This window comes from Chenopodium album, chromosome 18 (assembly GCF_948465745.1).
Source record: "Chenopodium album chromosome 18, dcCheAlbu1.1, whole genome shotgun sequence".
NCBI classification, from domain to species: domain Eukaryota; kingdom Viridiplantae; phylum Streptophyta; class Magnoliopsida; order Caryophyllales; family Amaranthaceae; genus Chenopodium; species Chenopodium album.
The window spans coordinates 50,275,973-50,348,061 of NC_137851.1; the positions used below are offsets into that span (position 1 = coordinate 50,275,973).

Sequence of the window (72,089 nt, forward strand, 5' to 3'; positions counted from 1 at the left end):
AATTTGAATGTTTAAAAAACTTACGGTTATTTTTCGCCAAAATCAGTCCTTAAATTGAATAATTTACCTTATTCTGTGATCAATGTTGTTGAATATATACAAAAAGTTAAAGGAAAATCATTGAAAATCCTTCGAATTACAACTGCAATGGTTGTTCTTGGGAGTTTGATGAGAGAGAAAGTCTTGTGTTTGAAAGAGAAAGGGACGAACGCATGTTTTGTGTTTGAGGTTTGTGGTTTGTTTTGTTATTTACAGAAACACTATTATTTAATCTCAACCATCAATCTCAATCTAATCCTACGGATAAGATTGGTTCTTATATAACTAAGGTTCTTATATAAGGAGAGGTTCTTACCGGATCCCTCCCCTATATATATATATATATATATATATATATATATATATATAAAGGGAAGTTTTTTCCTGAGGTTTTAGAGAGCACGTAGGATTTAATTTTTTCAGCGCGTCGTGTAGGATAATAAATTTTAGTGATAGCCAATTAAATATGAGATTATTAATTTATTTTAGAATCAAATAATTTAAATGACACGTAAGCAAAATTGGCGAATGAGATTTTCCAGTTTAAATTAATTAAATATAAAATATTATCTTTTGATATCAAGAATTTTATCTAAATATATAACAAATCTTAGCACATAAATATATATATATATATAATATATTTTTTAAAAAATTCAAACAAACCGTGTATCGCACGGGCTTCATCTAGTGTATATATATAGGGGAGTTTTTTCCCGAGTTTTTAGAGAGCCACATAAGATTTAATTTTTTCAGCGCATCATGTAGAATAATAAATTTTTTTCAATGCATCATGTAGGATAATAAATTTTAGTGGTAGCCAATTAAATAAAAGATGATTAATTTCTTTTATAATTAAATAATTTAAATGAAAGCAAAATTGGTGAATGAGATTTCCCAATTTAAATTAATTAAATATAAAATATTATGTTTTGATATCAGGAATTTTATCTAAATTTATAACAAATTTTAGCACATAAATATATATATATATAAAAATATTTTAAAAAATTCAAACAAACCGTGCATCACACAATATTAAACAAATTATATTAAAATTTATTTGTAAATTAACAAATTATATGAACGTGTATGTATATTATATTACTACGGCCCTATTCTTTTGAGCTTCTGGGTAAAGCAGAACAGATCAGATTTTAGGATAGCAGAGCAGAGCCGAGCCAAGCAGAGCAGATTTCAACATTATTATTAATACTATTATAATATTATTATTATTATTATTATTATTATTATTATTATTATTATTATTATTATTATTATTATTATTATTATTATTATTATTATTATTATTATTATTATTATTATTATTATTATTATTATTATTATTATTATTATTATTAAGTGCATATACCATTGATTTAGGTTAGTGAAAACATAAATAAATGTGTACCATATTTAACATATGTTAATAGTATAAAGATAAAAAGACAACAGTTTACTTATATTCATTTCACAAAAATTTTAAAATAAAATGATTTAATGATTAATAATGATTTTACTTATAAATATGTCTTATTCATATATTTTTAACCCTCAAAATAATAATGATATACAAAGTACTAATTGAAAACAATCTTTTTTTTTTTAATTCTTAAATTGTATGGAAAGTTTTGAAAAATAATTCAACTCAATGAACTAACAATCAATACCCACATAAAATGTTTCTATACATTGTGATTCTAATATCAAATGTTTATAAAAAGAAATTGTTATTATTATTATTTATTTTTTTGAAAGAATTGTTATAATTATTAGAAATTATTAATTAATAATATTATTAAATATTAATTCTTAATAGTTTGAATTATTAAATATTATTATTGATAATTATTATTATGATTAATAAATATTAATTATTATTTGTTATGAAAATATTATGTGGATATCCATTATCCTTATATCATTCTGGAACATTCTAGAACTAGGGATTATTATTATCTAAGCAAACCCTAGTTATTGTATTCTATGTATATATACCCCTAATATATTAAATAATATATACAGATTAATTTTCTCTCAATCTTCTCTCCTATTCCTTTTATTTTATAACACGTTATCAGCATCACGCTTTAGCCAAACTGATTGAACGGAATACTCCAAGGTTAGTATTCTTATAATTTCTTCCTAGTATAATCTAAGTAACTTAATAATAATCTAAGTAATTTAAAAGTTAGTATTCTTATAATTTCTTTGTCTCGATCTTAAATTATTCATAATTGAGAGTTTAAATTATTTGACGATGACGAATTATAATCTTCTCGTATATTAATTGATTAGTAAATTAATGGGTTTGATAACCTGATTGTTCATGATATAATAAATTAAATTCAATCTCTTCAATCTTCCTATGATGACAGTGGATTATTTTGTTTTAAGTGCATGATTAGGATGAAACTGATAACCTTGATCCAACACGTTTACATAGAGTTGACATGCATTGTGATGACCAGTTTTGTTTTAGTGAATTCTTATCCTTCGTTCTCTTTTATGGTACCGAGCTTATGCGAGTAATGATGGTTATGTATAATTACCGTTTAATTTATGGTTTGAAGTATGTGTTTGTTGTTTATGTGGGCTGCTTGGTGTTTACCTTCATCAAATTTTCTTGTAATCCATATGAGTATATATTGAGTACTCCGTATAAAACTAATTAGATCATCTAGAATTTAATGATTATAACTATTAAAATTTATTAGCTAGATAATATTTCACATAACGTCACTTTGTCGCGATTAATGAATTTTGGGGTACAATATAGCCGTGTAACCATTTAATACTTTGTTTGTTGATGTGCCAATTTGATGTCGATAAATCATGACGAATTTAATGATAATTATCTTATACGAGTATATATATGTGATTGATTAAATAATTTGTTTTTTTTGTACATATAATTTCATGATTATAATACTTGAATATTTCTACTATATTATATTAATGCTTAATTAGTAATTATCATTGATACTCTTTTATAATAAATCATTACATAAGCTTTATGATGCTAATTGATATATTGTTCAAGGATTTAATGTCTCGGTATTTTTTTTAAAAAGCGTTAGTCGACGATGTTATAATAAGTAATTCAATAGATTTATACTTCAATTACCACCGATTTTGTATTGTGATGAATTAGGATCCTACTAATACTTCTTTAGTGATATTTTATGAATTGCTGCAATATCTAGTTCAATTGTTTTCTAGATTTCTAGTATTGTTAAATTGCTAATCAAATAATTTTACCTTAGCCATATGCCCATATCCTTTTAAATATCGTGTATTTAGAGAAATAGACGAAGGTATGTCAATTTGTCAGTATGCTATATTTTCATCATATATATTTAATATTTTAAGCATAGGATTAATGAAGAAATGTCGTCTTAGATGAGCAATGTTGTTTCTAATTGTCATGTATATTAAGAAATGATTTCATGAGTAAATTGGCTGATTAGCTCCGTTTAATTAGCTAGCTTATCAACTTAGTAGTATTTATCATTTGTGAGTATTTATCTTTTGTAAGTTAGCTGATTAGTTGAAAAATAAGCTGAGTATTTATCATAAAGTTGATATTTCTCCCTAGAAATAATATCTATGAGTATGTTTTGGTCCTTGATAAGACATAGCTAGCATTGCTTTTAATCACTCTTATGAGGGAGATTGCTATATTGATAGATATGATATATGCATGATGTCATAGACTAAATTTCCTACATTCACATTTTCTAAATAACCTCAAACTATATTAATCACAATCCATCTAGCTTAGTTTTCCACATACAATATTGAGTTGATTAATAAATTATAGTTTGTGACAACAATAATAATGACTATTACATGATGAGATACATATGTTTTTTTTATTTATGAAATAGAGAAAACAAGTAGTGAACTACTAGTAACTTGCAAGTCAATACTCTACAATTGCATACTCTTTTAAATCTATTTGACTACAGGTTCTAGATCTTATTAGTTAAGTTTATATTTTATGAAGCATATATTAAGTACAGATTGTGTGATTTCAGTTTATTAAATGTGATTTTATAAACACAAAGTTATGAGATTGATTATACAAAAGTTTTAGAATAGTATTCTAGATATCGAACTTTGGGTCAAAATTGATGATACATAAATTACTAGAATTACTCAATCCCAAAAGTGAATAAGTCTTGTATGATTTGAAAGAAGCATGTTTGCACGATGTTTTTGTTATTAAAAATCATTGAAAAGTTCAATTAGAATTGCAAATTAAACATGATTATATATATATGTCATCTATTTGACCTAGAAATAATGTGTTCCTATATACACAATGTCATGTGAAAATATAAAGAATTTGTATAGCATATATATTATTGTCTTTTGTTTGGATATCCAAGATACCAAACTCTAGCTGAATATTGATAAATAACTAGATATATTCATTCCCAGAAGTGAATGAGAAATTGCATACTCAATAGAGATAAGCATGCTTGTATGATGTTTTTTTGATTATATATAATTCATGGAAAAGTTCATAAGATAGAATTGCTAACATGAGTACATATTATCTTTATGAGCAAGAGATTGAACATGCATGGCATTGTGAGCAACTCACTTGATAAATATATTTATTATGCCCATACTTATGAGATATTCCAAATTAAAATGAATGCAAGAGGAACACTTGACTTGATACATGACATTGCCAAAATAATTTCTGGCTTAAAAGACGCAATAGAATTAATTAAAGGTTGTTGGACGATTAATTTTATGCCCCCATATGCAAGGATTAGGGGGAGATATTATTCATTCCGTTAAATTGTGTAATCTTTGCACATAAACAATAGAATACATTGATGGTCAGCTTGATACATACATTAGCTTAAATATTAACATTTATTCGATATAGGTGGCCACACGATAATTAAATCTTTAGTATGATACCATCCTGGAGATAGATATGAATAATTGTACTGTCATTGACTATTACTAGTTGTAAATGCTCCCATTAAAATTTATGTCCCAAAAGGACAATATCAATTGTTAATCAACCAAGGAGACGACTGAAGCGTGGTAGATTAATAGATACCTATAGATAATATAAATTTTCGAAAAAGAAAGGAGCAACTGTTGACAATGACAGATTTGATGAAGTGATAAACTTCATTAGATCACTAGAAGCATCATGTTTAGTAAAATTGAAATTTACCATATTTATACAAAAGATTCTAGAAGAGTATAAAATGTCCAACAAGATTAGCATGTATCAAGATTATACATAATACTCTTTTAGAGCATAATTAAGTAATTATTATTGATCAAGTATTAGTTGATTGTCTTGCCAAGTGAAGAAAGATATGCATATTAGTGCTCTTATATCACATTATATTCATGGCCATGCATAAAATACATTTAATAAGGTGATCACAGAATTGGAAAGCTGACCATATATAGTTTAAATAGGCCATCCGGGTTTAACAAATACCCGTTATGAGAACCTGAAGTTTCATTTGATATGAAAAAAAAAATGTGCTGACACTCTCTCAATGTTAGATATATGAAATGAATTGAATGGCAAGACATAACATTAAGATTGAGATACATTTGAATTGTGATTTTAATAGTTTGTTTTGACGAAAATTTTCAAGAGATTGTACATATATATTAGTTTCGAACATTTGTATGGGCATATGTAATGGGTGGCCAGAAGTTCACCAGGATAGTTTATAATTTGATCAGTTTTAGGTGAGTAGAAGCTCACCATATTAGGTGACTGAAAGCTCACTAAGGCTACTTGTATGTTAAATTTTTGAGTAACTAATATGTCATTATTAAAATCTTTTGATGGTCTAGAAGATCACTGTCTAGTGAATTACATACGAGTGACTTATATTTATATAACAATCTCTTGATTATTGGGGCTATTATCAGTCAGCACAAGAATAAAGATAAGAAATGATGAACAACTGCACAATATACTCTCCCCCATGGATTATATTCTCCAGGAGAGATAAATTTTATTGAATATGATCTTCCCAATGAAATGAATCATTTTGCAAATTTATATTCTAAGTTGGTCAAGAATTATAATTTGATGCCCCTATATATGAGTTATTTTACCAACTTAGGGGGAGAAGAGTTAGCATAAGTTGGCAAAATTAAAAAAAAAAACTTGATGATCCCTGTAATGTAAGTTTGAAAAGTTATATGCCAACTATTGTCTACATGTTATCAATATATGTTGCACATAAATGATTTGATTTATATTTAGTTATGACTCATGTTGCATAGCGTTGAAGATACATTTTGTTCATATTAATCATGTGTATACATTGAGATAAAGCTTGCCAATTATATATACTTGAATCACTACACCTGAAGTGTAGATTGTATAATCAGTTCCAAAATAAAGATGTGATATATGGCAAGATGGTGCAGTTGACACTTTTAATAGTGTAATAATATATTAATACCAGGTGTATGAAATACCTTTGAAGTTGTGTAGATATCTGAATTATTACAATAGATGGCCTATGATGGAAGAAAAATTATGATGGTACCAATGAAAAATGTATTCAGATATCATTGTCAAAATAGCATGCAAATTAAAATTTTACCTTGAGGAATAATATGATGATACCAGTATATGATGGAACCGATAAATGATGCATATGCATGATATAATGGACTAGCGAATAAGAGATCTAGAATATATGTTCATTTTGATGTCGACATAATGATGATCATCATAAGTTTATCAAGGACCAGAAGTCCAATGATATATGGATTTTTAAAATCCACCCTGTATAGTGTCTTGCATTAGTTCGAGTGCTATGTATGTTCATATGCATGTGTGAGTCATAGGTTACTGGATCATTCATTGCATATGTTCGAAGTTGTTAGATTCATTATTCATTGTATATTTTGTTTAATATGTTATCATGATTTCTATATCTCATATTGCATGCACTAATTTCTATATAATTATTATGGTATGTGTGTATGTTCGGCAAAAATATAGTATGGTGTATTTACAACATTGATGTGAACTTTCAAAGAGATATTTATATTTTAGTGGGCTTACAGTTGTGATGAAATTGTTGATGACATTGATTTAATATCATGTAAGAAAAATTCCCGAAGAACTTATATGCAACTTATTTATAGCCCTACAAATTTTATATTCTGAATATTGTAATTATTATCAAACTTTTAGTCTATGTGACTACATCATTGACATCTCAACCTGAAGATTGAGCATATAAAAGTTAGTGAGAATTACTATTTGTATTTGCAAGAGAACTATCATGTCAATTATGAAATGTCTAAGGAATATAAATGAAATACTTATGCTAGAGGATGTTTTCTTATGGTCCAGAAGAACCATGATCAATGATTATAATTACATATATTATATTATAATTCATATGAGATTGAAGAACGACATTAGTAATATCAAGTTTTGTCATCAAAATATTAATAATCATCAATTTCTATTATTATTCACGACTTCCAGAAGAAGTTGTCACCGCATAAGTTTAACTTTTAAATCAACTATTGTTTCGGGGTTTTTTGTGATCTCCTCGGATACTGGTCACGCTCTTCAGGCAACGACACCTGCAAAACAACGAATATTCCTTTACCGGAATATTCGCCTCCGACGATCAAGTTAGAGATCGGGAAACAGAAAGTTTAGAGAGAGAAAGTAGAGAGAAGTTGGAGCTCTTTAATGCTCTTTTTAAGGTTATGTCATTATCCACCCCTCCCATCATAAATGATTGGGGTATTTATAAGGGTGGGAGTATGTGCCCCTTTAGGGTTTGTACCCTAAAATTCCGTGACATGATTGGCTGCGCAATCAGAGAGTGCCACGTGTCACATGGGGGCGCCGCTTTGCGGCTTTCAATAACTTTCCTCGGGATTTGGGCCCTGATGTAATAAGGGCCCTTTCTCTTGCTGATTTCAGGTGCTCTTTAGGGCATATGACACGCGTCATCATCCCATAGGGACACGTGTTTCCCTTTGACTGGGCCACGTGTCACTACGGGAATGGACACGTTTTTGGGGTTATTTTTACCCTAAACATTTGCCCCTCAGAGGGGGTGGCTCGCACGCTTACAGGCCGCCTTCTCTGATCCTCTACTCGTCTTAATGCGTCCGAGTATGCGGAGATTTGAGCTTGTATGTAGGGGCAGACAGATCATGTCCGTCAATTGAAGGGGCAGACGCTTTTTAGACAAAAAGTCGTGTCTTGTCCGCATGGAATTTTTCCTAGACTGATAAGGTCTGGAAATTAGGCGGCCGGATCTTGCCACCTGGGCTTTTGGAAGAAGGTGCGGATGCTAAGTCTTTTGAGATGGAAATTTTCATTCCGTTGATTCGGCCGTCTATTTGGACGCGCTGTTAGTCATCCGTCTCTTTTTTCATCCAAATTGACGGATCCCTCATACCGACTTTTTGAATTCTAGGTTAGTTTTTTCAAAAAATAATTGTTCAAACTCTTGAGCGGGAAAGATGATTTTACCATTTTGCCCCCATAAATTTGGTCTATAAATATGAGGGGTTTGACTTCATTTTGGCACTTTATAATCTTGAGCATTTTAGAGAGAAGTCAGAGCATTTCTAGAGAGAGAAAGTGATTTCCTCTTAATCTTCAAGAGCTCCACCGCGTAGTTTGAGTTTTCCGGACATTTTTTGAGTTTTCCGGTCAACCCTCCAGACTTTTCAAGTTTTCTACACGTACAGAGGTAGGCCGCCTGTTTTCTTTCACTTTTTACTTGTATTATTTTCTTGCTTTTCATTTTTTTTAAATCTGGCTCAACACTCGGCTTCGTCTGTTTCTCCTCATGAGGCCGGTCGTTCTCCTGGGACTGAGGATTCTAGAGTGGACGGAGACGAGTTGTCTCCTTCAGGGAGTGGGTCCATTTCTAGTGCGTACCTACTCACCTCCACCTATTTTTCTCTGTCCCTGCAGTCGGACATGGCAAGGACAAGGCAAACATATAATCTTCATGCGGCCAGAAATCCAGACGGTAGTCTGGTGAACCCTAGAACTCCATATGACCCAAACATTGACTTAGAAACTCCTTCCACTACTCCTACGACCGCTTCCACGGGCACTCATTGCTCGGCCGTGGAAGTAACTTCATCTTTTGAGGAGAGCCAATGTGCACAGGACGTCTCTTCTGCTGCTAGGGTGTCCGGGCCAACCCCTGAACCTAGGTCCTCACAACAAGCCAGCTCGTCCAAACAATCAACCGGGTTGCGATCTCGTGAGAGGCTTCCTTCCTCTTCTAGGGCGGCCATTACTGGTCTGTCCTATTCAGTTCCCTTACCACCCCATCTCCAACATAGCAGGTCGGACAGGCCAAGAGTTGGGATCTCTATCTCGTAGTGGCCCTTCTTCGGAAACTAGGGCGGCCGCTGCTAAAGACAAGGGTAAAAGTCCCTTAGTTTCTGAAGAGCCTCCTTCAGCTGGGGGCGACCATGTCTCTAGAAGCCGTAGCTCGGCCGAGGCAGCTGACTTGGACAGAGTGTTGTCCTCCGAATTTGGCACTGTCCCTCACCAAGAGGGTGAGAAGGTAGAAGATGAGGCCGAGGCCGAAGGTGAGGCGGCCGGAGATGCGATCGCCAATGTAGACAACTTCAAAGATCCGTACGCCTGTATAGTGGGTAGCACAGCATTGGGCTACCTCAATGATGGATTCGAGAAGTACAAGGCGTTTCTCCAGCTGGGAGAAGGATTTGAAATTAAGGCCCCAAGAAGGTCTCTTTCGGTGGCCGCCTGGGAGGATGAGCGGCCGTGCCGCAGATCATTCAGCATCTACCGAGATGCTTTGGACGTTGAACTTCGTTTCCCCCTTCACCCCTTCATTCGTACAGTACTGGACGAGTACGATATTGCCCTCTTTCAGCTGGTTGAACATATTTGGGTACTTGGTGACGTGCATCCGTAAGGGCTTCAACCCGGATTTCCCGATTTTTTGCGAGATGCATGCAATGATCCGCCTTGAGAAGCACACGGACGGATGGTTCATACTTAGCACCACAAAGGATTATATGGTGGTGATGGACCGTGTGTCGAAGTGGCGTGATTGGAAGAATCGGTTCTACCGCATCAAAACCAAGGATACATAGTTCAATTTGCGGATGAATCGGTTTAATGTCAAGCCGATCCAACTCGGCCGAGGGGACCATAGACCATACAAACCACCCGTCCACCCAGACCAGGCTCACCAACTTGAATATTTTAAAGTCAAGAAGGTTAGACGGGGTGGAAAGTTGGTGGTCGTGCCCCAGAACTGGATCCCCTTGGCCGGATGGCTCAGGGACCCAATTTTTATGTCCGCATGCGGCCTGTACACAAACATTCCCCAAGGTGGGACTTTAGCTCTCTCTGGTGTCCGAACGCATTTCATGTTGGAAATTATTCTAACTGTTGGTTAAATTTTATTTTTGCAGAGGAAGCGTACGTCATGCTGGACAAGGAGCAGAAGGGGGAGGTTGACATGGCTGAGATTAACTTGGCCAGATACAAGGCTTGTCAAAAGATGTACGAGCAAACCAAGGAGGTATAAAACCTTTCAAGGTCTAGCGTTCGTGTTGCTAGGTTGGAAGAAGGCTTCTTCCTGAGCCTGCACGGACGTTGTTCCGAATTTTATTTTATTTTTATTTTTATTTATTTATTTATTTTTTTGTCCGAGTTGGTATGTTGGAAGCAGGGTCCCAGCTGTATCTACACGAACATTAACAAAGTTTTATTGAGTTAAACTTTTGCTTGCTCTTTGCAGCTGTTAACTCCGACCCCATGGGCTAAACGAAAGCAGCCGTCCTCGGCTACTAAAAATGACAAGGACGAGGGGGCGTCCAAGCAAAGGAAGACGGTCACCACTAAGACCACTTCCACCACCGCGGCAAAGACTACGTCGTGGACTGCCTCTAAGCAGTCCAAAGGAGAGCAACCCAGGCTGGGTGATAGCGGGGTCTCCAAGTCCGTGGATCCGGGCGCCAAGCCGGTCCATGATGAGTCCATGAAAACCGACCGGGCCAAACGTGACTCCGCCCGTCCAAAGAGTCCAAGAATCTGATTGGCTTGAAGCCTCTCAGTCAGCCGGTGATCAACCTGGCCGCTCAGGTGAGGAGGGTGACGAGCCTGCACCGCCTCCTCCATTCACCTTCAACCCTCTTACTGCTCCGAGCTTCTCAGACGGTCAGTTTAAACAACTTTGCACTCTATTTCTTTTAAAGTCTGCTTACTCAAACTAAACTCTTTGCGCCTGCGTGCAGATATTACAGAGGAGCTGAATATGAATCTGCCCGGCCAGTCTCTTACTGGGGCGAACAGGAAGGCCATGAGGGAAGCCATGGCCAGGGCCGTCCCCGCTAAGCAGCGAGACAAGCTGCAGGGAATTCATGAGGGCTTCCTCGGCCCAATGATCAACTGCAGTGCTGTAGACACCCAAATGTGTCTCCCCAAAACCAAACCCGGTGATGAATACCTTTTGCGTCGAATCATAATCGAATAAGGTGAAAGTGTGAAAGGTCAGGTGTTGCGGTTAGTTTTTATTAAAAATTCTTTCTTTATGTTTTCGAAAAACAACTCTATTTTATGAAAATAGCCAATCCAGTTAGTTTGGTCCACGACAAGGGTCCAATAATAGTGTAGTTGGATGGGGCTTTCAAAGAGCTTTCCAACGATATATTATAAGCCCAATTCCAATGAATAATGAGAAAGTTATGGCCACAATACTAAACTGGGCCCGGTTTGATCTTTACATGTGGCCTAATGATCTAGGGGAGGGCCCAATGTTAATTATTATTCCTAGAGTTATTAGAATTAATTATAGTCTTCTAGAATTCTCTAGAAGGTTCTCTTTAGTCCTAATAGAATTAGAATTAATAATTATATTTTGATAAGTTTTATTTGGAATAAAATATTATTTTATGAAAAATACGATTTCAGTTTTCATACGGACTTTACAAATCGATTTTGATTGATAAGTGGACTCCGTGTTTGAAAGCGCGTAGGAATCCAAGCTGTCGCCAAACGACAGGCCTGTCGCCACGCGACAGACCCTGTCGCCTGGCGACAAGGTTGGTTTTGCAGCGACAGCGTGGAGTTTTATTCCTTATCAAATTCTACCTATTTCCGGATTGTTTTCTTATAAATAGGGTCCTGAACCTCCGTTTTTATCAACAATCTACAATCTACAATCAACTCTCATCAAGAATTTCTTGATTCTCTCTCTCTTTCTAAACCAACCCTTTTCACAAACACAATTCCACATTCATTAGCACTAGACACACCTAGCCAAGTTCAAAGTTGCCTTCGCCCTAGACGTGAAAGGTTATAATTTCTGAGGGTCTGGTCCCAATCTCTATTTCAATTATTTAATTTAATTGTTTTGATTTATATTTTTCTTGAAGTTACTGACGCGTGTATTTTGTTATTAGAAAGAGATACGAGGCATCAAAGTATGTAATCTTATTGCTCTATTCTTGTAGAAAGCATGTTTGTTATTTATTTATTCCTAGCATCATGCTTAGGATGTTATTATTGCTTTCTAGTATCATGTTTAGGGTGCTTCCTATGCTTTCTAATATCATATCAATATCATGTTAGTATCATGTTAGGGCTAAAGCTTTGATCTTTAATGTTTAGTGACATGCTAGGGTTTGTTATTAATCTTGTTAGTATCATGCCTAGGATCTTGCTATTAATATTATGCTTTATCATTATTATAATTATTATTTTTATTATGTTGCTTGATGCTTATTCATTGTTATTGCCTGATCACGCCTTTTATGCATGTTTAAAGGGAATTTGTACTTGTAATCACGCTTAATAAGATAATTAATAATCTTGTTTAGGGTTAATATGATTATAATTCAAGTGATCGTCAATAATAGTTTTGCTTGTGCATTAAATTCAACCAACATAGATAAACAGGTTTAGGGTAAACCTATTGATTGCATGTTAGTCAGAAAGCGCACATGAATACGAGAAGAATGAAGTAGAGGCCTATTTAGGGCAGGTTTAATCTCTTTTAGGTTGGATTTGTACCTTCATCCCCGAACCCTATTTGGTTCAAGACCTTTTTGGAGTTGACGGTCTCATGGATCGTTAAGGGGTGTAACCTTCACCTCATGAACGGTTTACAAGTTCCTAAAACTTGTTGGCGACTCTTTTGCTCTAGCTTCTTTCCCTTTGGACGCCACCATGCTTAAGTGTATGATCACAGTGGGGTTCAAGTTTGGGGTAACGCTTGAAATATTCCCTACAAGTGTTGAGGTAGCTTTCTCAACTCGCATGCTTAGTCAATTTTTTCATTCTTATTTTGCTAACTCGTTTTCTCTTGTATGCAGCTCTTCCTGCGGCTGACTGCCTTCCTCGAATGGAAGGACAAGGAAAATGAGAAACTGAAGCATGCCTGGGATGAGGTTCAAAAGGCCCAGGACGCCGTTATTGGGACGGCCACCATCCAAAGGGTTCACTTGGAGACCCAGATCTACGCGCTGTCCGACAAGGCGGCGCGGCAAGCTGAAGATCTGGTCAGGCTGGGCAAGGCTCTCGAACAAGAGACCTTGGCCAGGGAGGCCATGAGATAAGAAAAGGATCAGGCTGTCCTGGACGGCCAGCGCTGGAAAGAAGGGTTCGAGGCCTCTGAGAAACTGAAAAGCGACGTGGACCTCGCCCAAAAGAATCTGAAAGAGGCCTTAGACGAGGCGGACGCTCTCCGGGCCGAGGTGGAGACTTTAAAGAAGTCCGTTGAGGACTTGACCCAACAACTGAAAACACCTCGGCCCCCTAGTGCAGACGAGGTTGTCTGCATCGAGCAGAATGCTGAGGATAGGTTGAAGAGCCACTTCTTCAAAGCATTTGAACTCATGGTGGATGATGGTGAGGTCGCCTACTATCAGGAGCGCTTCACCAAACGCCTTAAGTTCGTCTACCTCAGGGAAGAGGCTAAGAGGGCCGGCCAGCCTTCTCCCGAGCTGGAGGTTACACCAGCTACCTCAGAAGGTGAGGAGGATGAGGAGGGGGCGGACGGAGCTGAGGGCGAAGATTAAAGCAAAGGAGAGCCCGCTGATGATGCATCCCTCCTTGCCTTTGAGGAGCCAGGCCAAAGCCAAGATCCAGCTAAATAGAGCCTAAGCCGTCCGCTGATTTTAACTTTTCATTTCTGCTTTCATTGAATAATTTTTCTTTTTCTTTTTACTAAATGCCGCCTTTTTTGAGCGGTTTTTGTAAGATTTTTTGCCGTCTTTTGAGCGGTTTTAATTAATGCAAGCTTTGCCACCTTCTGAGTGGTTTTCCATTTCATCTATTTCGTACTTAGCAAATTTTTTCTTATTTTTACACTTTTGCGCTTTCGTACGATGGGGGGGTATGCCCCTTTATTCGGCGTTCGCCTAGTCCATACTCTGATTGGTTTGATTGACTTGGTAGTATTTATGCCTTAAAGGGTATGACTACTAGAAAGTTAATCAAATCATAGTAATGATTGCTGTTGGACTAGGTGATACGCCGAATCAACAGATTATTCGACCGTTTAATTGGCTTTATGTGAGTCGTCTGTTGAAACTATCGCTCGGACATACTCAAGAAATTTCAAGTATTATCTCAACTTAAAATTTCTAAGTTTGGTTGGGCTAGGATGCCTAGGTATGCCCTTGCCCCATTAAAGGGGGTAATTGCGTTGGGCTAATTTGGGATACCTTGCCTTTACCGCCCGTCCAAATGAGGGACGGACGTATATCTGTGACTTAAAGTCAGTCAGTTTCTCTTCTTTTTTTTTGGATTGCCTTAGCGACCGGGTTGCTAGTTTCAAGCAATCTCGTAACCTTTCTTACTTCAACAATCTTGTTTAGCCTTTACAGGCTGGGCTGCTCTGTTGCAAGCAACCTAGTTACAAGTTTCACTCGGCATTTCAGCTTAAACCATGAAATTGCGAAGAAGCATAAGTAGAATAGCAAAATAAGATAACAATGTTTGACTTTTCATTAATTTGTCAAAATTACATTGCTCGGTCGATAGACCTAGCTGTATATACAGCTTTTTGGCTAAATACTGAGAAAATACTTAAACATAATATTTTTTCAGATTATCAGTGTTCCACGTTCGTGGGATCTGGCGGCCATCTATGGCTTTAAGACGGTACGTGCCATCTCTAACTTCTTCCCTGATTCGATACAGCCCTTCCCAGTTTGGGGTTAATTTGCCATCCTCATTGGCTCGGCCAACTGCTTCCATTTTTCTGAGCACAAGATCCCCTATCTTCAGCGGACGCTTAAACACTCAACGATTATATGCCCTTGTCATCCTTACACGATAAATTTCGTGTCTGAGCGACGCATTGCCCTTGGCCTCTGGAAGAAAGTCCAGGGCGGTCTTCATGGCCTCCCAATTGGCCGACTCATCATATAACATTACCCTCAGAGTGGGCTCGTACATCTCAATTGGGAGAACTGCTTCCGCCCCATAGACCAAAAAGAATGGAGTCTCTCCTGTGGAACTTTTTACTGTTGTCCGTATGGACCATAATACATTGACCAACTTATCGGCCCATAGGCCGCCCGCTTTTTCAAGCTTGCGCTTGATTCCGTTTGAGATCAACTTGTTGTAGGCCTCAACTTGGCCGTTAGCTTGGGGTCGGCCGACTGAAGCAAAACAATGAGTTATGCCCTAGTCTCCTAACCATTCCTTGAGCTGGCGCGTTTCGAACTGAGGTCCATTGTCGAACACCATTGACTGAGGTACTCCGTAACGAGTAATTATACTCTTCCATATGAAGGCTGACACATCCGTCCACTTAATGCCCCGGACAGCCTTGGCTTTGACCCATTTTGTGAAAAAGTCCACGGCCACCAGCACATAACGTCTTTGGCCGGACGCTGGAGTGTACAGCCCTAGAATGTCCATACCCCATTTTGCAAAGGGGAGGGGACTGCTTATGGCCGACAAGCTGTTAGCCGGCCGATGGATTAAGGTCGCGAACTTCTGACACTTGTCACACTTTCTCACCATTTGCATGGCATCTGACATCAAGCTTGGCCAGTAGTACCCCAAATGGGTGGCTTTTTCAGCCAAGGCTCGTCCTCCAATATGGGAACCACAATGCCCCTGATGGAGGTCATCCAACACATCATGCCCCCTCTTTGGGGTGATACACTTAAGATAGGGCTTCACAAAAGCCTTCTTGAATAACTCCCTGTTCTTCATCTCGAACCAGGCCGCCCTCCTCTTCATCAGCCAACTCTCTTTAGGATCGTCCGGAAGAATCCCACTCCTCAAGTAGGAAATAATTCAGTCCATCTAGGTTGAACTTCTATCTATGATCTGAACAGGCTCGGCATTAATACTCCTCTTCTCTTTTACTTCCCAAAATACTGATCTAGGAGTGTCACATGATGCCGAGGAAGCCAACTTGGAGAGCGCGTCCGCTTGATGATTTTCTGAACGAGGAACCTGCCGTAAAGCAAAATATTCTAGGCCCTTGGCCTCTTCCTTGACCATCTGCATGTATTTCATCATGGCCAGCTCCCTTGCTTCGAAGCCACCATTGACTTAGCTGACTATTCGCAGAGAGTCCGAGCAAACTTCAACTTTGGTTGCCCCGGCCGCCTTACACATTCTTAGGCCGGCCAACAAGGCTTCATACTCAGCTTCATTGTTTGAAGCTTGGAACTGAAATCTCATTGCATATTCAAACTTATCTCCTTCAGGAGACTGACATATGATACCAGCGCCACACCCGGTAGCTGTTGCACTACCATCCACGAACACTTTCCAGATCTGGTCTCCGGCCGGCTGAAGATCAGGCTGAGTCATCTCCGCCAAAAAATCCGCAAAGGCTTGCCCCTTGATTGCTTTTCTTGGCTCGAACATAATGTCAAAGCCCCTCAGTTCCAAGGTCCACTTGATCATACGGCCACTGGCCTCTAAGGTTGTAAATGGCTTCTTCAGAGGTTGGTCTGTGTAGACCACAATTGAATGTGCCAAGAAGTACGGTCGCAGCTTCTTTGATGCCATATACAATGTTAGGCCAAATTTTTCAACAAGGGGGTACTTAAGCTCGGCGTTGTGAAGTACATGACTGATAAAATAGACTGGGATCTGGTGGCCGTCCCTTTCAGTAAGCAGGACGGCACTTAGAGAGTGTTCGGAGATGGCGAGATAAATGAATAACTTCTCATTCTTGAGTGGACTGACGAGCCGAGGCAATGTATGCAGATGGCTTTTTAGCTGTACGAATGCTTCCTCGGCCTCTTCTGTCCACTCGAACATGGCTTTCTTCTTGATGGTTTGAAAGAAATAACGGCACTTATCCCCTGACCTTGACAGAAATCTACCAAGTGCTGCTAAACAACCGGTCAGCCTTTGTACCTCTTTGATTGTTCTTGGTGACTTCATGTCCAGGACGGCTTGAATTTTTTCAGGGTTGGCCTCAATTCCACGTTGATCAATCAAAAATCCGAGAAATTTACCGGACTCAACACCAAAGACACATTTCTTTGGATTTAACATCATCTTATGCCGCCTGAGTTCGGTAAAAGTTTCTCACAGATCCTTCAAATGGTCGGCCGGCTCTTTCGACTTAACAATCATGTCATCAATGTACGCCTCCATATTCTGGCCGAGCTGGTCTCTAAAGACTGTATTAACAAGTCGCTGAAAGGTGGCAGGGGCATAATTGAGGCCGAATGGCATAACTTTGTAACCGTACAACCCTTGCTCAGTCACGAACGCTGTTTTCTCTTGATCTTCTTCCCATAGGGGAATTTGATGGAATCCGGAGTATGCATCCATGAAACTCATCAGGGCATGCTCGGCCGTTGAATCAACCTGGCGGTCGATTTTGGGCAAGGGAAAACTATCCTTAGGGCATGCCTTGTTCAGATTTGTGTAATCCACACACATTTTCCAAGTCCCATTCGGCTTCTTCACGAGAACTACATTAGCTACCCAGTCTGGGTAATAACATTGCCGAATGAAACCGGCATCCAGCAGCTTCTTCACCTCAGCCGCGGCCGCCTGATTCCTTTCCTCTCCATGATTTCTTTTCTTCTGACGGACAGGCTTTATCAATGGATTCACGGCCAGCTTATGCACGGCCAGGTCAGGACTTATTCTTGGCATCTCACCAACTTCGAATGCAAATACATCTTTAAATTCTCTCAGCAGTTGAACTAACTCATCCCCAAGCATACCCAAAGCTATAGTGCCTACACTAACTGTCCGACCTGATTGATCTGGGTCAAGCACTATATCTTGGTGGCTGCGGCCGGCTGGGGCCTTAACTCTTCTGGCCGGCCGACAGTCATTAGCTGCTAGGCTTGCTCTATCTTGGCCGCCTTACGCTTCTGGCCGATCTGGTATGCTGGAAGTGAGGTTCCTTCTTCTTTTGGCTCGGATGATTTTGGTCCGCGTGTGGTAGGCTTAACGGCCAACTGATTACATTCCTTAGCCATTTTCTGACTTCCTTGGATCGTTCCAATTTTACCGTCCGTCCTCTCGAACTTTAGCAGCATTAGATGAGGTACAATGACTGCCTTAGCTGCGTTCAGCGTGGGACGGCCGAGTATGACGTTATATTCAGTCAGCTCTTTTACCACCAGGAAGCGGACAACCATATCTCTTCTTTCCCCTTTTTGCCCAAAGCGGGCGGGTAAGTCTATCCGCCCAACTGGGTGGATAACATTCCCCCCAAATCCTACCAACGGGTGAGTGATGTCTTGAAGAGCATCCTCTAGGAAGCTTAGATTCTTCAGGGCGGCCAAGCTGATGATGTCAGCCGAGCTACCCGTATCAATCAATATTCGTCCGACCTTAAAGTTGGCTATCTTCATAATGAATACCATAGGATCATTGTGCAGGGCTTTGACCTCCCCCCCCCCCCCCCCGGTCAGCCTCACTAATGGTTACTTCAGGGAAGGGTTCGGCCTTTACTGCATCCGTTCGCATTACCTTCCCCAAGTTCCAGGCGTCCTGCTTGATCCCTTTCATGGTGGGGCCGCCTGAGGCGAAACCTCCTAATATCACAGCCACAAAGCCTGAATCAGTGATATTCCCATCATCTTCCTTGTCTTTTTTCTTATCATTTTTCTGTTTCTTCTCGGACGTGTTGTATGTCCGTGTGTATGTGAACTTGGACTTCTGTTGACCCTTATGAGGTTTTGATGATGATAGTTATGATTGAGCAAACTTCCATCTAATAAGGATTTTCTAGTGTTGTGATGTTTGCAGGTTCAGTAAGCGTTGGGAGCTGAAGTAGGAACTGAGACAAAGGAACTTTAGAAGATCCATGAGGACAAGTAAATACAGAAGAAGAGTTCCAGTAATGGAACTTCCCGAAGTTTCCTAACAGGAACTTCAAAACGGGTGTAACGATCTGGTTCTGGTGTAATGCTGGGGCAAATCCTAAGATCCAGAATACATCAAGACTACAGAATTCCAGAACAAGAATCTCAGAGAAGCAACATGAAGACGGAGAAATAGAAGTATATTGCTCTAGGATTCATGTAAGTATGTTGGACATAAAAGTCGGTCTGGAACAAGTTTATATAGAGCCAAGGTGAACTCCAGACAGTCAATGAAATTAGAGTTATTGACTTGTCAGAACTCAGAGACTGTCAGAAGTTCCGAACCTAATAGGAACTTAAGTATGCACGTCTTTAAAAGTCGATTTTAATGATATATATTTATCTAATACGTGCATATCTTTTAGGGATTTGGTTTTACTGAATAAAGATATTTATTTTCTAATAAATCCCTTTTGGAAAAAGATAAGTTAGTTTAAAAAGTATTTTTAAACAAAAAGATAAGTTTTGAATAAAATCTGATTTTATATTAATTATATCTTTTTATTATTGACAGATTTTATTCTTAACAAAAAGATATATTTTCGGAAGACTTGTTTTAGAAAATATCTTTTAAACTTATCTTTTCATAAAACCTATCTTTTTCAAGGTGAAATGAATAATTTGAGTGTACTATAAATATGCTCATATGTATTCATTCAAAGTTGAGGCTGATGAAGTGGAGTGGTCGTGCTTAATGGTTTTATCCTTAACCACGAAGCTAAGTCGGTCCTCCTGGTCAAAGTTCCTATCAGGTTTTGGTTACAGTTCGTCCAGTGAGTTCCAGACAGATCTCGAGTGTCCAACATATTAGTTTTGTCTCTTTATTCATATATATGTATTTAGAGTTATTCAATGAGATCCTGTAATGGGAAAAAGGGTTTGAGTGTTTTGGGTTTTGGGGTGAGATTGTGAATTCTCTTAAATTCACGTTTGAGTGTAAGAGTTTGAATTCTCTAAAATTCGAGTGGTAGTGAGTCACTTCGAGTGTGTCTTTGGGGTGCATAGTGAGAAAAAGGAACCTGAGTGTGTCTTAGGTCGAAAAAGGAACCTGAGTGTGTCTTGGGTCGAAAAAGGTGCCTGAGTGTGTCTTACGTCTGATAGGATAGGTTCTTATCAATTAGCGAGTGTCCGTGGAGGAACTTGCGAAGCAAAGGTCTGTGTAATAGGTTGTACTAGGAGAGTTTCCTATTATAGTGGAATTTGTTTATAAGTCCCTATAGGGCCGAGGTTTTACTTCCAGCTAGGCACTGGATGGTTTCCTCGTAAAATTGTTGTGTGCTTTAAGTTCCTTTTGCGTTTTGTTTTTAATTTCTGCTTAAGTTCCGCGATTGGAACCTAATACTATTCACCCCCCTCTTGTAGTAGTTCATCTAAACTAACAACTTCATCACATAAGAGTTCAGCATGCCCTTCTCGGCCAGCTTGTCCAACAACTTCTTCAGGTTGATGCAATCGTTCGTGTCATGACCCACATCTTTGTGGTAGTGACAGTACTTGTTCTTGTTCCTGTACTGAGCCGGGCCTCTTAGCGGCTGGGGCTTTTCAAACTCGAACTTATCTTTGATTTCCATCAGGATGGAATAACAGTCCTTGTTGAACTCATAATGGGGCTCGTACGTCTTGACTTTCTTTGACCCAGCCTGCTGGCTGTCGGCCACCCAGACTTCTTTCCTCTTGTTTCCTTCTTTCTTTCAGCCGACCGAGTCTTGCTGAGAAGGTTGCTTCTTCTCAGCCCCCTTGGCTGGCACTTCTGATTTTGTGAGCGAACAAAAGTCCGCTGCCTCAATGTAAGCTTCGGCTTCCCGCAAAACACCTGCGTATGACCGAATCTTTTTTCTTACCAAATCAAACTTAAAACCATTATGCCTTAATCCCCAGAGAAACTCAGAGTATGCCATTTCGTCCGTAAGATTATGGATTTGGGCCTTTTCTTGGTTAAATCTTTGGACGCACGAGCGTAGTCCTTCATTTTTTCCTTGCACAATTGTTGCCAAGTTGAGACTTGTTTTTCTTGGTGGGATGTTGTAGGAGAAATTCCCTACAAACAGCAAACTGAGGGTGGTAAAACAATTAATGCACCCGGCCGGAAGGCTATTGAACCAATCCTGCGCCACTTCTTTTAAGGTGGCCAAGAAGCATTTGCACCATGTAGCATCATCTACACTTTGCAAGTACATCAGGTTCCTGTACGAGGTGATGTGTTCCTCTAGGTTTCCTGTGCCATCATAGGCTCCCACGAGTACACTCTTCACCTTTGGCGGCTGAGGGGCAGTTAAAATATCTTGCGAAAACGGAGGCGGCTTATCTCCAAGAGTCAGCAACCGCATTTGCCAATCAATTGGCTGAGGCTGCACAGGTTGTCCGGCCAGATAAGGAGTTTGACCGAACGGCCCATATTGTCCGAAGACTTGGGGACTCGGCTGCAGAATGCCGTTAAGACCCTGAGGAGGCGTATACTGGGGAGGTTGCACTAGAATGGGGGTTTGAGTCCGCACAGCTTGACTCCTGCCGGAGATGGCCGTGTTGCTATGCTGGGAAAGAGAGTGGTTGGAGAATTCACCCGGCATTGTGGGAGTGGAGGCCGTGTCTGAGTAAGCGGCACGTTCCCGTTGTTTATGCCGAAGATAGTCTCTCGCGTCCTTCCAGCGTCGAGACGACTCCGTCTCCTCTCTTCGAGGTTGTCTGCCCCTCCCCCCAGCCGACTGGATTTTCGCCAACAGACTAGATAGATTCGTTCTTGGCACCCTAGGAGACTTTCCATTCGTCCTGCGAAATAGGGCGTTCCCAGCATCTGTTGCATGGGTTACTCTGTTCTGAGTTTTCTTTAGAGCTCTTTCTCCCTCTTTTTTGGGCGGCTGCCTAGAGGTAGAAGCTCGGATGCTCTCAAACTCCTTCCGAAGTTTGTTGAGTGCGGTCTGCAAGGAAGCAGCAGTAACTAGAGGATCATCAGCCTCTTGAAATGAGGCGGTCAAAGGGTCACTGGAATGAATTGTAGGGACTATATCCTCTACATGACCGTCCTCACCTGGACGAGGACCGGTATTAGGTGTCTGACCATCTATTGCCATAACAGACGAGTATCCCCACAGACGGCGCCAAATGTTTCGGGGTTTTTTGTGATCTCCTCGGATACTAGTCACGGTCTTCAGGCAACGAGACTCGGACACTTGCAAAACAACGAATATTCCTTTACCGGAATATTCGCCTCCGACGATCAAGTTAGAGATCGGGAAACAGAAAGTTTAGAGAGAGAAAGTAGAGAGAAGTTGGAGCTCTTTAATGCTCTTTTTAAGGTTATGTCATTATCCACCCCTCCCATCATAAATGATTGGGGTATTTATAGGGGTGGGAGTATGTGCCCCTTTAGGATTTGTACCCTAAAATTCCGTGACATGATTGGCTGCGCAATCAGAGAATGCCACGTGTCACATGGGGGCGCCGCTTTGCGGCTTTCAATAACTTTCCTCGGGATTTGGGCCCTGATGTAATAAGGGCCCTTTCTCTTGCTGATTTCAGGTGCTCTTTAGGGCATCTGACACGCGTCATCTTCCCATAGGGACACGTGTTGCCCTTTGACTAGGCCACGTGTCACTACGGGATTGGACCACGTTTTGGGGTTATTTTTACCCTAAACAACTATTAAACAATGATTTTAAATAATGATGTTTAGAGAAAAACTCATGTATGGTGAAATGAATACACTTCACATGTTCACATGAAGACTTGAAGATGCAATTTCAGTTTGGGAGGATCGAAGATCAACGAAAGTTATTTTACTACACATGAGAAGATATTCGACTATATTGGATTCATTGAGGCGGGACTAGAAGATCTCAAGTTATGTTACTTATATATTCATCAGGGGGAGAAACGCGCTGCACTCTTTTTCCCTTGACCAAGGTTTTGTCCCACATTGGGTTTTCCTGGTAAGGTTTTTAATGAGGCAGCATCTTGAGCGTATTACGAAGAATGTTGTACTCTTTTCCCTTAATTAGGTTTTTATCCCATAGGGTTTTTCCTATTAAGGTTTTAACGAGGCACAATCTTCGATAATGGACATCCAAGGGGGAGTGTTATGAAAATATTATGTGGATATCCATTATCCTTATATCATTCCGGAACATTCTAGATCTAGGGATTATTGTTATCTAAGCAAACCCTAGTTATTGTATTCAATGTATATATACCCCTAATATATGAAATAATATACATAGACTAATTTTCTCTCAATCTTCTCTCCTATTCCCTTTATTTTATAACATTATTAATATTAATAATTATTATAATTATTTCTAATATTAATAATTATTATAATTATTTAAAATAATAAATTATTATCTGTAATCCCCCGTATTTTTAAATATTTTATAAATGAAAATTTATTTTATTTATAATATTTATTTGTTATTTTTCATAATTTAATTTCAAAAGTTTCAAATTATTAATCTGGGTCGAAAATTATTTGAACAAATTATTTTATGTACCTTTATTCTACAATTTATGTCCAATCACACAAGCCTAACCCATTTGTTTACTTAATCGACCCATTATTTTTATGAGGCCTAATCTTTCTTTCTACCCTACAATAATTCTCTCCTATAAATACCCCATGAATCTCCAAAAATTTCCCACACAAAAAGGTTAGTCTTATTTTCATCCTCCTTTGTTTCATTATTTTGCTTAATGTTAATTTAATTGTTTTGGGTTTTGATTTTAGTATAAAGATTATATTTTTAGTATCAAATTATATTTTAATGGTATAAAGATTATAAATTTCATATTATATTTATGATATAAATTTCATATTTTATGAATTATAAACCTAGGGTTTCAATTTATTGAAAATCATGATTTTAGGGTTTTTATGAACAATTGATTTAGGGCTTTTATAGTAATGATGTTTTGAAATTTTGGTGATTATAACTACTGATTAGTTTAACTTAATTCCAGATTATTTTGAACACATAGATTCGTGTTTTAATTTTTAGATTTTCGTTCGTTAATATTAATCCCGTTTTAATCCCGATCAGATTCTGAACTCATACGATTTTGATAAAAAAAGTAGTGTTATCCATGTGGAAACAACGTTTTAAGAAAGACTCACTACCTTTGGTAGTGACCACCCTCTCGTGGCCAAATTCAGCCTCTAAATATGATTTTCGGGCAGTTTTTGATTTTAACGAAGTTTTCTTTATACTTAAAATATTATCCTTGAGTTTGATTAATAAAATTGATTATGTTTAAAGTTAATTAAGCATAAATATATGTTTTTATTGAAGTTTTAAGTGTTGGAAATAGTTTCTAAGTACTACTTTTGATGTTTTATAAAGAGGGTTTAATCACCCATTAAAAAGGGAGATTTTTAGGGGGTTTTATATAATTTTCAGATTTTTATTAGACTTTAAACTTGCTGTAATTTCATGTATAAGAGTGTATTTTAAGGTTTTTATGAAGAAAAATTTAAAGAACTATATATAAGCCTTTAATTTTAACAAAAGGGAAGGTTTTTAAGTGTTGTTTGATTTGGATTTTGAAGGTTTTAAAGTAAGTTAGTATTGCTGTAAATTTGATTGATTAGGTATTGATTGAGATGTTATTATTTGGCTTAGGAGAGGAGTTTATTGAAGGTGATTTCTAGTTAGTAAAGTGGCATACTAATTCGTTTGCTCAAGGTACGTACAAGTTACGAAACCTTTCTTTTAGGTGCATGTTTAAGGACGACGGATCGAGAACTTAGTATCATGTATAGGGATGACTGAGTTAAATTGTTTGGTTATACATTGTGAATTTCGTATGACGTGCACTATTTTATATTGCAAGTATTATTTAAGCTCTAATTATGCAAGGTGCACTTAGAGGCAAAGGTATATGATTGGTGTAATGATTAATTTATTACTCATTCATGATTATGCAAGCAGGATGAGTAAAGGAAGAATTTAAGTCTTCTAAGACGAGGTTGAGGTTTTGGTGTGCCTTATGCACTCAAGGTGTTTATACACCGAGGTAGTAAAGGAATAAATAATAAATGTTGCTTGCCACTAATAAATCAAGAATTGAAATTGAAAAGTTGTTTTACTTGATTGAATTGATATTGGATTGATTGTATTGTTATGCATATGAGTCATCACCAAGTCTAAACCTGTAAATCACGTAAAGTGCAAGATGAATGAGCAATAAAACTCTGGATTGGTGCACTTCTGGAGTAATGACAATCAGGGGTTGGGGTACATGGGGTATTAGCCGTGTACTTTTCTCGAGGCCGTCTGATCTACGAGTCTCTTATTTCAAATATTTTTCAAAACTAGGAGTTAGGTGAGATCTCATACTAACTACGGTCACGGAGTCGCGCCCGTGGTCGTTGGATGTTTATTGATGTTTCCGAAAGGAGGCATGGGGTTTTTCTTTTATTGATGTTCCAAATGGAGCATGGGTTGGACAACCTTGTCTATTGCGTAATCCAATGAATAAAAATAATGATTTACCTGTTATTAATTAATGGAGTCTTAGTAATATAAATAGTTGAGTCGTGTGTTGAGTCTATAATTCAATGATGCATGATGATTGATTATTAGTAGCAGGTTATGGATTTCTTAATTTATTTTGCAGCTTGTATGTACTCAGCTTTGCTGATTGCGTGCTTTGTGTGTCTTTCTTTGGTCATGGCCTTCGCCTTTCAATGACCCTGTGACGATCCAATTTTTACACTTGTAATATTGGGGAGCAGAATTATCACAGGTTCTTACACATGCAGCATTCATCAGGGTTGTGGGATCTTGAGTAGAGAGTTGGTTGTTTGCATTTTATTTCTTTTGCAAGTTTGAATTTATTTTAATTCGATTTTATTCGACACTATTTCTTTTGGGTTTGAATTTATTTTAACACTGAATTTAATCACTTACTACTTTTATTGGGTTTTGAATAAGGGTCTTAATGGTTCCAAGTTGTATGACTTAATTTGGTTTCATTCGTTGGTTTTGAAACTTATTTATAACTGATTTAGTTTTTCCGCTGCTATTTTCTGATAAAGCCTTAACGTTTGAACACGTGGCAGTAGCACGCCAGTAATTCTCTTGAATATTGTTCAGGGTCCTCACAGGTTTAAAGAGAGAATTATTGGGGTGTTACATTATCATCAATACAATATTAATGATTATTATTGAATATTAATTATGATTGTTATTTTTAATTATTATTTGAAAATACAGCGGAGCAGAGCAGATTTCTTTTGAGCAGAGCAAAGCAGATTTGATGTGAGTAGAGCAGAGCAGAGCAGATTTGATCTGAGTAGAGCAGAGCAGAGCAGAGCACAGCACAACGGCTTTAAAGAACGGGGCCTACCTCCGTTTCATATTATTTGCAACGATTAAACATTTTTCCTCTCTACTTTATGTCAAATCGTTGCAAATAATATGAAACGAAGGTAGTACATACAATTTTTTTTTCAATAATAATTGAGTTTAATTTACTCCGTTTCTTTAAACTTAGATTCGGCATTGAAAGATAATCAATTTATTTGTCTAATTTTAAAATGATTGAAATCTTAAGTTTTGTTTCTTTTCTCTTTCAATATTTAATATTGTAGGACAAAATGTAGTAATCATAATTAAAAATGAAAGTAAACTTGAAGCTGGTTCAAATTTTAACTCAATTTAAATTTCTAATTGAAACAAATATTAACACTATCCCATAAAATAGTATGACAAGACTTCAAAGATGTAGTAAAAATTCAAAAGCCTCCGTTAAAAAAAAGGCAAAACTTAAAATATGTGTCATAATTTTTTAATAATTATGAAATATTAAAAAACCGAATAATATTTGGAAAAAATATATCACATATAAATGAAATAAATATCAAAATTGTAAAAATCAAGTAATTTTTAAATATAAATGTATTAAAAAGGTTTACATATACCTAGTGTGTGGCTCGGACAATGCCTCGGGTTGTTACTTTAATCACTTATAATTGAATAGATAGGTTCATTCTTTATTATTCCATTTATTTATTATTTGTTTATTTATATAATAGTTTCTCATATTAATAAACATGTCTTTTGTATACAATTTATAATTAATATAATTAAATAAAGACATAATTATTATCAAAATAATAAAAAAAAAACTAAAAATAGTCTAATAGAGTTAATTTTTCTTGTTTGTATTACCTCATCGATGAGCATTATTAGTAAATAATAAAATTGATATTTGTTTTTAAGAATTGCAATCATTAAATGTTTAGATCTCCAATCCATATATATATATGTGAATCGAGTATAAAAACATTACTAATCAATAGATGAGATGGTAAAACTTTTAACGCATATTTTTGAAGTTGTTAATTCAAATGTCATAATAGACATCTATCTATACCTAATATTTAAAACACAAACCATCTTCTTGACAATGTCACATTTCATCTTATTTACCCTATAATTTTTATCCCCTCTTAAAAAAAAAAAAAAAAAAAAAAAAAAATTTAATTCAATACATTCAGTAGTTTATTTAATTTCCACCTCTTCTTCTCCTTTATTTATTTATTTAAATCAAAAATATATTTTAGAACATAAAATTACACACACACACACACACACACACACACACACACACACACACACACACACACACACACACATATATATATATATATAATGTAATTTTATGTTTTAAAATATATTTTTGATTTAAAATATATACATATATATATATACCCGTGCATTCCACGGGCAAAAAAAGGCTAGTACCTTATACGAAGTACTACTATACGTATTTGTTATTTACCTAGCTAACTCGTAACATCAACTTGACAAAAACATTCATAAAAACAAGATAGTCAGGAACTCAGGGTCTTGGGGGAAAGGGAAAAAAAAATAATTATCTTTTTGAGTTCATAGTTATTTAATTGACTGTACTGTGGCCAACAAAATTAGCCTGATTACTTCATTTCACATAAGAGAAGGCTCCAAGTGTACAACATTTACTAATGTTTCTACTTAATATAAGAGCGAAATTCAAATGAGAATTAAATTACAAATAACATACTCATCTACTTTAAACTGCAAGAAACAATTAGCTACCATGGCTTTGACGAATTTTACACATTGCAACTAAACAAAATGACTGAGCTATCTAGATGAAGGCAATTCTGTTCTCACAAACTCTTCTGTAACATTTTCTGCAGATTTAGAAGCAGCAGCCTTGTTAAATAAAAGACTGAGCTTATCTATAAAAAGCTGGTGCTTCATTTGCTGTAACTGATGCCGTTCCCTTTCCAATTGCAAATCCTTTTCTCCAAAACGATCTATCTTATCTTGGATCACTTTCATCTATAAGGAAATCCAACAACAATCAAGTCATTACATGTAAAATAAAGTTTATAGTGAGTCTATGCCAATCTACCAACCTTATCTTCGATCATGACAGTTATTGACTTTAAAAACTCATCTTCTTCCTGTTTAAGCAAGGACTCTGCCTCCACACGAGCTTCCTCTGGAGTACAAATTATGCCACCACTGGCTTCAATAGGAGGATCTGGATCACAAATGTGTGTAACACACGTTAAAACTAAGAGCACTAACTCAATGATCACAGCACACAGAAAATGATAACCAAATCTTACATAGAATATTGTGTAAAATGAGCATACAGAATAATGAATACACATAACCCTATCAAGCACAGTGCGAGTGCCACAGTGTAATCTTCATAGTTCATACTAGTGAGATCAACATGCAACTAAATTACCAAACTGATAGCTTCTCTAAGCCAACGTAAATACTGAACAGAGAATTCTTAAACATACTTGTAATAATGGTCACACAAACCTCTAGCTTATTAAAAGGTCTAAATTATAAATTAACTATGACACTTAAAACAAAATGTGTAACCATTAGCTGGAACAAACAGGCGAAAAAACTAAAAATTGAGATCATTAAACGGAAAAATAAGAAGAAATTAAACCACGACGTCCCAAGAAACATTAAGAACTACAACTACATCGTCTATGTAGGACCAAAATTGACAGGTAATCAAGCAGTAACACCAGCTTATGAGTCAAAAGTATGATAAGAAAGTGTACAAGCTGTAATACATTCTCAGTAAGATGGTAGACAATACCTTGCACTTTCATCGAATGGACCTGCAATTGACCACTGCCCCTGCTGCTGCTTATTAGACGGTCTGTGTTATATAGAGTTGCCACTGCTGCTGTAGCAGTAGCTTCTGAAACCTCAATACCAGCCAAAGCTGACAAAAATGCAGCCTAAAACAAGAATAGTACAGTGACTAGGATCAAAAATATTGTTGGAGGGTGACAATTTTCTGTCAAATCTTCAAGGTGCTTAAACTTAACAGAGCAATGCTAATTCCATGAATACCTAACAAAAAAATCAGCCACATAGGAATTTTTACCTGAGCCATTATTGGGTTGCTAGCATCAGCAAGTGGTGAAAGATGCAATTTCTTTGCAGGGGGTTCTGTACCAGATTCAGCATCCACTTGGCCCTTATTTGACATGCTTTCTTCCTCACCCATACCTGCAGGCTCTGCAAATTTTTCCCAAAAAGAAAGCTTGATAAAACGAGCAATACATTCTTTCTCAGTTCTACCACCAACATGTTCAGCCACACGCTTCCAGTCATCACGATAATGCATAACGGCTTCCAACAAATGTAAAGTTTCTTTGTCAGTCCAGTCGGTCTTCACTGGTTCACTAATCTCAACCCGTCTAAATTCTGAAGAATTAACACCAACTTGGTAATTGCCACGAACATAGCACCTTGCACAGAGCACCAGGTCATGCTGCCCAACAATGATAAATATGTCTTAGCTACTGTGAAGTAAATTGTAATATTCCTGGGTAATAAACCTACCAATATAAGAAGCAAATTAAAAAATGAAGGCAAACCCTTTTCTAGAGATGATGATAGACAAAAAGAGCCATTATGGTTGCAAGATATAAGGATACTTTTTACCTTATCTAAGTGAATAGCACAAAGCTCAACTAATAACTACAAGATCTCCCTTAATCAAATATTTATGGCCAGTTTAATAAGTGGTAACTAATGGTGGGAATGAGAATGAATTTGTATATAACTTTGTAAGAAAATCAATGTTCATTCCCAAGGTAATGCTAGTTCACTCCATGGTATTTCATTTTCTTAACAAATTTTCATTACTATCCAAAAGTAGTTGGGAGTTATACTGGGTGGTAATGGACACTTAAGAAGAAAACCACAAGTTAGAGGATGTGATTGCATTACTTTGGACAATAGGATGTTAATTTGCTGGTCAAATTACACTTCAGTTCATTCCCATTACTGCTTTTGGCGCTTTATATAACCGGCTACCAAACAAGTCAAATTAGTTAGAAATTTTAAATTATATCACCATCCCCCTAATTTCAAAACTGCTTTCCGCAGCCAAGCCAAACTTATTCATCCTCCAACAAATTCTCCCCATTCCCCTGGTCCATCAAAATCAACCTATCTCAGCTTCCATATCTATTTCCATTGCCAGTCTCATCTAAAATCTGTGAAACCTCCAATCCTCCATCACATGCAGACCAAGGCATATCTTCCCCACCCAGCCCGCATAAGAAAAAATGGAAACTAGATGTTGGCGTGAGTTGTGAAGGAGGAGATGATTGGGTGTTGTAGCACTACCATGAAAACTAGCATAAGACGTTTTTAAAAATATTGTACAGAGTATACATATACACACACACATTATCATTTCCATCTTTCTATACCATTTAGGCATTTACCAAACAGGTCATACTCGTTAGTGCATTAGAGGGATGGCAATTAAACCAGCATAGAAGTTGATGAATCAAAGCTTTTAGAAATCCTAGAGGACAAAGCAAGAAAGTTGCACACACAACTCTATTTGGATCACTGCCTCACAAGTCACACATTCACAAGTCACAACCACAGCCCACAGGAGATCCTCTTTAACAGACACGAAAGTATCAAGTCACAAATTCCACATACTACAACAACAACATTAGAGACTTAGGGGGTGTTTGGTAAAAACACCGTAAATGGAATGGAAACGATTTAAATAAATGGGGGGAAGGGTAATGCTAAACGTACCTTTACTATATGTTTGGTATTCTAATGGAATGGAAACATTTTGAGTAGATTGTGATTGATTAAGGAAACGTATTTTGTTTTCACTAGTTTGTCGAGGGTAACAAATTAGGGGATTTTGTTACCCTCTAGAAACAGTATTTGTTACTTTTAACTCATACCAAACAGCTAGAAATGGAAACACTTATTTGAATCCGTTTCCTACATCTAAAATTACTATACCAAACGCCCCCTTAATTGTAATGAAGGAGTCTGTTAACTGAATCAAGATTTAATCTTTTGTAATAGTCAACCATGATCATCACTCTCCCTCCCTGCCATTTTACCAATATCTATATGGTGAAACTAAACACGCCCTTAATTATGAAACGAGTCCAACACCATCATCTCATAAACCCTGATAAAACCCAATGTAACAATCAACTTTACATTCCTACACTATGTTAATTTAGTTCAAGTAAACAAATAAACAAAAAGATGGTAATAGAGTAAAAGTATACCTTATCACAAACAAAGCAGGCAATAGTGCAAGCAACTTTACAACCACTGCACATTTTGTTAGATTTCCGAATAATGGAATTCCCAGCAGCAGCAGCAGCAGCAGCAGCAGCCCCAGCAGATGGTACAGCGGCGGGTTCTCGGTCCTTCTCCTTCTCTTTCTCCTTGTCCTCCCACTTAAAAGGCGGCTTACCGGAAGGCGGAGAGTAATTGATGAGACCCCACGTGTCAAGAAAATCAAAGACGCGGCGAATAGACCCCACATCTCCGACAAGCCACCTCCTGACCTCAGTGAAAGTGAGCTTCTTAGAAGGGTTAGACCTGAAATTGCTAACAATGGCATTTCTGTAATACTTGTAAACATTAGGGTTCTTTGATGGTGAATTCCCCTCGAAGAACTCCGGCATATGCCGCACCTCGCAATCGTCAATCTCATTCCATTTGAACCAACCTGTCAATCAATGGGGTTCTTTTTTATCTTCAAATTTCAATTTTCAATCAAAAAATAGAATAAAAATCAATTGAGGAAGCATAAAAGGGTTACCGGAGTAGCTGGGGACGGTGACGAAATCTGGAGACTTTTTGGGATCGGAAGGCGGAAGAATTGTCTCCGGCGGCGGAGAGGGGTCGGTATTTGTCGGCGCAGAGGTGGTGATGGCGGCGTCAGCGGCGGTGGTGGTGGGTGTTGGAACCTCCATAAACACAGATGTATCAGTCGTCACTTCACGGTTTCCTATTACGTTTTAGTTTTTATCGCCGCAATTTTCCCACACATGAACAACATACCAAGTAGTATATGAATAACTTTTTTTTTTTTTTTTTTTTTTTGTGAAATTAGAAATAAATTCTAAAATAGGTCAATTTACATTTTACAACATTTTTTTTTGACAGCTAGTAGGGACTTAATCGCCATGGTTATAGTCACTTATAGCTAAACAATGAAAGGAAGGCATTAAATTTTCAATCCTCTGCAGCCACTTCCTGTCATCTTGAAAGCCAATGTTTTTTCCTTTCATCCATCGAACAGCTCTTGGTTCTTGAAAGCAAACCTGCAGGTGCCAAATGCCTTCTATGAGTGACTACAACATTGGCGACACTATGAGTTGTAGCAAATATTGTGCATAGTGTGCTAATCGAGTTGCAAGATCGAACTTGACTTAGTCAAACCTCGAACAAAACTCGGCCTATGATTTTAAAAAATCAAAACTTTAACGAGCAAATTGTGAACTAATCAACTCGATTCGAAACTTTCACGAGCACGAGTCGAGCAAGTATTATTGACTCGAAACTTAAGCGAGCATGAGTTGAGCAAATTTAAAAAGTTTTTTTTGGTAGAGTTGAGTAGCCCTCACCTTGTGATCAAATCACTCGATTAGCACCCCTAATTGTGCATGTAATTTACAAGTTTCCAGTGGAATCGTTACTGTGAAAAGGGTGTTGTGTAAGATCTCCCCTCGTTGCCCTAGGCTTATGCCATTTTTTCTGTTCAAATTGGAATTCTTTACTGTTTGGAAGACACGACTTAGAGACGAGACAAGTAGACACCCTATATAAATTCTATTATATAGAGGGTCGCCAATGAATTTTACGGACAAACTCATAAACCCCGTTCGTACCTCCCTCTATTAGTGTATGTGGGGATTTTGATACAAGCACGATCTTTCCTTCTAATTCTTAAGAAGGATTGTTCATTCAAAGGTTTGTTACAACCAAAGATGGTTCAGGAGAAAGGGTATTAGAAAGTCGTTCTTTTGGAGGGATCATTTTAGCCCTAATGCACGCAACTTCTACTAGCTCTTCTTATTCATAATTTCATTATTATGCAATGCGATATTCCTATTTCCTAATTACCCTGTACTAATTCGTTGCAACGAAAGTCATTATTATTACTATTATTATTATTATTATTATTATTATTATTATTATTATTATTATTATTATCAAATTCATGAAAATAGACACTAAAGATTCACTAACCTATTAGGTTATAAAACAATTTCAATTCCAATAGACACTAAAATTAACCATTTTCCTTCGCTAGATCGTTCTTTAGATTACTTATAGGCCTCTTCTTGTTTCAAAACCTTCAACAACTTCAAACTAATTAATTAGTCTAAAGTATAATTACTAATTAGGCTATAGTGTTTAGGAAAAGAAGGGCAAATGTAGTATAATCACAAGGCTATTTTTCATGTGTAATTCTCTGATTTTTTTAGCTTAACCCCTATTAAGGGCTAATACGGCCCTCTATTTATAGGTAAATAATTAAGTTTAGGGTTGTAGATGTCGTAGTATCAAGTGGCAAGCAACACTGCAACTTTAGATGTTGCGCTAGATCATCGAGTTCATCTTTCCATGTTGCGCTCAACATCTTCAGATGTTCATTTAACCTAAATGCCTTAATAGCATAATTATTCTAGACTTAATACACATCTAAGTATGTCATGGGCCTAATTCAATGAGCAAACTTGGGTTGATTGCAAAAGCATTACAAGATTTGGGCTTAAAGAAAGGTTTGGATCAACTTATAGTACCATGAATAATGTCATTTTATACAATACGTGCTGAATCCACATTTAAAAAAATGTCAATGAAGAGAATTGAAATAATGTTGATCATTGATTTAGATGAAGAGTGGAGAACGTTTCAAACTCTATATGAAGGGTTGAGGAACGTTTGATTTCTCTTTGATATACTACCCCCGTATTATATTATGTGCACTATTAACTAAAAATAATTGCTACATATTATGTGCAACAAATGTTTTTTTTCTCCTTTTTAGGTAGTCATTTATCTTTATCTCTCTCCTCATCGCATATATTCATTAGCTTTCTCTCTCCATTCAGTACTCAAACAAAATTTGCCAAAAGCCCGTGCAAACTCATTTGTTGCACAAAATATGAAAGAGGAAAAATGATTTTGGCACACCCTTAATTGATTTTGACAAGGTAGTACTTTTATTTTAAGTTGCCTTTACCAAATTGAATTTCTTTGTAAGTTGTTATTTAGTAGCACAATGCCAAAAGAAAATTCCAAACAATGTAATAATACATGATACCCTTGTCCAAACCTTGGCATAGCAAGACTACAAACACTCATCACACAAAAGCACCGTAATTAAGAGAGGGATAATACAAAAAAGTTGGCCTTAATAACGCCATCTTAGCCCACCTCCGCTTGTAGCAACACTCATCACAAAAAAGCACATAAGAGACTGATTATACAAAAAAGTTATCCTAGTAACACCATCTTAGGCTTCTTAGCCCACCTCCCCTTTCCCTCATGAGTTTCCTAGTAACACCGTCTTAGGCTTCTTAGCCCACCTCCCCTTTCCCTCGTGAGTTTCAAACCTAGGTTTCCCCTGAGCTTGAGCACTGTAACAATCACTAGGACAAGTGATGCTGCTGAATATTTCGGCAATTCGTTAAAAGAATGCCCAAAAGCCACTTGTACCACTGCTACATCGAATTCAGTGGCAGTATGGCACATTAGATACAAAAGCTGCAACTTTGACGAGTAAGACTCCAAAATGGAGTTAACCTTCTTTCATATTTTGAAATTGGGCTTCCAACATTATACACGTATAAATGTATAATATAATAGATGCTATACTGAAAATAAAATGCCTAGAGGCTATATATGCACAAGACATGGATGATAGTCTGGTTCCTAAGACTAGATGCATGGCTGTAAATGAACACCAGAGATTCTATACAACCCAGATTGGCTGGGAGCAAAGGGGAGGGAGGGACTTAAACTACAGAAGAATCATATGTTGATTCTAACATGGACATGTATGTTTTGTACAGGATGGTTTATTTTTACAGGGCTACTGGATACCTTTCCAGCAACTTAAATGCAGTATGTGGTCAGCTTGTTGACTGCACTGACCACGATGAAAGGTTTAAAGATGCATCAAATATACAGGAAGAGCAAACCGTTGTCTCCCATAATTCTTCTCCGCTGTATTGCGAATTAGAAATCTGACTTTTCTGGTGAGCATGACTATGTAAGACCTGCAAAATTGGGAAGTATAGTATTGATAAGAACCAACAGCCCAAAAATATCAAATATGACCAACATCTTTGCCATATTATAATAATCTGAAGAGAAAGCAAACGCAGCTCAGAAACAACATGAGGTAAAGAATGACCCTTTTAAGGGTCTTTACATCCCATGATAAATTTTGATAACACCTTGATTTTAAACAGGATGCGTAGCTCTGAGAGTTGAGAATCTCCAGGCATCAAGATTGAGGAAAAATCATGCACCCCATATGCACTCTTGCACGAAAGCTTAGTTTTACCAGTTTAACTATGTACTTTTACTTTATTTTATGCAAAAATGCTCTGTTGAGAAGATATAAAATACGGAGTAATAAAGGAGCAGCCAAGCAGAAGCATGAGATAAACAGAGTAAGAGGAGCAAACAAAATAGAAAAAAGGATGAAATAGGAGTATGCCTTACAGGTGTGCCTCATACAATTCAGCTGCCCAGGAAAGACATACTATTTAGAGGAAAGCTAAGTTGAATGCATAGGGAGAGAAAAGGGGTACCTCTAGAATGCATAAAGATAAGGCTAGATCTGAAGCCTGCAAATCAAGTAGCAGAACTGCAATTCTCGCTGCAAGCTAAGGACAGCTGCAGACACAACAAAGCAAATTTAGTCAAAATATAATTTAAAATATCCAATATGCCAAGCATAGATATAAGACCATAATTCTCGCCTGAATCAGTCTTCTCACCCAGTTGCTTGGTCAGAACCACTACTTTGAATGAACTGAGGAGAATGACCAGGGACCATAAATTGAGGTTGTCCAGGAACTGGGGAAACTACACCTGAAAATAGAATCCACCTGAACAGTTAATGATTCTCAAAGATAGTACAGTCCCTTTTACTCTGTGCACAAGATGAAATGAAGACCTTTTTCCATATAACCATGCTTTGGACTATTACTAGTCATAATTAAAATTCTTGTAATTTCAAGAGCCACCAATAGCGAGCATATTTTCTATTTGCTTGCCAACTTATTCTATCATTCACAAGCATCCACTAAGTCACTTCAAGATCTTTACTTCCGATTTACCCAATTAAAAAAAAAAAATTGATTTAACATGGGCCATGAATTTATAATCATGATACCAACAACTAAGTTTATAAAGCTCTTTGTCCCCATTTTCCAACTAACTAGTTACAAGACAAACACTAGTTTATCATAGAAAAACATTTTACACACCTAAGATGATGAGATATTTCAAACCAACAATAGTAATAAACATATTTACTCCTATGAATTATGAGGACAAAGCAGCCAATGTAACAGAAGGCAAAATCTTATATACATATTTAACCAACATCATACTCAAATGTAGACAGAATAGTTTAAACACTAATTATTCTTGCAGTTTTACAGTGTGTTTGGATAAAGAAAGGGGAAGGAAAAGAAGGGGAGGGAAGAATGGTGAGTTTCCCTTCCAAACCTCTCCATTGTTGGAGTGATCAATTTCACACAATTTAATTCCTCCATTTCTCTCCCCTCCAATTCCCTCCCTTCCTCATTTGTTATCCAAATGAATGATACCCATCTCTCCATTTCTCTTCCCTTCCTTTCCCTCCATTTTCTTCAATCCAAACACACCCCTTGTGATTATTTTCTTAGCAAGTGGTCAATCCTTAGCAGGCTTTGGTCAACCAAGAATACAAAGTTCAAGCCACAGAACTACATTACAAAAACTGAAGACTAATTAAGATTCTTTTTTATTATAAATGCGAAATAAAGGAAAAGTTTGCAAACATATTTTCAGCACAATTTGCTAGACCCAAACCTGCCAATGACAATGCTTCAGGAATCAAAATCCCGTAATCATTAAAACAAGACATTCCAAAAACCAAAAGCATACAGCACTAATACTAACAGTTTGTAAAGCAAATGAAACACATCTAGTAGAAACAAAGAATTTACTTTTAATGGGGAGAAAATTGCCTGGATGGTACGATGACTGAATGGGAATAGAGGACGTCATAGCATTAACACTAGGACCACCAAATTGCACAACTTGGTGGCTTGGCATGGGATAAGTCTGCACAGGGCTGTAACCGCCACCTTGAACTGATTGGGCCAACTGTCCATATGGATTCATGGGTGCACCTGGTGTTCCAGGAACACCATACAGCTGAAGGTATTGTTGACCCATATAAGGATTGTAAAGGCCCTGTAGAAAAAAAAAATCAGAGTAAGGATAAGACAAAACATTGAATAAAACTTTCATTGAAATTTTCATTATGACGCATATTATAAACCTGATTACCTGCGCATATGCATATTCAGGCCCAAATGGCTGAAACCTGTCCAAAAAATTAAAAAGTTACAAACACACTTTCCTGATGAGAGAGGAGATTGAAAGAACATGGGAAAGCATACATTAGCAAACCTAAGTGTCACAATCTATAATCTGCGTAAAACAAAAGAAACATACAACAGGTCTATTATACTGCCAAAAAAAAAAGGTCTACTTGATCCATCTTTTATGACACTTTTTTTTGGTAGATACATGGCAGGCCACCCTTCTGAACTCCTACCTCAGGAATGCCATTAGGTAGAAATGGCCAGAGGGAAGGAGAGAATGAGGAGCCAAAACATAAGTCGAATGGACCTAGGAGAAAGGCAAATGCCTTGCCAATCCAACCAACTTCATTCCTCTCTTCTTTTATGATCAACAATATAAGTAAAACATGCAAAAAAGGCTGCAATGCTGAAAGTAGACATAGATAGATAAGCAATAACGCACCCATACATATTGTATACATATCCTTGCTGGTAGTTGTATGGAACAGCCTGTTGGTAGCCAACACCTCCCATTGGTGCACGTGGATTTCCAATATAGGGGCTAGGTGACCTTAATCGTCCTATTAGAAGTTTCCATAAGAAAATCAAAAAAAGACACAAACGAGATTAGATTAAATAAAATTATATGGTATTTATCACAAAAAGAACATCATCCTCATGATACAGCATACACAGCATAGCTATCACATAACATTAAACAAAGACCATATGAGCACAAAAAATATCTAAAAGCTCGCCATGGAAGCAGGAAGATATAAACACTATTCATTTCGTAAGACTGTTGTCAACCTATCCAGTTATTATTCATAAAAGTAGTTTTTAAGATCCCATAACACCTCCACCCATGAGTCATACTACAGAAGAAAGTCATTAGGCTCAAACCAAAGCACCCAAATCAATTCTTAAATGCACACCTCCAAAGCACCTTCAGTTGTTCTCCCCTCCCAAAAACCAAGCCAATTCACCTGCATATGGTACACCGGAAAACAGAGCATAACCAAAATGCCCCATCAAAATAAAAATAAAAACTACACCATAAAGCATCAGACACCTCTCAATGAAGAGATGAGAGCCTATTTTGCAACTTCTTAACAGACAACAAATATTAGGCAACAAATTTCTATCAGGGCGCTGCACCAGAAGATTACTAAGAGTGTTGGAAAATCCAAAAACAATGCCTGAACCTTCATAAGAATCACCACCTTCCAAATGAAGTTGGAAACACAGAAAATTGATGTTTAGAACTAGTGTTTGAAAATAATACTTATGAAAACTATTACCAGAAGTTTATAATAATCAACAAGCAAGCTCTACAATGATCTTTCCTCAAAAGAGAGGCTACATTAGTTGATTCCCTCGTCCTACATTCCATGTTCCATGATAATAAGAGGCCTTTTGGACTGTGAAATGTGAGATTGGATTGTAACTTATGATAGAGAAAGGAAAAAGAGGGCAGAAGAATCCTCCCAAAACACCAAAGTAGATTAAGGATCACCCGCTAAAAATTCAAACAGGGAAACTAAAAAAGAATTACTTTGAAACAGACTTCCATGAGCATAGACAGGATAATCCACTACAAGGCAAAGTATCCCAATAACTCATGTTTAGACTAAAATCTAAACCCCTTCAGGTGCCAAAGAGGGACAAATTCCAAAGATGGAAGTCTAAGGCATTTCAACATCACACCATCAAAACCTAGACCTCTTTCCTCCTTTGGTCAACATATGAAATCTTAAGCTAACAATGATCCCTCTTATACCAATCCACCCCTACCATGCCTTCCACCCCCAAACTGATAAAAATAATAATAAATAAAAGCCCTTATTATCCTAAATTTGTAGCCACAAGAATAAATACATGATACTATAATACACAAAAATAATAAAGAAGTATACATGAAAACAATACTCGACAAGATCCTTCTGAACCACACAAAAAACCAAGCAACCCTCCCCACCCATACACTCCTTAGAGAATTTCTCAATTACCAAAGCCCAAAAAGAAAGATGCATAGAGTTCGCCCCTTAAGGAACCCCACTGTGTTTAAATGACCCACCCATGAGACAAAAGAATGGATACATCACCCTATAGGCACAGGAATTAGACTTAATGAGTTTAATGCGGCTTCGAGATGGGCACAAAAGGCTAGAGCAGGTAGGCACATTCACTAACTAAAGATATAATCCAAAACAAAGTGAATAGATCACCAGAATACTCCAAATATTTATAACCACCCACTAACCTCCTATAGATCAACAAACACCACCCAATATACTTCCGCTATTTCTCAATACATTCATCCTTAGTTTTAAAAGGCGCAAGGTACACCAAGGCGCAAATGGTCCTTGCAGCCTAGGCACGAGGCGCGAGGCGAAGGCGTGCGCCTTTTGTATGCAAGGCGCATGTATTCATATATTTATTTCAAATTATTTTTTACTTTGATTGTACTTAATACCAATTAAAAAGATTCATAATAAATAAAATAATGATATATGTAAAGCTAAAGTAGTCTGAATTTGAAAAAATGTCCATCATTCTTCAATTTATAACTTAAATCTTAGTTATTTTCCTTGAAGTGCAAAGGCACGCCTTACCAAAGGCACTTTGAGGTGCACGCCTTACCAAAGGCACTTTGAGGCGCACGCCTTCCGTAGGTGACTGAGCCTCGCCTAGCTAAAGCCCATTTCCAGGAGCGAGGCGCGCTTTTTAAAACCAAGCATTCATCATTTTGACTTTCACACTAGCCAACACATTACTTTGATCATTTACAACTTTAATTACACTTTTGAAAAACTATAAATTTGATATTTTGAAAATATACATTGAGATTAACCGAACAACAATTAAAAATGACTTTATTATCACATCAAGTAATAAAAATGGGGAAATAATTTAGTATATAAATAGTGTTCAAACACAAAAAGGTGCAATTGAGAAACAAAAGAACAAATTCCTATCTCCCCCTCTCCCCTAAAAATATTGCAAACACAACATGCCAAGAAAACGTTTTACTAACTACATAAACCACGCTTCCCCCTAAACAACACACATAAGTAATAGAAAGGCATCCTAAATTTTGTGGTCTCTAGTGATCCAAAACCATCACACTTTAAAAGCCTATCTATAAACCTGCTGCTAACATACCGGGTCATAAATCCAATTTCAATATTACCCCTCCCCCCCCCCCCCCCCAAAAAAAAAAAAAAAAAAAAAAAAAAAAAAAAAAAAAAAAAAAAAAAAAAAAAAAACTCTTACTATATTCTGCCACCTTGTTTGCAACTAAAATTGCTTCCAAAATTTGATAACCCTCGGCAAGCACATTATTGTTCGAAAATGCAAAGCAAAAAGAATTTGTTTAAACCTCTGAAATGATTTTTATACACACTAGTCAGCTAACTTATGGGCTGAAAGTCTCTCAATCAACTTACAAGGAAAGAGTTTCAACTTCAATCCTCTTGGCTTCTTTTAAACAAAAAGGCATAATTCTGACACTAAAAAGATAAAGTTAGCCCAAAAGACCAGAATTCATCTAAAAGTTACTTGCTCGTGAAAACTCACTAGCAAGTAGCAACACTCAACAATAAATGGAGTCGATAATCAATATCCTTGTACTTATTTCTACACAATCAGTAGCTATCAGGTATAGGCTAAATATATAGATCATTTTACAGACTTCAAATCTTTTGAAAGCAGGCAACTATCAAATGCAAAAACGGTTCACCCAAGTTTCATTATGATTATTGGCCATGAATGCTCAGAAACGCCAGTCCAAAGTGACAATTAAGACATTTCATGCTTTGAAATTACTAGAATTCATTGTAAATCATTTTTAGAAGAATCATTTTTAGAAGAAACGTGTACCTCACACAGATTATTTATTTGCCACCCAAAAAGGAACCCTAAAACATGATGCCCCCCTTTTCTCTCTTTTGACTCTATGTCAACGGTTCCACATAGGTCTTAGCTACTAAGCTAATTCTGGAGAATATCAAAGTCTCAGAGGCATGCCCGAAGAGGTTCAATGCATTGCATCTTAAGCTTGAGCTTGAGAGGGAGAAAGACAGAAAAAGAAAGGGAGGGGGGTTGCTTTGTGGCTCAACCAAAAAAATGAACTACATATGTCATTTAGGAAAAGATGGAGGTTACGGAAATACGCATGTTAAGATGGATGTGCGGGAACACTCTAAGAGATAGAATCAAACATGAGGTTATTCGCAAAAAAGTGGGTCTGGCATTGGAGATGAACTAAGGGAAAATCGCCTGCATTGGTTTGGGCATTTAAGACGGAGACCCGAGGGTGCACCAGTACAAAGAGTGGGACCATGGAGGGGTTAAACGAGGGAGAGGGAGATACCGGAGATTGAAAATGACTTGTTAGAAGGAGTTAGGAAAGATACGAAGCATATGGATTTGCATGACAATGAGGCATTTGATCGTAAGGGATGGAGGAGGAAGATTTTTGTGGATGACTATACGGAATAATCACTTTTGGTTCACGTAACTGACCCCACTTATAAGATCAAGGCTGTGATTGACTGATTATCAATCAGTAACGAAATAAAGTAGGATATGATCGATAAAAGAGATTGTAAGTAAAGGATAAATTCTTCTTGAAATTTCACACCAAATATCAATTAATTTTAAACGAACTTATTATTTTTACTTATCTGTTACCTACTCTTCTAAGACTTTTGTTGCCATTCTATTTCCATTAATATCTTTGTTCCCATTTTCAATCTCTGATGTATCTACACAACGGATAATTGCCAACAAAACAAGCTACCAGTATATTACGCCGATGCTACTATGCTATAATAACAAGTATAGTGTGGTTAACTATTCTAACACGAGCATAATTTAAAAAGGGAATTTTACAACACTAACCATTGGCTCAAAGAAGACTAATACTTATTTACATGTAAAATAAAGATATAGAAATCCTACCAATATGAAGGGAGGGTGTTATAAATCTAGAAAATTAAGCAGATATTATATAGTCGATCACCCAATCTTCCCCTTCAAAACCGTGAGCACTATTTTATTGAAAGCCAACAAACTTAACTAGCCCGCTATTCATAGTGATCTGACAATGGCGAAGCAAAACTAGGCAATGGGTTTTACATATAACTATATCCTAGCACATTTCACTATATCACATGATCTTCAACTCAGCTAAACAAGGACAAAACAAGTTGTCAAGTATAATAAAGTGAGTCCCTGGATAACCAAAGCAACCAGTGGTTTCTAGTTTTCTGCACTAACAACAGCTGCACTCACCTGTCCACCCAACTCTTTCTCTTTGCTTGCTAGTTGATGCTGGTTCAATGTGCAAAAGACTAAACAATGAAGGCAGCGAGGAAAAATAATTCACTCACAGCTCAATCACCACCCAACACAACATATATTTCTATCAAATATGGATACCACCAACAGAAAACTCTCACGGCTCATATAAGCTCAAAACTCAAAAAATCCCATGCCAAGTAAAATTCAACAGATAGGAGTAAGTTTATTGGAACATAAACCATAGTGCTGAAGCAGAGAGAAGCAAATGAAATGCTTTGTAAAAGCAACACAAGATATCCTACAAAACATGCAGAAATAAGCAAAAATACCAAATGAAAGAGCAGGTCGAGGTCGTCCGAGTGAAGCTAAATTACAATTGGCACGCCGCCCATCAATTATAGGCGTTGGGTCTGCACAAGCTCTCCTTGCAGATTCCGGGTCACGAAAAGTCACCTATACCCTCCATAGGAAGCACACAAAACACAACCACAGTCACTTCACAATCATACTCTATTATCATGAAATTTTACTTATAAAGATACATGCTGGCCAATTTTAGTCTTAGTTTTACTCCGACCTTCCCACTTTAATCGGCCACATTTGATCATAACACAATAATACAGAAAGATAGAGAAATACTCACAAAACCATAACCCTTAGAACGACCAGTATTCTTATCAGTGATAACAACAGCTTCAAGAATCTCCCCAAAATGCTCGAAATACCGGCGCATCGTCTCGCTCTGAGTCTCCCAAGCAAGACCTCCTACAAACACCTTCGTGTATGTGGTATCTCCGAACTGTGAACTCAAATATGGCAAACCCGAACCCGAGCTCGACCCCGATCCGGGTCGACCCGGAATCGGCTGATATGCCATCAATTTTTTTGTAATTGATTGATTGTTGATCAACAAAATAATTTCACCCAGATGATATAATTATTCAAAAAAAAGAAAATTAAAAAGGGGAGAGAGAGAGATTAAAAGCTCAAAAATTAGAAATAAGACGAAACAAAACCCTAGAAATCCCCGGAAGAAAGGGGAGAAATTATCCAATCAGAGCAGAAGGTGGGTATTAAGGGGATGAATCAAAATTATGTTTTTTTGAAGAAAAAGCAGATTACTTTTAATAATTAGAGGAGACAGAAAAAGGGAAATTTTGAATTATTAAAGAGAGAAAAAGAATACTTGTTAACAAGAGATGGGACAGGGGAGAAAGAAGAAAAAAGCTAACCCTAAAAATGGAGTCAAACAAAGTCAAAAGAGAGAGAAAGTTTCAGAGGAAGAAGAAGATGATTTGAAATATATTTACAGAGAAATAGAGGATATACACAAGAGAAGAGGAAAAGGAAGAGGAAGAGGAAGAGGAGAGAGAAAGTGTTGAGGAATTATGAAAATGGTAGAAATGAAGAAGATGGAAGGAGAAGTGGGACCCTTACTCGCAACTTCCAGGTTGTTTGTTTCTTTTTTACCGGGAAAATTTGGTGTTATTGTGGCGGGCAAATTGAACCCCAGGTAGTTAGCTCACTTGCTTTTTGAGCTGGGCATGGACCGGGTTGGCACGAGTTTTAGTGAAAACGGTATAAAAACGGATATTATATTTTATTCGTTCTACTTTAGAATAATTTAAACACTTTTTAGCATGTAGTTAAGGGAAAAAAAAAAGATGGTGATCATAAATTTGAGTTGTTAAATGAAAAATTAATGAATTTGTTTTATATTATTAATTTGTGATCAATAGGGAGTATGATTTAACATTGAGGTCCTTATTTTTACCATTCACAAATTAAAAAAAAAATAGTATGATCAAGAGAGTTTGCTAACGAGACACAATCTAACACGACATAACACATGAATTTAAGTCAGTATAGTTTCGTTTATGAATATTAGACCATGCTTTAGCATGTACTCCCTCTTTCCCTATTTTTTGTCCTATTGGAAATAATTGGTTCAAACTTCAAAAACCCGACCAATAAATCTTTTTAATCAATAAGAGAAAATATTGTCATGTAAAGTCTTATTGGATTCATCTTATTGTATATTTTATTAATATCAAATTTTAATGATTTTTACACATATAGAAGTAAAACTATATAGTATACTTTACAAAACGCATTTTAGAGACCATATAAAGTCTAACGAGGCAAAAAGATAAAGATAGAGGGAGTAATATTTATTTCTTGACCTTAAGCACGAACACGAAAATCAATGTTATATATAGCCCGACCCATGCCCAATTCTAGTTGTAGTAGTTGTCTCGTTGTCTCTAATAAAATAAAGTAAGCAAGTACGCCAAAATGGAATTAAATAATTTGATTAATAAAAGTGGAGAGAGAGATAGAATGAGATTGATGGTGATGATGTGATGTGTGACGGCAGACACTTAGCCACTAAGAATAGCGAAATTCGTCCGCTTGTTGAGTTTGTGATTATCAATTATCATCCAAATTCCCATATTCCGTCTACTCCAACTATCCGCTACTATTTCTATATTTGCCCCTTTTTTGTCTAATACGAGAGTATTGGACTAATGGTCAAGGTTTGTATTCGGTTATTTCGGTATATAATCCTAGATGTGTTTAAACCACACTTGATCCAAACTAATTCGAAAAATATTCGATTTTTTGCATGTTAAAAATATTTATAATAAGACTTGAACTCAAGACCAACGAGTCTTAAGTTACAAGTCTTACTACCTTAGTCATTTATTAATTGTGTTTTTTATCCAACAAAATTATAGTTAATTTAGATAAGTTAATCTATAGCTTATTATAGTATTTGTTTTCATTAGGTAATAATTGAGTTTGACAACTAAAAAATGTTTATAGCAAGACTTAAACTCGAAACTAACAAGTTTTACTATCTAAACAATCAAACTAGATTAGCAAACTAAACAAGTACAAACTAGCAACCCGGGGCATCGCCCGGGCCACACACTAGTTTATTTTTAAATGAGGGGGAGTATTTAAGTAAGAAATTTTTTGGATAGAACATGTCATATATGAGGAAATTTCAATATAGATCAAGCTTGTGTTCTTCTAGTTCTATGGATCAATTTTGGGTTGAATAAAAATTAAAAAAAAGAAAAAAAAAAAAACCTAGGGTCATCTAATCTTAGGCATGGTTTGGGTTCAAATGAAGTCCAATTCATGTCAACTTAATTTCAAATCACTACGTTTCGAAGGTAACTTGTTATGGTCAATTTGAATCTTGTTGATTTTGTTAACTATATGAGTATCACGATTTTAAGGTTAAGGAATAAAACTTGACTAATATAGTGTATTTTTTTCAAGTGTAGAAGCAATGGAAGGAACAAGGATGGATAATCAATAATAAGATTGACTAGCAATGCAAAAGACCCAAGCCCCAAAAGAGATAAAATTCCGCTCCAAACCATCAAAAGCGTTGAGTTGTTTTTAGTACATGATATTTTTACCTTTCCCAATTTTCTTGAATATATGCATGTAATGTATCCCTGGCTCCCTACAAATTCACAACTACTCAATATAACCTTAGGAAATAAAAAAATCCTTCCCTTTTAAGTGTAGAAATTAAGAAAGATGTAGCAATATTCCCAAGTGCTCATCCATTACACCCTCTCACATTATCTTCCAAGTGCTCATCCAAGTAAGCTATGGTTCTAATCATTCTATGAAAAATGTAGCAATATTCAAGATCTTAAATCAAATTTCATCGGTGAATGAGACATTAAAATGACATTACACAATACACATGAATACCCAACTAAAGATTCTAAAGAGGAAATCAACAAAATATATTTTCACAGGGATGTATTTGGGCACAAAAAAAATCATGTAAAGATTCTAAAACGTCTTCATTTCATGAATAGAGTGATTCAGTTCATACGTAGAGATGACAAGTACGACATTTTACTATGTCCCTATATAGACAACCAACAGTTTGAAGACTAGAAATCAATTGTTTTCCTGCCATTACATGCCAATGGAATACCTCCAATCTAGAAGTCCCAACTTTTTGTAGCTCTCCACTGAGTCTACTAGAGTTTCCTCCAGTGGTCTGTAACTCCAACCAAGCTTCTGCAATTTCTCCGAACTAACACCGTCCCCATCAGCAACCTCAATCAAGCTGTTGAAATAACGAGGAACAGATGGTCAGGGCAGTGAAGTATTTAATCAATAACTGAATTAAAACTCTTCTCCTCAACCTGGCTTTGGTAACTGCACACTAAATCTCAAAATTTTGACAGGCTAAGATCAATGTCAACGAGCTTTGACCTTCTAAAGTCAAATGGGGCCTATAATTTTTGAATTTAGGTAGAATTCATGTTGGCTCTTTTGGAGCATAGCATGTTCATCATATAACACTTAAAAGTAGAAGGCAACACATCTACTACAATTCAGATGAAGTGTTCATCCCAAGTTCTAAATAACAAATTAAAGAGAGTACCGTATAGCTAGTCAAAGCAGGAAACAGAACATTATGGGAAGTAATAAATGAAAAGAGAAGGCAAGAAAATTTACGTTTTCGGATAATTATAGTGGGGATAAATGCGTGTCAGCTTGTCCACCAGTTCCTTCACTCTAATTTGATGTGATGTGCATATATATCTTCCTTCTGCCTCAGGCTTCTCAAAGACCATAAGCAGGGCAGCGGTCAGGTCACGCACATCTACTATCATCCGAAGCTTGTTTTCTGTTGATTCATATCCTTCTGCCATCTCAACAAAAGTAGACATGTTTAGACTTTCTCATAACAAGGGAAACAAAACAGAGTCTAAAACACTGGTTTTGTAACACAGCCAGCAGAACAACGTAAAAACAAAAAATAAGCCAGGAATATAGCAACCCCTTAGGACTTGGCTCAATTGCTATATTATTTCATGCCTTATATCTATGTAGGCCAAACAAGGAGGCATTTGATTCCCTTATTCCAGAGCATTCATGTATCGCCTCATCTGAGATGGATGTGGAACACACATGAAACATATCCTTAAAAATTCTGCTTGAGTAGGCTACACCATTACACCAGCAACTTATCATTTAGAAAGACTTGTGACACACTGGATCAAGAAAATTTTCTGCTAGTCTGTTTGACGTGTCACAACTCTGATGAATTGCTATGTGGGTAAAAGTGCATGGAAGGTAGTCAAACTATACATCCTAATTTTATTTTATTTTATTTTCAGATATATATCCTGAACTGCATACGTAGTACTTCGTATAATTTAAGCATTTCAGCCACAAGAGGATTTAGTTAGTAATGATTGCTACAAGACACAGAGATTTCACATGAAGCTCCAAAAGAATTTCATTATGAGACCTAGATTTAAATACCTTCAGCTATATAGCATATCACAGGAGAGAGATGCAAAAACCGAGATTAGATTATTTGCTGGATACTACTGCTATTATTTAAGAGTATATGCTTCAACCCTAAGACTGTTATTTTCATGACTTCAAATACTCAAGATACTTATGTCAAGCAATACTGTAACACGCCAAAAAATTGTGGACCAAAAGCAAGATACTGTCAGAAATCCATGTGAGGAAGCTCAGCCGTGAGTTAAAATGGGTTTTACCTGCTGTGTTATTCCTCTCAGATTAAAAGGAAAGGAATACTATTAGCTCTATGAATACCAATATGTTCACAAATTAATTTTGAGTTGGTATATAAAGAATACAAACAAGACGAATAATTGCAGCACTTTCACCAGTTGCCTCAAGATTCAATGAAAAGAGGCTGATAAATTCATGAAGATAGAAGCAGAATTGCAAATAACAGTTGGCAAACTGAGACAAAGATTACCTTTAAGAAGCTTAATGAGCACCAAGCTACTTGCATTGGCATTTGATTGCATCATAGGACCCAAAACAAGGGTCGGACAAACTGATACAACATTAAGGCCACTTCTTTTAGAGTATTCAAAAGCTTCATTTTCAGCTTCTGTTTTAGAAGCGCAGTACCAGTTCTGCAAAAGCAACAATAGGTGGTCAAGAGATAATGAGAAGCTGTTAAATCATGGCAAGCGACATAAAAGTTAAAACACTGCAATGAAAGATATAAAATTTCAAATTGTCCATACATACATTAGTTCTTTTGCAAAATTCGACATCAGACCAGCAATTTTCATCCTTGACTCGATCAGATTGCCAATCCGGGTTCATGAGAACAGCAGCAACAGATGATACATAGACAACTCGCTTTACTTTTTCTTCTGAAGATGCTTTGAGCACATTCAGTGTGCCCTTCACTGCAGGTTCCATTAGCTGGACCTGTATGTTCATACACCAACGACAAGCAAAAAAAGGCAGAGGTATGGTGTGAACGAAGCATATATGTTGTGTTATGAAAAGAATCAAGATAACGAGCTGATAGCATTACGCTTTCTTACAGTAGCATCATCTATAAGGATTAGAACGCAACCAGATAATACTAATAGACAAAATACAGTTAGCTGTAATAATTTTGATTTCCCATACATCAGCAAGAATATAGTCTATAAGACTGATTAGAAGCTGCTTAATTTAGTAATTAGAACTAGCAATTCGATGAGACAGTAAAGAGTAGCTGCATTGATAATACTCATCAGAGCATGGTATGGTAAATTAGTAGTAGATTGCTGTATTCTGAAAGTAGGAAAAATCTCTGTCATTGCAAAAGTATTGCAAACATTAGTCCTCATACTGATTGGAGTTTAGTTTCATTGGAATACGTTGATGTTGACATAATATCTAATTGTTAACTTGGTAGAGTCATTTTTGGTAATGATCTAATTTGACATGGGACAAGTTTGCTAGAATAAAATAATGATCCAAACATCGATTGGCCGATAACTGAGCACTTACCAATCATTGGTAATAATCATCACATAACTGTCACTGACTAAGTGAAGGAACGCGTCGCTTGGTCTTCGGCCGACATGATAACCAACCATCGCATCACCTAGCCAAGCCTCACACCACTTCATTAGCATCGCATCGCTTCGCAAGCAATGTGTTGCTTCACCGAGCAATGCACCGCCTAAGTAACTGCCCACACACAACCTAGCGTAACTCAACCAAGACATCATTCCATCAATGCTAGCCACTCCAAGCCAACAAACCGTAAAGCCCGCTAAATATCAAGCCAACCCTTGTGCCAAGGAGGTGTTGCTCATGCTTAGCCCTCAATAGTAGGCACCCACCCCCTATGAACCTTATTTTTAATGTCAGTTAATGGGGCTGTTCCAATGCCCAACCAATAGACCTTAGCTTAACTTAACCAACATAATGAACCATCCAAATGACTACAACAACTAAGTAACCACAGCACAATGCTAAAATACTATTTACATAGACTTACCTTTCCTAACGTTGAGGTAAGATGTCTATGTGCCTTTGGACCAAGGCATTCTATGCCGTGTATGGCTTCTTAGGGGTCGCATAAACCACCCTCACTTGAAGAGCCTGCAAGTAGTCTTCAATATGAGCATTGAATTGTCTCCGATCCCAACAAATTGAACAAAGCAACCTATAACGACCAATAAACATTGTTTCTCGATCGCTAATGATGTCTTTAGGCAACCCGAAATATTTAACAACATACCCAAGAAATGACTTTGCTGCTTCCTGGAAAGGACATGCATTAAGTGCCGGTGAACAAGCATACTTAAGGAACAGATTCACCAGACAACCATAACCATCACCGATCGCAACCCATTCACATTTGTGAAACCAAAGATAAAATCATCGAAACTGAAACCCATGGCTTCTTCGCAATGACAACAGCTAAAGAAGGCCTACTTCCTTTTTTCTAATTGACATACGTGACATGATCTCACATATGCCTCCACTTTTTCTTGCATCTTTGGCCAGAAATAACTCCTTTCAAGCAATACTTTCAATCTTTCCTGATCGCAATAACTCTAGATGCAATTTGCCCGATAGGACATGCAAACGCCGTCCTTGTAATATCTTCATATAAAATCTTTCTCACTTGCTCACATAACTTTTCATACCCCAAATTGTCCTTGCATACATCCCAAAGACACTGGGTAAGGTCAGTGCCGCAAAAACTTATTGCATCTTCCCACTTAGCGCATTTGGTACACAATTGTGTCGTCTTCTCTTATGTTACCAAGCAAAATCGTATTCTTCCGGGAATTCCATCCATCTTTGGCTACGCCTTTTGTAACTGAAAAAAAATTATTGGCTGATTTATCAGCCAATACCGTAAACTTGTTCCAAACCAATAATGACACCATGTACGAAGGCAATGGACAATAGCCCTGGGATGTTCCAAACAAATAATGACACCATGTACAAAGGCAATGGACATCGTAAACTTTGTTCCAAACAAATAAGAATTTCCTTTTCATATCCCTCAAAAAGCTTCAACACAGGTTTAAATGTGATGGATGATTTCAAACGCTTGAAAGCCTCTTTGCACTGATGAAATCACATCCAAGATTGCCCTTTCTTCAAAAGATCCGTGAATGCCGACAGTTTATGAGAATAGCCTTTCATGAATTTTCGATAATTTGGCCTCTAGAATGGCCTCAGGATATTCCTGATTCTAAATACCGTTCACCTATTTTTCATCCATTCGAACTCTCCCTTTACTGATTTTGAGACCAAGAAACTTCATCTCTGTTTTTGCAAACTCGCATTTTTCCTTTATCACATACAATTCATACTTTTCTAATTGTTCGAACACTAACCGAAGATGTTTGACCACTTTGACATGATCCTCCAAACTATTCGAGTACACAACAATGTCATGTTGATAGACGACACCGAAACTATCGAGATACTCATAAACACATCATTCACTAATTGCATAATGTGTCGAGGCATTAGTTATCCCAAACAAAATTACAAGAAATTCGTAACTACCATAGTTACAAGGATAGTTATTGGGTTTATCACCCTCCTCAATTCTAACTTCCCAGTGTTATTAGCAAGTTAGGATCAAGGAAAGTGATGAGCCCAAAACCACCTATGTAACTAGATATGGTTGTCATGAATTTTTTGTAATGCCGTTTGTGCCAACAAATGCCCCGGCTACATTATGCAATTTAATGCATGATGTGCTTTATGAGTATGTTGATAGCTCTTATGTCGTCTATCTAAATTCCATTGTTGTATACTGGAGTAATTTGAAGGATCATGTCAAACATCTTCAAATAGTATTCGAACTATTACGAAAGTATGAGTTTTATGTTAAAAAGAAAAAATGTGAGTTTTAAAAAACAGGGATAATGTTCCTTGGTCACAAAACTAGGATAGGGAGAGTTTAGATGGATGAAACAAAGGTGAAGGCTATTTTGAATTAGGAACATCCCAAGTCTATTCCAGAGTTACAATCATTTTTGGACCAAGCCAACTATTATCGAAAATACATAAAAGGCTATTCTCAGAAAGTGTTGACACTCACATATCTTTTTTAAAAAGGGCAAACTTGGGTGTGGTCTAATCTGTGCAAAAAAGCTTTCAAGAGTTTGAAATTAACCATCTCATCCAAGCAAGTGTTGAAGCTTCCGAAAAGTACACATAAATAATCAGCACATGAATAGGAAATGCTTGTTGTTCATTGCCTTCATACATGGCGTCACTAGTTGCTAGGTACAAAATTCACGATATTATGTCGCGAGTAATTTCTTTCCGTCACAGTGACGGCGTCACCAAAATGGAGTTCCTAGAGGAATATGATTTTGTTTTGCAACACAAGCCTGGACGACACAATTGTGTACTAGATGCGTTGAGTAAGAAGACACGGAAAGTTTTTGCTGCTCTTAAAAACGTGGAATCTGACTTTACACATGTCCAAGATGAATGCAATGACAATCTTGAGAGTGTGAATAAGTGAAGGAAGGTTCTATACAAAGATATTAGTTAGAAAATGGTTTAATGTTGGCACAAGGCGGACTTTAGTATGGCCAATGAGGCAAATTGCATCAAAAATTGTTGATATTAGTCCATGATGCCTTGCCTAGTTGGACACTGGGTTAGCTAGTATTGGTGAAATGATGTCTAGTTTAGCTAACGCTATGACGTGTATGTAAATACGTTATATATAGTATATGCAGGGCCGTCTTAAATACTTTGGAGGCCCTGTGCTACCACAAAATGTTGGCCCTATCAAACATGTAGTTTAATATTATTGTTACGATAATTTTTTTAGCAAAAGGATAGTAGCTTGACTATTCAAACCTCTAAAAACACATCTATGATCTCTTTAACTAAATGTTTTACTTGTACTACCAATATTTTGCCAATTGTTACCCACTTGCATTTTACGTGATTTGTAATCATTATTTTGACCATTAATTTCTTTTATTGTGCATTAGTACGGAGTAAAAATTATAAATATTGATATATTACAATTTCATATCAATACAAATCTAATAAGATCAAACTTGATAATGTTTTCATATATACACAATTAGACATGGTCAAAATTTTAAACTTTGATCTAGTGAATAGTACATGGGTAGAACTTAGAAAAACGGAGGTAACTATGTCATATACACAGGTTTAATCTAACTTAGGGTGTTGTAAAAACCAACTAAAATGTAAAAATCTTGTTATAAATGTAAATAAAAAAAAATAGCTGAAACTTTGGAATTCTAAAAGGTTAATACAAGTTTAATGAGAGATTAGATGATGAAAAGCTATAAATTTGCAATAATAAAACTATAAAGTTTCATAGAGAATGCGTTAGAGTAGGAATATTGGATGTGAGAAATATATAGTAAAAAAAAAATTGGGGCCCCTCCATAATGTGAGGCCCTTGCACACCCTCTTAGACAGCTATGAGTATATGTGTGAGTAAATGATCACGTATAAGGCAAGTGACTAGGTTGCGTGGGCATTAGCTAAAGGACTGGCTAAACGGACCATTACTTGTGTGGACTGATGTGTTGTGTTAATTGGTGAAGCAATGTGATGCTTGCGAAGCGATGCAATGCGATGGTTGCGAAGTGGAGTGAGGCTTGACAAACTATTGTGATGATTAGTTGTCAAGATGCTCGGCCAAGGTCCCAAGCGATGTGTCCCTTCACATAACCAATTACACTTACAAGGCACAACGGGTGTGAGCGAATGGGCACGGTGGTTTGCGATGGTGATGAGTCTATGCAAGGAATGGATAAGGACATAGACTAACTTAGATTATCTATTGTAAGTAGTTGCATGAATGCCACATGGCACGCATGTATGCCAGGTGCGAAGGGGTTGTCCTTCCATGCCTATACATAGAAGACCTTGGGGCTTGTCTAAGGAATCCAGAAGTTGTGTAAACGTATTTTTCATAATATTAATGAAGTCCCTATTGTGTGTGCATTATTGTGTTTATACTATTAAGGCAACCTACTTGTGTGCCTTCCGCCAAGGCACGCCATGTCACACATGGCTTCTTAGGGGTCTCACACTATGCCATTGCATGTTAATATGAACTTTTACCCTACCCTAAGAGGGTTTAGGTCCTATATTGTAACTTTCTTTGGTGCTACTGGATATGCTAAGTACAGAGTATATAATGTTGTCTCCCTTTAAGGTTTAACCTTAAAAGAAGGTGAACTATCTGAGCTCTCTTAAATTGGCATATTCCTAATTCAAATCGATATTTTTTTGCAGTTTAATGTGTTGTAGATTCCCATCAGGAATCTATTTTCTTTTTTTAGTTTATAAAATGCATATATGACCAACAAACTCTAAGCCTCAGTATGGGAGAGGGCCGAGAGGCTATAGCCTGCATAAAACAAGGTCTGTGCTTAGTCTTCTTTAAGAAAGAAAATGACATTGCTAAAACGTATTGATTGGTCTTGTCACAGGAAACTTTGTATAGTTATATACTTATAAAAAAACGTACTCAACAAACAACAAAGAGCTTGCACATTTTAAAAAACTCACCCTCCATCATAAGACAAATCAATTAAAAGGGTATACTGTAGATGAATTTCCAACCAAGTTATATGAAAAGCGGAAAAGAGCACTTGCCTCAGGATCAGACACTGAAGCGGAAGGTACAGGACTGGCAACATGAAACACTCCAATACATCCTTTAATGGCAGCAGCAACCGAATCATAATCAAGTAAATCTGCCTTAAAAAGCTTCAACTTCTCTGATGCTTTGTCCAGCTGTTTCAAATGCTCATATTTGGGATCACCTGCACAACAGTAATCAACAAATAATAGCCAATAAATATATACATCCTCCAATTTCCTAGGCTTTTTTGATTTGGTATCTTAATCAATGATCATCTAAACATACTTGTAGACAATTCTTAATTCTTAATGCTGTACAAAAGCAACCTATTTAGTATTTACTGGTGGAAATTTTATACAAATAATTTAATACTAACTCCATCCACTTGCACAGAAGAATTAAAAAGTAATAAAAATTGAAAATTCTAATGATACAATTAGAACCCAAATTATATTAGAAAGTTTATAATTATTTGTGTATATTCTGTATCAGATAAGACATTACCAAGGAGTAAAGAATCTAATATTTAGATCCATATGATTCCAAAATCATGAAAAGATTGAATTGTAAGTTGAAACATTTGACAATTTACATTACACTTGAGCCCGAAACATGTAGTACGCCGTAAATTCTAATAAGCTAATTAAAATTGAATCATCCGACAAAAATAGTAGTACAATTACAAAGGATCTGTAATCGAAACAAAACATAAATCAAAATCACAGATGCGATCTTGAAACAATGAATTAATGGAGCATAAAATGATAAATTACATGGATCGGTGCGAACGGTGGCGTGAACAGAGTAACCAGAGGAGAGAAGATGTTTGATAAGCCAAGAGGCTACGAAACCACTACCGCCTGTAACGCACACTACTGATTGTGCATCTTCATTACTTTTCTCCATTTTCAAATGTTACACTAACCAAACATCAACCAACTCAACTAAACTAAAGTAAACTAACTGCTTCTATTTTCAGAGATTATTATTATTACCCCTACTGTGTGAGGTTCACAACTTGACCGCTGTAAATGTTGCCACGTGTGCTATGCTTATCAACACACGCACTGCACTTTTTTTTTTCTTTTTTTTTTTTTTCTTTCTGTAACACCCCCAAATCTCCCTCTGCGGAAATACTAATATAATACGTATAATTATACCGTAAAGATAGACTTAGGCGTATTACCGCCGCGTGATTACGCAAGGCTACTCAACTTACTTAACAAAACCATACTTTGCAGCGGAAACTTCAAAACTCTTCTTTATTAATAATAACTATAGATAGAAACCAATGTTATGAGTACTCAAAAATAGATACAAAGACCAAGATTCCTAACTTAGTGAAACCAATCCCGGGACTCCAATGCATCAATTTATTCACTCCAACTGAAATAACACTGCTTACCATTACGGTAAACAGGGCGAACCAAAACAAATAAGAAATACGGGTTAGCAAAATATGCTAAGTACGGTAAGTGCAAGATAATTAAATTCAATTTATTTGCAAACATGCTTTTGAAATCAATTCCAATAATTCCAAACTCATGATTCAAAACCAATTCTCAATATTCAAATCCCAATAATCAATAAAACCAATTCCAATTATTTTAAAACCAATTAAACCAATTTAACCAATTCCTCTCCCAAGTGTGCACACCCCCAGGCTAGTCTCCTTATGTTACAAGGCTATCCTTGAGAAAAGACCCGGTCATACAAAGTCCAAGGCCTTATCAATAAACCAAATCCGCATAGTGGGATTACCAACATGCTTATAAAGCATTAATAATAATAATTCAATGGTTCAATAAATCCTTTTAATATCCAATAGTTCCAATATAATTCAAACTCCTTTTTAATAATTCCACATACTTTCAAAATCAAAACCTTTTAAATAGATACTTAAGAATAAAATCTCATATTAATAACTTTTCAAAATCAATAACTCTTCCTTGAAAAACCTTTTATTTAATTCAACAAACCTTTTAAAATCAAATCCTTTATTTAAACATGATACATAATCCAAACCATTCAAAACATGATTTAAAAATCAATCATTCAAAATACTTTTATTAAAATCAATACCTTCAAACATAATTTATTTCAAAATCATAATTCAAATCAATTTAATTTAATCACCAATCAACTCATGTAAAACATGTTATTCAAATCAATCACTTTCAAAGGTATCTAACCACCTAAACGTACCTTGATCCTTGCTTAGCCAAAATCACTTCAAAAGAACTCTCAAGTAGCTTGATCAAAAACACCCTACAAATAAATATAACCTTAACTAATATAAGGTTAACAAATAATCACAACAATGAAATTAAAAACCCCCAACTATATGTTCATGAACCTTTTAAATTAATTTTCATAAACATCATTAAAAATCTAATTTATATAATTAAAACTACTCATAATAATTTTTATAAATCCCCCATAATAATAATAATAATAATTGAATAAAAGAAGAGAAAGAGAAAAGATAAGAAACCAAGGAAAAGAGAAGAATTGGATTTTCGTTGGAAAGAATAGGCAGAACTTGCAGAGGCTATAACTCCTTCGATATAACTCCGAATTGGGTGATTCTTGAGCCTAACCTCAAGGATTTTTCGAGAGGAACAATATTCTGTGAAACAGCAATACCCCAAACTGACCAGAAGTGCCCGAAAATTGGCTTCAAAGATAAACGGGATGATTTGTGTAAAAAGAGGAGAAGAAAAGAAGAGAATTGGTGTGAAGAATGTGAGAGGTATGGAGGGGTATTTATAGGCTAGCTCATGCAAGAATTATGGTAAGAGAATTTGGGAAGAATTATGGTAAGTAGGGTTTAAGGGATTACTTGGAGAAGTGAGTAAAGATTTAAGGAAAGTTTTGATATTGAAGAGATTGTGTATAATTGAATATGGAAGGTATGATTGTCATGAAAAATATTAAGGAAATTGGAATTACTTGGGGAATAATTAAGAAAAATAGATGGCAAGAAAATATAATGATTGGATACTAAAAAGATGGAGAATTAGATTTAAGGAAAATAGGAGATTTTAAGGAGATAATTAAAAATACAATTTACCAAAAATATTTTTCCCAAAATCTACATGGGATGGCCGAAATTTTTGAGCTTTCCTAAGCTCATATTTTCGGCCCTCCTACTTAGTACTTTAGGAAATTATTTTGCTAGTTTTAAGGAATTAAAATAATTGTGTAAATAATATTTATTGTAATAAATAATTAAATAATAAAATACCAAATATTCACCAAATAATTTAACTAATAAAATCAGATTTTCTCTTAGGAAAATCCGAAATTTATTAGCCAAATAAATGGGATTTTCGGACTTATTAAAATAATAATAAAATATAGCTTTTGCCTTAATTAAAATATCCAAAATATATAAATAATCCGGTTTTTAAAATAGGATAAATGGATAATAAATCTTATCCAAAATAATAATTTGTTTTTAAAATACTTTTGGCGCCAAAATTCAAATATCGTTTTGGCTCCAAGATTTAAATAGTAAGTTAAATTACTAAAATACCCTTTTTAGAAAATAATAATAATTAATTAATTAATTAGGAAAATACGTATAAAAATACGGGGTATTACACAATTAAAAAGTTTTTTTGGGCTTACCACCAGTAAAATCACCGGTGGAATCCCCTACAAAAAATTACCAATTGAGATCAGAAGAAAAGAGTTGGAAGAGAAGAGAAAAAAGGAGGAGAGTGAAGGAAAACCTTCAAAAAAAGCTGAAAAAAATTTAGCAATGGAGGCTAGAAAAACCCTCCTAAGGAAAACCCTAGAGGGAACCAAAAAACCCTTCCAAGGAGAAAACCTAAAGGGAAAATCTAATTTGTACTTGTTAGTCTTTTTAAAATGAATTTTTTTTGTCAAAAATGTCTTTTAAGAAACAAGGGTATGGGCCATGGGGTAGGTTTTTTACATTTTTATTGTGACAATTGACCAAACAGTGTAACATGACCTGCTTTTATTATTTTAATATTGCATTATAGGAGAGAGATTGTTTATACACCCAAGTGCCTTGTATGTTAGGAGTATTTTGTTCTCATTTTGATGATTTTTATTTTCTGGTGGGTGAACGAAAAGAAAGGAAAACTACAAAATTATCTATGTGATCATAATTCATCCTATATATAAAATGAAAGCGCCTTTTGGTGATAAATTTTATTAAATTATCCCTCTCATTTTTTCTTTTTTTATTAAAAAATAACTACCATCCTTTTGAAGAAAAGTTGTTATTATTATTTTTTTAAGTTACCATTTTTTTTTTAAAAGAAGTTATATCCTATTATTTAGCCTCCATGTCTTCATCAACATAAATTTATGAATAACATATACTAACTATATATTTTTTTTTATCAACAATTTTAACTATATATTTTTTTTATTAGAATAAGGAGGATAACATTTTAGAAAAAAAAAAAGAATCGAGCATGATAGATTTTATATTGTTCACGCATGCATCGCGTGTGTCTCTTAGCTTGGTAAGTATAATATAAAGAAACAAGTATTAAAAGACTAACACTTTATTTGAATAGCAAACAAGGAAGGGGAGGGGAAGAGGAGGAAGGGATGGAAAAGAAAGAGAGGGAGTGAAAGAAGGTGAGCTTTATTTTTCCTCAAAATTTAGAGGGATTAGACTTATTAAAGAGAGATGGAAAATGGATTCCCCTCACTCTTTTTCCTTCCTTCCCCCAATCTTTTACTCAAATAAGAGAGTTTGTCCCCTTCTATTTCCATTTATCCAAACAAAGTGTAATGATATATTTCCTCTGTTTTTTTTTTTTACTTGACCCGCTTTGACTTTTACACTATTCATGACCCTCCTTTGACCATATTTTGTGAATAAATGAAAAACATATCCATCTGGGGTATTTTTGAATTTGTCTCAATAAGTACTATCATAATATATAAATTTTATAATTTTTACTTATGGAGAATTAAAGTTATACGTCTGTAAAGTTTTACATAAGCAAGCGTGATAAAAGAAACAGGTCAAGTAAAAAAGAATAGAGGATTCCATCCAAAAAAAAAAAAAAGAACAGAGGAAGTATTATATTTGTAGAGTGAACAGAGATATTAATTATACTAAAATGGTTATAATGTAGTATATGTGAAATCCTAAAAAACAAGTGGTGCAATAATAATAGAAGGGAGGAAGTAAGAGTTTAGCTGTGAGGGAGGGTGTAATACCCTGTATTTTCATACGTATTTTCTAATTAATTAATTAGGAATTATTTTATAAAAAGGGTATTTTAGTAAATTTATTATTTGGAGCCAAAATAATATTTGAATTTTGGCGCCAAAAGTATTTTGAAATCTAATTATTATTTTGTATAAGATTTATTATCCATTTATCTTTATTTTAAAAACCGGATTATTTATATATTTCAGATATCACAAAAATTTATTAAAATCCGGTTTACAATATCATTATTGTAAATCAGCTTCTTTGGACTCGCACGTGAGCACCTTCTTCCTATCTTTTTCATTTTCTGGATCCTCATCTTCTTTGAGTGCTTTCTTCTTTCACTTTCTCTCTCCACTCTTACTTCCTCTTCTCTTCTTTTTTGCTGCAGTTCATTTCCTTCCATGATTTATCTCTATTGATTTTGAGATTCAAAGGTTTTTGCCTTTTTTATTTATTGATTTTTGTTATTTAATGGAATTTCGCAGTTAATAAGCTTGAAGTGCACAGTCGTCATCATCGTCATCGTCATCGTCATCGTCGTCGCTTTGCTCGGTGAGATGGTCGGAAATGGTGGAATCGGCGATGGTTTCAGCTATCGGCGTTGCTAGCGGAGAGAGAATTTGAAGGTTTGTTAATGGTGAAAATGTTTAGTTTTGAGGAGAGATAAAAATACGGGATGAAAGTAGAGCCATTGGGTTAACTTTTGCATTTTGTGTTTATTTTATTTATTTTGATACTCTTTTTTGTGAAAATAAAAGGTCACTTTTGTGAAAAAAAAAGGTCACTTTTGTGAAAAAAAGGGTCACTTTTGTAAAAAAAAAGATCACTTTTGTGAAAATATGGGTCACTTTTGTAAAGAAAAAGGGTCACTTTTGTAAAGAAAAAGGGTCACTTTTCGCAAAAATGTTCGATGTACAATAAAATTATTGTAAACCGGGGGCATGCAAAAGTAATTGTTCGGATATTTTAATTAAAGCAAAATTATATTTTATTAATTATATTAAATGGCCGAAAATTCCCATTTATTTAGCTAGGAAATTCGGATTTTCTATGTATAGAAAATATGATAAACTTAGTTATTTATTGGTGAATAATTGGTATTTAATTAATTAATTATTTAATTAATTATTCTATATTATTTACACAATTATTTTTATTCCTTAAACTGAGCAAAAATCTTTCTAAATACTACTAAGGGAATCCGCAAAATCTGAGCTATGGATAGCTCAAGATTTTTTGCCCTCATGTATTATTTCGGGGGAAATTATTTTGGTAAATTGTATTTTTAATTATCTCCCAAAAATCTATTATTTTCTTTAATTCTATTTTTCCATCTTCTTAATATTTGATCATCATATTTTCTTACCTTTATTTCTCTTGATTATTCCCCAAGTAATCTTCCTTGCCATATTATTTTTCATGACAAAGATACCTTCCATATTTAATACATAATCACCTTAATATCAAAACTTTCCATATTTCTTTCATTCACTTCTCCAAGTAATTCCATAAACCCTACTTGCCATAATTCTTCCCACATTCTCTTGCCCTAATTCTTGCATGATCTAGCCTATAAATACCCCTCCCTACCTCTCACATTATTCACACCAATTCTTTTCTTTTCTTCTCCTCTTTTTACACAAATCATCCTGTTTATCTTTGAAGCCAATTTTCGAGCACTTCTGGTCAGTTTTTGGGGTATTGGCGTTTCATAGAAGATTGTTCCTCTCAAAAAATCCTTGAGGTTAGGATCAAGAATCACCCAATTCGGATGTATATCAAAAGAGTTATTGCTTCTGCAAGTTCTGCCTATTCTTTCCTACGCAAATCCAATTCTTCTCTTTTCCTTGGTTTCTTATCTTTTCTTCTTCTCTTCTCTTATTCAATTATTATTATTATTATTATGGGGGATTTATACAAATTATTATGAGTAGTTTTAATTATATAAAATCAGATTTTTAATGATGTTTATGAAAATTAATTTAAAAGGTTCATGTACATATAGTTAGGGGGTTTTTAATTATAGTGATTATTTGTTAACCTTATATTGATTAAGGTTATATTTATTTGTAGGGTGTGTTCAGGTTCCTTTTGTGTGTTTTTGCTAAGCAAGGATCAAGGTACGTTAGGTGGCTAGATACCTTGGAAGTGATTGGTTTGAATAAGCATGTTTGAATGATTTTATGATGATTGAATTAAATTGAATTGAATTATGATTTATGAAATAAAAGTATGTTTAAATAATTGGTTTTAATAATTAAACTTGATTATTGATTTTATATCATGTTTTAAATAATTAAAATTATTATTCATGTTTAAAAGGTTTGATTTTGAAAATATGTGGAATTTAATAAAAAGGAGTTTGGATTATTATTATTAAAAGTTGGAATTATTGGATTTAAAGAGGATTTATTGAATTATTATTATTAATGCTTTACAAGGATGTTGGTAATCCCACTATGCGAATTTGGTTTATTGATAAGGTCTTGGAGTTTGTATGACTGGTCTTTCCTCAAGAATAGCCTTGTAATATAAGGAGACTAGCTTGAGGGGTGTGCACACTTGGGTGAGGAATTGGATTAAAAGGAATTGGTTATAAAGGAATTGGATTTTAAAGAAGAATTGGTTTATTGAATTGACTATTGATATTGATTATTTGAAATTGGTTTTGGAATTTTGAGTTGGATTGGTTTAATTATTGGAAAGGATATAATTGATTTCAAAAGCATGTTTGCTAATAAATTGAGTTTAATTATCCTGCACTATCGTACTTAGCATATTTTGCTAATCTATATTTCTTATTTTGTTTTGGTTAGCCCTGTTTACCTTAGTGTTGACTAATTTCAGGTGGAGTCAATAATTGAGCATATGGAGTCCCGGGAATGGTTTCACCTAAATTACGAAATGTTGGTTTTTATGTTTATTTTTGAGTACTCATGACAATGGTTACTATTTATAGTCTATTATTAATAAAAGAAGAGTATTGAAATTTTCCGCTGCAAAGTATTGGTTTTGTTTAGTAAGTTTGAGTAGCCTTGCGTAATCACGCGGCAGTAATATGCCTAAGTCTATCTCTATGGTATAATTATATGTATTATACTAGTATTTCCGTAGAGAGAGATTTGGGGGTGTTACAGAAGGCATTTAACTAGATTCTACCATAGACTTCACAACTTTGGCATTTACTTGTCGGGCATTAAGATGCACCCAAAATTCCTTCTTTTTCCCCCTATAATATATTGAAAGATGAATGTCCTTGTATGTGTTTTTCAATTTTTTTTTTATTGATGACACCTTTTTGCTTTTGTTTTTATTTTTTTTTATTTTTAAGAAGTAAGATACATGGGGTATGTAGATTAGGAACGTCTTCTCGCAAGCAAGACTGTGCCCTAATATATCTAAAAATACAAAATAGAAAACTTGCTATCCATAAATGGCTATATATCTTGGTGTGTCGGAGTGGAATATCCAAGAGAGGTAACATAATCTGCTACCCGATTTCCTTCACGATAAATATGCTAGGACTTGAAGGCCGAGAAAGAATCCAAAATGTTCTTGGCATCATCCATCAATAGTTGAAGCTTTCACGGACAATTATATAGACCCTTCAAAATATTAATAATTTAACAGTGAAATTATCACCTTCAACAAAAATTGTAATACCCCATATTTTCATACGTATTTTCCTAATTAGCTAATTAATTATTATTTCATAAAAAGGGTATTTTAGTAAATTAATTTACTATTTGAATTTTGGAGCCAAAATGATATTTGAATTTTGGTGACAAAAAATATTTTGAAACCTAATTATTATTCTTAGATTTTGGATAAGATTTATTATCCATTTATTTTATCTTAAAAATCGAATTAATTATATATTTCGGATATTTTAATTAAAGCAAAAACTATATTTTATTAATTAATTAAAGAGGTCCAAAAATTCCCAAACAGTAGCTAAGAATTTTGGATTTTCTATGTATAGAAAATATGATTTTCTTAGTTATTTTATTGGTGAATAATTGGTATTTATTATTTAATTAATTATTTTATACAATAAATATTATTTACATAATTATTTTATTCCTTAAAATCTTGCAAAAATATTCCTTAATTTCACTAATGAGGTCTGAAAATCTGAGCTATGGTAAGCTCAAGATTTTTGGCCCTCATGGTTAATTTTGGGGGAATTTATTTTGGTAAATTATATTTTTATTTATCTCCTTAAAATCTTTTATTTTCCTTAATTCCATTTTTCCATCTTCTTAATATTTAATCATCATATTTTCCTACCTTTTATTTCCCTTGATTATTCCCCAAGTAATCTCCCTTAACATATTATTTTTCATGACAACACACCTTCCATATTTTTATTATGCACAATCACCTTAATATCAAAACTTTCCATATTTATTTATTCACTTCTCCAAGTATTTCCGTAACTCTTCTTGCTATAATTCTTCCTACATTTTCCTACCATAATTCATGCCCATACTAGCCTATAGATACCCCTGTATTTCATTACCAAACACTCACACCAATTCTCATAATTTTCTCTTAATTCTCTCCCAAATTATCTTCTCCTTTCTTTTCTTTTCTCCTCTTTGTGCGCACTACCTCCACCGTACCCACCACCACCACCTCCGGCACCACCTGCCGCCGCCAGTCGCCGACCACCACCAGCCACGGCAGCCACCAGCTGCCGCCACCTCCTCCTCCTCTTCTCCTTGTTTTTTATCTTTTCTTCTTCTCTTCTTGTATTTAATTAGTTATAATTATTATGGGGGATTTATAAAAAATATTATGACTAGTTTTAATTAAATAAAATCAGATTTTTAATGATGTTTATGAGAAAATAATTTAAAAGGTTCATGTACATATAGTTGGGGGTTTTTAATTTAATTGTTGTGATTATTTGTTAACCTTATATTAATTAAGGTTATATTTATTTGTAGGGTGTGTTCAATCAAGGTTCTTGAGTTCTTTTGTGTGGTTTTGCTAAGTAAGGATTGAGGTACGTTTAGGTGGCTAGATACCTTTGAAAGTGATTGGTTTGAATAACATGTTTTATATGATTTTTATTGGTGATTGAATTAAATTGATTTGAATTATGATCTATGAAATGAAATATGATTTTTATGTGTGTTTTAATAAATTGATCTTGATATTATGATTTTATTGAGTTATGTTTATGAAATAAAAAGTATGATTAAAGGATTGTTTTTAATAAATAATATATGGGTTGATTTCATATCATGTCTTGATTAATTAAATTATTAATCATGTTTTAAAGGTTTGATTTTGAAAGCATGTGGAATTTAATAAAAAGGAGTTTGAATTATGTTGGAATTATTAAAAAGGATTGATGGAATTATTGAATAATTATTATTAAAGCTTTATAAGTATGTTAGTAATCCCACTATGCGGATTCGGTTTGATAAGATTTTGGACTTTGCATGACCGAGTCTTTCCTCAAGAATAGCCTTGCAATATAAGGAGACTAGCTTGGGGGTGTGTACACTTGGGTGAGGAATTTGGATATTTAAAGGAATTGGTTTTATTAATTATTATTGAAATATTGGAATTGGTTTTGAATCATGAATAGGAATTATTGGTTAATTATTGGAATTGGATTTAAAAGCATGTTTGCTACTAAATTGAATTTAATTAGCTTGCACTTATCGTACTTAGCATATTTTGCTAATTCGTATTTCCTATTTGTTTTGGTTCACCCTGTTTACCGTAATGGTAAGCAGAGTTGACTAATTTCAGGTGAAGTATATATGTGAGCATTTGGAGTCCCGGGAATGTCTTCATCTACATTAGGAATGTCGGTTCTTGTTCTTTTTTATGAGTATTCATGACAATGGTTATTATTATGGTTTTTATTTAATAAAAGAGTATTGAAGTTTCCGCTGCAAAGTATTGGTTTTATTTAATAAGTTTGGTAGCCTTGCGTAATCACGCAACGGTAATACGCCTAAGTCTATCTCTACGGTATAATTGTACGTATTTTTCTAGTATTTCCGTAAAGGGAGATTTGGTGGTGTTACAAAAATATAGGAGATATTATGCTCCTTAGCTAGGAGAAGACCATTACGAACGACAATGACTTCAGCAAGAAAAGCTGGGCAAGAACCTAAATTATAGGTACGACTAGCAATATGATTTCCTAAATGATTCTTAATAACAACACCAACAGAGACTAAATTGTGAAGGGTGGAACCATCAAAATTAAGTTTACAACAGTCACTGGGGGGAAGACCATGTGATAAAAGTAGGGGCGGATTGAGCTTTAAAGGGAGTAGAGCTGCTAGGAAAGTGGATATCATCCAAGATAGTACATTCCTGAAACAAAGAAAATGCACGAATATAAATACTATTAGTATTAACTGTAGTGTTTTTAAAAAAAAATGCATTACGGCATTTCCATATGCTCCAAAAAAAGATGTCAATCTTAGGGAGTGAGTAAGGAGAAGAAATCTTAAGAGACCGAAAAAAAGATGTGTAGACACCCAAATGTGTCTCCCCAAAACCGAACCCAGTGATAAATACCTTTCGCGTCGAATCATAATCGAATGAGGTGAAAGTGTGAAAAGTCTAGTGATAAGGATGTTTTTATTAAAAATCTTTCTTTCTGTTTTCGAAAAACCTGCTCTATTTTATGAAAATAGAAAATCTAGTTTAATTTGGTCCATGGCAAGGGTCCAATAATAGTGTAGTTGGATGGGGTTTGAAAAGACCTTTCCAACGATATATTATAAGCCCAATTCCGATGAATAATGAGGAAGTTATGGCCAAGATACTAAACTGGGCCCGGTTTGGTTCTTATATGCGGCCCAATGATCTAGAGGAGGGCCTATTATGAATTATCATTCCTAATGCAATTAGGATTGATTATAGTCTTCTAGAATCTTCTAGAAGGTTCTTTTGAATCCTAAAGGGATTAGGATTTATAATTATGTTTTACAAGTTTTATTTGGAATAAAAGAGGTGTTTTAAATGAAATTACATTTTTACTCTTCGTACGGATTTTACGACTTGATTTTATCGAAAGATAGATTCCACGTTGAAAACGCGTGGAAAACCTTTTGCATCGCCAAACGACAGTTTCGTCGCCTGGCGACAATCCCGTCGCCTGGCAACAATCCCGTCGCCTGGCAACAAGCCCTGTCATTGGCGACAGAAGCGTGTTTTATTTCTTTTCGAACTCTGACTCTTTTCTATCAATTCCGGACTATTTTCTTATAAATAGGGTCCCTGGACCTCCGTTTTCAATCATCTACAATCATCAATTTATCTCTTTAAGCTAGAAGCTTTCCTTCTCTCCCTTTTTCTAATCCTTCCCTCAAACACAATTCCTCATACATTAGTTCTAGACACACCTACCCAAGTTCGAAGTTGCCTTTGCCCTAGACGTAAAAGGTTATAATTTCTAAGGGTTTGGTCCCAAATCTATATTTCAATTATTTAATTTGATTGTTTGTTTTATTATTTTCCTTGAAGTTACTAACGTGTGTATTTTGTTATTAGAAAGAGATACGAGACATCCAAGTAAGTGATTTAATTACTTTCTTTTTCTATAGAAATTATGCTTTAATCATATTAATTCCTAGTATCATGTTTAGGATTAACTAATATTTCTGATATTATTATGATGCTTCCTATTTCTTTCCTAATATCATGTATCATGTTAGGAATAAAACTTTGATTTTTAATATTTAGTGACATGCTAGGATTTGTTATTAATCTTGTTAGTACCATGCCTAGGATCTTGCTAATATTATTATGCTTTGAGATTGAGAATATTATTATGATGATGATTATTATTATTATTATGTTGCTTGATGCTTATTTATTGTTGTTGCTTGATCACGCCTTTTATGCAGGTTTAAAGGGAATTTGTACTTGTAATCATGCTTTATAAGATAATTAATAATCTTGTTTAGGTTAATATGATTATAATTCAAGTGATCGCCAATAATAGATTTATTTGTGCATTAATATTCAACCAACATAGATTAAACAGGTTTAGGGTTAATCTATTGATTGCATGTTAGTCAGAAAGCGCACAAGAATACGAGAAGAATAAAGTAGAGGCCTATTTTATAGGGCGAGTTCTTTCTCTTTTAGATTGGATTTGTACCTTCATCCCCGAACACCAGTCTTGGTTCCAGACCTATTGGAGTTAACGATCTCCTGAATCGTTAAGGGGTATAACCTTCACCATGTGAACGGTTTACAAGTTCCTAAAACTTGTTGGCAACTCTTTTGCTCTAGCTTCCTTCCCTTTGGACGCCACCATGCTTAAGTGTATGATCACAGTGGGGTTCAAGTGTGAGATGCTTGAAATATTCCCTACAGGATGACACCTTTTTGTTTATCTCAAATAAAATCATATAATCATTATCATAAATGTTAATATTGTGAAACTGAATACACATGTCGAATTTAAATACTCCCACCGTTACGTATTACTCGCAACAAACATGAGGATTGCAGACTCCTAGGCAAAAGATGATAAGTGTAATTAATGAAAAATAAGGGCATGTGTTTAGTATTAATCCAACCAAAAAAAAAGGAAACAAAATCAAACACAACCACCTAGCAGCAGCAGCAGCACCACCACCTAGCAGCAACACAATGGAACCCAAAAAATTCGAACCACCAACCAACCAACCCACGAAAATCGAACCACCAAAGTCGGTGGCACCACGAAAATCGAACCAACCAACCCACGAAAATCGAACTAACCAACCCACGAAAATCAAACCACCAAAGTCGGTGACACCACGAAAATCGAACCAACCAACCCACAAAAATCGAACCACCAACCACCAAAATCGAACCCGCGAAATTCGAACCCAGAAAATAGACAGATCTGAAAAATTTAAGCTTTAATTGGTCAAATTAAACCATAAAACTCTAGATCTAGAGTTTTGATAGTTTAAATTTGTCCATAAAACCTTTAAATTTGAGCTTTAGCAACAATGAAGAAACAACAACAAAAGGAAGAGAGAGAAAACAAAGGTGGCGACAAGGAATAAGACAACGGCGGTGACTTCCGGCGATGGTAGCTGTAGACAGCTAAAAATGTCTTCCCAAAACCAAACCCGATGATGAACAACCTTTCACCGCCATTATAGCTTGGGTTGAGTATTTAACCTTTGGAGTGCTTAAATCCATATTCATTCCCAATACATTTCATAAACCAATCCAATTCCTAGCTTATTTCCCTAAACCATAACTTACTTTCCACTTTTCGTGTCCACATTACAAAACCGAGAGAAACTGATTTTTTGGCCCATAAATTTAACCCACTTATTATTTGGTTGGATAGATCTTGAAATAAGATTTCCAACAATATATCATAAGCCCAATTCCAATTTAAAACGAATAAGATATGAGCAAAATACTAAACTCGGCCCAAAATCGACACCCTTTCACTAAAACAGAAATATATTAAAATTTAAAAACGATTTTGACCTGATTCTGATTGGGTTGGAAAGTAGACTCGATAAGATTTCCAATGATGTATTATATGCCTTATTCCGAGTTACGGATTAAAAGTTATCATAGTTTTAAAAACGCGTAAAAAACTGGAATTTTCGCGCATTAGCTAAATTGCCGAGTCGCGGGGGATGATGATGTGGCACGGGGGCCTGGTACCGTGACACGGTATTCTTCAATGTGTCACGGTTCTTTCCCGTGTATTTTCCGCGTTTCTTTTGAGTTAAGATCAAATACGGTCCCTAAACTAACGTATTTGTAGCATTTTAGTCCCTCAACTATTGAGTGAGGCAAATTGGTCCCTCAACCACCAAGGAGTACTATTTCCGACCAATAGTTTAGGGACCTTGCCTAGTCATCAATAGTTTAGGGACTATTTGAAATTATGTGGCAATTTTTTCTTTTTTTGCTAACATGGCAATATTTAATTATTAATGACTTTTTAAAATATATATATAAATAAATAAATAAAAGAAAAAAATAATAAAAGACTATTGATTTTTTTTTTAACGAGAGAAGCAGGGGATAATATTTGGGAAGTTGGGACTTTTGGGAGTATTGAACTTTGAAACAATTTCTTCCTAAAAAAAAAAAGAACGACCTCCATTGTAACTTATGGTGGGATTTGGGACTATCATCTAATCAAAGGAGAGGAAAATCTACGAAGATAACATCAAGTGAAGGTAAATTTATTCTCAATTTCATCCTATTTTAATTTTTCTTTAGTTTATGCCCCTTTTGATTTACGAAAATTGAGTTAGAGTTTATATTTTATAGAGTTGTGATGTGAAATTTTTGCTATTAATTTATTTAAATCATGCTTATATATGATGTTCTTGACTATCTTATAAAATTTTGTGAGGTATGGTTTGAATTTTTTAAGAGTTTGAGGCCAAATTTTTTTTTTAATAGTTGATTAATTTTAATTATGCTTATTTATGATGTTATTGACGATCGTATGAACTTTTGGGAGGATGGTTTGTATAATGAGGAGCAGATCAGATGTGTACAAGATCTTGGTTCTAGCCGGCACTAAGGATAATGCAATAACATCAGGATTATTTTTTACCTTGAATCTAGTTTGGGATTGTGATAAGCGTATAAGCTAGTTGATTTTTATTCAACTCTTATAAATTCTTTTTTGAGAGGAAAAGCAGTTATAACTACCTTATAACTGTTTCTGTTATGTTTCCTTATTATTTCTGTTAAGTTGTTTGGTGATTGAAGTTGAGTTGAATTATAAATTCAGGAAGTTCCTGAACCTCTGGCTATGCTGTTAAAAATTATCTTTAAAAAATTCAAAAAATTCATGTTATTCATATTACGGTTCCTAATTGATATAATTATATGTGTAGGTATTTGGTATTTGAGTTCGTGCGAGAAATTTTTTGAGCATATGAACTTTTTGGATGATCAACAACAATATGAAGAACATACAGCAACAAATTATTTTTATTTATAATTTCTATTTATTTTACAGATGAATTTTTGGATGATTTGCTGTACAAATGTGTTGATACATTAAATGCAAATCCTTAAACTATTGACTGATTTATTTTTTCAGCTTTTTTTTCATGTAATTATAAGCATTTTTTTATGGAAGTCCCTAAACTATTGATGGCTAAGAAGGAAAAAAAAAAAAAAAAAAAAACATGCAAAATCCCTAAACTATTGCCAAGTATGCATTGCAAGTCCCTAAACTATTGATGACTAGGCAAGGTTCCTAAACTATTTGGCTGGAAATAGTACTCCTTGGTGGTTGAGGGACCAATTTGCCTCACTCAATAATTGAGGGACTAAAATGCCACAAA

The 72,089-nt window shown here is 35.5% G+C and overlaps 3 protein-coding genes across 6 annotated transcripts; all 3 read right to left on the reverse strand.

Moving 5' to 3' along the window:
* Window positions 1-28,294: 28,294 nt before the first annotated feature.
* Window positions 28,295-32,802, reverse strand: LOC145591037 (SWI/SNF complex subunit SWI3B-like). Its single transcript, XM_081647425.1, has 6 exons — window positions 32,524-32,802; window positions 31,982-32,430; window positions 29,803-30,192; window positions 29,509-29,653; window positions 28,796-28,923; window positions 28,295-28,718 (listed from the first exon to the last, which is right to left on the reverse strand). Exons 1-6 carry the CDS (start codon window positions 32,675-32,677, stop codon window positions 28,518-28,520), a joined length of 1,467 nt encoding a protein of 488 aa, XP_081503551.1. The 5' UTR covers window positions 32,678-32,802; the 3' UTR covers window positions 28,295-28,517.
* Window positions 32,803-35,509: 2,707 nt separating this feature from the next.
* Window positions 35,510-45,069, reverse strand: LOC145592525 (putative RNA-binding protein ARP1). 4 transcript variants are annotated; one of them, XM_081649021.1, is made up of 8 exons: window positions 44,256-45,069; window positions 43,942-44,065; window positions 38,769-38,886; window positions 38,289-38,325; window positions 37,964-38,192; window positions 36,725-36,818; window positions 36,536-36,620; window positions 35,510-35,995 (listed from the first exon to the last, which is right to left on the reverse strand). In XM_081649021.1, the coding sequence occupies exons 1-7, from the start codon at window positions 44,487-44,489 to the stop codon at window positions 36,611-36,613; spliced, it is 846 nt and encodes a 281-aa protein (XP_081505147.1). In that variant the 5' UTR covers window positions 44,490-45,069; the 3' UTR covers window positions 35,510-35,995; window positions 36,536-36,610. The 4 variants fall into 4 exon arrangements, with proteins under 4 accessions (XP_081505147.1, XP_081505144.1, XP_081505145.1 ...); XM_081649018.1 differs by having other exon boundaries at window positions 37,943-38,192; XM_081649019.1 differs by having other exon boundaries at window positions 36,707-36,818; window positions 37,943-38,192; window positions 44,256-45,068.
* A 2,357-nt stretch (window positions 45,070-47,426) lies between these two features.
* LOC145592526 (cinnamoyl-CoA reductase 1-like) lies at window positions 47,427-56,509 on the reverse strand. The gene is made up of 6 exons (XM_081649023.1): window positions 56,333-56,509; window positions 55,571-55,740; window positions 49,679-49,864; window positions 49,398-49,560; window positions 48,113-48,302; window positions 47,427-47,717 (listed from the first exon to the last, which is right to left on the reverse strand). Exons 1-6 carry the CDS (start codon window positions 56,463-56,465, stop codon window positions 47,564-47,566), a joined length of 996 nt encoding a protein of 331 aa, XP_081505149.1. The 5' UTR covers window positions 56,466-56,509; the 3' UTR covers window positions 47,427-47,563.
* Between the last annotated feature and the right edge of the window lie 15,580 nt (window positions 56,510-72,089).

Bases quoted from the DNA above. Each gene is read 5' to 3' on its own strand.
- LOC145591037 (XM_081647425.1), bottom strand. From the start codon at position 32,677: ATGGAGGTTCCAACACCCACCACCACCGCCGCTGACGCCGCCATCACC. The intron at 29,654-29,802 runs GTAAAAATTCCT...TTCTTGTTTTAG, and splicing joins GCAACCCAATAATGGCTCAG to GCTGCATTTTTGTCAGCTTT. The intron at 28,719-28,795 runs GTTGGTAGATTG...ATTTCCTTATAG, and splicing joins CTGTCATGATCGAAGATAAG to ATGAAAGTGATCCAAGATAA.
- LOC145592525 (XM_081649018.1), bottom strand. From the start codon at position 44,489: ATGGCATATCAGCCGATTCCGGGTCGACCCGGATCGGGGTCGAGCTCG. The intron at 44,066-44,255 runs GTGAGTATTTCT...TGGAGGGTATAG, and splicing joins GTTCTAAGGGTTATGGTTTT to GTGACTTTTCGTGACCCGGA. The intron at 38,887-43,941 runs GTATTTTTGCTT...AACTTCTAATAG, and splicing joins TCGACCTGCTCTTTCATTTG to GACGATTAAGGTCACCTAGC.
- LOC145592526 (XM_081649023.1), bottom strand. From the start codon at position 56,465: ATGGAGAAAAGTAATGAAGATGCACAATCAGTAGTGTGCGTTACAGGC. The intron at 55,741-56,332 runs GTAATTTATCAT...ACTGTTGTGCAG, and splicing joins CACCGTTCGCACCGATCCAT to GTGATCCCAAATATGAGCAT. The intron at 49,561-49,678 runs GTATGTATGGAC...TTGCTTTTGCAG, and splicing joins AATTTTGCAAAAGAACTAAT to AACTGGTACTGCGCTTCTAA.